The sequence below is a fragment of the Nicotiana sylvestris genome, chromosome 8 (genome assembly GCF_000393655.2).
Source record: "Nicotiana sylvestris chromosome 8, ASM39365v2, whole genome shotgun sequence".
NCBI lineage: Eukaryota > Viridiplantae > Streptophyta > Magnoliopsida > Solanales > Solanaceae > Nicotiana > Nicotiana sylvestris.
In genome coordinates, this window is record NC_091064.1 from 172,469,977 (window position 1) to 172,542,065 (window position 72,089).

The following is a 72,089-nucleotide window of genomic DNA, read 5'->3' on the forward strand; positions in this document are numbered from 1 at the left end:
CCAGTCACCATCACAATATGCAGAATGTGAAAGTTTAGGGGAGTTGCTGATGAAAACTCCAACTTCAGAAGACCCTTGAAGATACCTGAGTATATGCAAGGCTGCATACATGTGAGGGGAGGTGGGCTTCTGAAGATATTGGCTTAGGTGTTGTACAGCAAAATCCAGGTCTGGTCTGGTGTGAGTGAGGAAGTTGAGCTTGCCCACCAGACTCCTATACAATTCAGGACAGGAGAAAGAAGAGGATCCCCCATGTCTGCTTTGAGTTTGACAGTTAGGTCAAGGGGACAAGTAACAAGAGTAACATTCTCACAATGGTACTTTTTGAGAAGGTCCTTAATAAATTTTCTCTGATGTAACATCCCACCAAAATTGTATGCAACTTTAATCCTAAGGAAATAATTGAGAACTCCCAAGTCTTTGATTTTAAATTCATTATCCAGAAAGTTATTTAATGCAACAATTTAATTACCCGTGAGAATAATATCATCAACATACACAACCAACAGAACAGTGGAAGAACCAGATGTTCTAGAGAAGAGGGAATAGGCATTGAAAGAAGAAGAGTATCCTATATAACATAAAGCTTGAGATAGCTTGGAATACCAATGCCTTGAAGCCTGTCTCAAACCATATAAAGACTTTTGAAGATGACAAACCAAAGGAGAAGAAGATGAACCAGGATCAATTAAAGGAGTGGTTGACAGCCCAGGTGGCAACCTCATATAGACCTCCTCATCCAGGTCACCATGCAAAAAAGACATTGTTGACATCAAGTTAATAAAGGCCAGTTTTGCTTGACAGCCACAACAACATGGCACTTAACAGTGGAAAATTGACAACAGAGGTGAATGTTTCATTGAAGTCCACACCCTCAACCTGGGTGTCAACCCTAACAACCAATCTAGACATATACCTTTCCATAGTCCCATCAGCCCTATACTTGACTTTATAAACCCATTTGCAGCATATAGGTTTCTTGCCAGCTGGTAGCTGAAAAAAACGGACCAAGTATGATTGGCCTTTAAGGACTCAAATTCTTTCCTCATGGCCTTCTGCCATGCAGCAACAGATGTTGCCTGCTGATATGAGGCAGGCTCAATGTCATGACCCGGATTTTTTACCGTCGGGATCTTAATGGCGCCTAACTTTTTAGTTGCTAGGGAAGCCAAGATATAGAAATTAAATACACTAACCCGTTAAGCAATTCACTAGATGCCAATAATTTAAAGCATCACCAATTAATAAAGTTCGAAAGTTTATAATTACCCAAATACTTATACACGACTACCCAAAAACTGATGTCACAATTCATGAACTTCATTCACCCCCGAGCCCGGATATACAATTAATTTTGGAATCCGACATTAATTTGAGGTCTAAATTCCCAAATTTTGAAATTCCTAAGTTCTATCCAAAATCCCCAATACCACAATGAAAAGCCTATATTCTAGTATAAAATCTTGTAAAGAGAAGTAAAAGAATTAAGAATCACTTACTTATGATTTGGGGAAGAAGAAATGTTTGAAAAATCGCCTCTTATGTTTTAGTGTTTGAAAAATTGAAAAATGAATGAAAAAATCCCGCTTATATAGCACCCTCTGATTCCTCACTAGGCGGTCCGCGAAATCCTGGACGCACTGCAAAATCTCTACCGCGGCTGCGGTCCGCGAATTTCCTACCGCGGCCGCACTTCCAAGATCCGAGACCTGCAATTCTGCAACTATCCAACACCAGATTTTTCTAAGTCTAGACATCCCGTAGCCTATCCGAAACTCACTCGAGCCCTCCAGGCTCCAAACCAAACACGCACACAAGTCTTAACACACCATATGAACTTGCTCGGGCGATCAAATCGCCAAAATAACACCTATAACTATGAATTTAGCACCAAATTGCATGAAATTTTCAAGAAAGTTTCAAAACTTTTATTTTCTCAACCAAAGGTCAATCACGTCAAATCAGTTCCGTTTCTCACCAACTTTCACAGATAAGGCATAAATATCATAACGGACCTATACCGGGCTCCGGAACCAAAATATGGGTCTGATAATAACAAGATCAAATTCTTTAAATTATTACATTTTCAGCCTTTTCAATTTTCTTCAAAAATTTATTCTTAGGCTAGGGACCTCGAAATTCGATTCTGGGCTTATACCCAGGTCCCATATTTTTCTATGGAGCCACCAGGACAGTCAAAATACGGGTCCGGGTTCGTTTACCCAAAACACTGATCGAAATCAACTAAAATTAACTTTTTAAGCCAAAAAATATTATTTCGTCAGTTTCCACATAAAGGCTTTTCGAAAACGAACTCGGACTGTGCATGCAAAACGAGGAGGAATAAAATGAGGTGTTGAAGGTCTCGAAATATGGAATCGAGTTCTAAAACATAAGATGACCCTTTGGGTCATCACGTTCTCTACCTCTAAAACAACCGTTCGTCCTCGAACGGACATAGAAAAGTACATGAGTCGGAGAAAAGATGGGGATATCTGCTCCGCATATCGGACTCCCGGGTAGCTGTCTTAATAGGATGACCTCTCCACGGCACACGAACCGAAGAATTGCTCTTTGATCTCAACTAACGAACATGCCGGTCTAGAATAGCCACCGACTCTTCCTCATAACTCAAATCTTTGTCCAACTGGACAGAACTGAAATTTAACACGTGGGATGGATCACCATGATACTTCCGGAGCGTGGACACATGGAATACAGGATAGACTGCTGATAAACTTGGTGGCAATGCGAGCTCATAAGCCACCTCACCCACTCTCCGAAGAATCTCAAAAGTCCCAATGAACCTATGGCTTAACTTGCCCTTCTTCCCAAATCTCATTACGCCCTTCATGGGTGACACCTGAAGCAATACTCTCTCTCGACCATGAATGCCATATCACGAACCTAACGGTCAACATAAGTCTTTTACCTAAACTGCGCTGTACGAAGTCTATCCTAACTGATCTTAACCTTATCCAAGGCATCATGTACAAAATCTGTACCCAATAACCGAGCCTCCCTCGACTTAAACCACCAAACTGGTGATCGACACCGTCCACCATACAACACCTCATATGGAGCCATTTGGATGATCGACTGATAACTGTTGTTGTAGGAAAACTTCGCTAACAGCAAGAACTGATCCCAAGAACCTCCAAAGTCAATAACACAGGCGCAGAGCATATCCTCCAAAATCTAAATAGTACGCTCGGACTGTCTGCCCATCTGAGGATGAAATTCTATGCTCAACTCGACCCGCGTACCCAACTCACATTGTACTGCTCTCCAGAAATGTGAGGTAAACTGCATACCTCGATCAGATATGATAGACACGGGCACACCATGAAGACGAACGATCTCATGGATATAAATCTTTGTCAATCGCTCCGAAGAATAGGAAACTGCCACAGGAATGAAATGCTCTGGCTTAGTCAGCCTATCCATAATAACCCATACTGTGTCAAGCTTCCTCTGAGTCCGTGGGAACCCAACAACAAAATCCATCATGATACACTCTTACTTCCACTCAGGAATCTCAATCTTCTGAAGCAAACCACCAGGTCTCTGATACTCGTACTTTATTTGCTGATAATTTAGACACTGAGCTACGTATGCAACTATATCCTTCTTTATCCTCCACCAATAATGCTGCCGTAAGTCGTAATACATATTAGCGGCGCCCGTATGAATAGAATATCGGGAACTGTGGGCCTCCTCTAGAATCAACTCATGAAGCCTATCCACATTAGGCACACAAATACGACCCTGCATCCTCAAAACTCCATCATCTCCCACTGTAACCTGCTTGGCATCTCCGTGCCGCACTATGTCCCTAAGGACAAGTAAATGAATGTCATCATACTACCGATCTCTGATGCGCTCAAACAAGGAAGACCGAGCAACTATGCTAGCTAAAACACGACTGGGCTCAGAAACATCCAACCTCACAAACTTATTGTCTAATGAGTGAACATCCAATGCAAGCGGACTCTCACAGACTGAAAAATACGCAAGGCTGCCCATACTGGTTGACTTCCTACTCATCGGCATTTGTCAGCCCAAATGACATTATTAAGAACTCATAATGCCCATACCGAGTCCAAAAAACTGTCTTAGGACATCGGATGCCCTAATCCTCAGCTAATGGTAATAAGATCTCAAATCAATCTTTGAAAACACTTTGGCACCCTGAAGCTGATCAAATAAATCATCAATCCTCGGTAATGGATAGTTATTCTTGATGGTGACTTTGTTCAACTGCTGATAATCTATACACATCCTCATCGATCCATCCTTCTTTTTTACAAACAACACCGGCACACCCTAGGGCAAGACACTAGGTCAAATAAAGCCCTTATCAAGAAAATCTTGCAACTGCTCCTTCAATTCTTTCAACTTTGGCGGGGCACACGGTATGGCGGAATGGAAATGGGTTGAGTGCCCAGAGCCAAATCAATGCAAAAGTCAATATCCCTGTCGGGTGGCATCCCTGGCAGGTCTGCTGGAAATACCTCTGGTAACTCGTAGACAACTGGTATGGAATCCATGGAAGGAACCTCTGCGCTAGAATCACGAACATAAGCCAAGTAAGCCAAGCACCCTTTCTCGACCATACGCGGAGCCTTCATATAAGATATAACCCTACTGGAAGAATGGCTAGGAGTCCCTCTCCACTCTAATCGAGGCAACCCTGGCAAGGCTAAGGTCATTGTCTTGGCATGACAGTCTAATATAGCATGATAAAGTGACAGCCAATCCATACCCAAAATAACATCAAAATCAACCATATCGAGAAGCAGAAGACCTACGCGGGTCTCAAGACCTCCTATGACAACCATACGCAAATAATAGACACGATCTACGATGATAGAATCTCCTAAAAGCGTGGACACATACACGGGAGCACTCAAGGAATCATGAGGCACAACCAAATATGAAGCAAAGTAAGATGATACATACGAATAAGTAGATCCCGGGTCAAATAATACTGAGGCATCCCTAATGCAAACTGAAACCGTACCTATGATAACAATGTCAGATGACTTAACATTGAGGCTGGGCCCCACCACTATAAACTACCTCTCGAGGACAAGCCCTGTCTGGCTGGCCTCCACCTCTAGCTGTCTATACTCCACCTCTAATGCCTCGACCTCCACCTCTAACTGCCTGACCCATACCTCTATCTGGCTGAGCAGCCGGTGGAACTCCCGGTGCCGGGACCACGACACGAGAACCTTGATGCTGAGAACTGCTCGATACTCGAGGGCAAAATCTAGCAATGTGCCTTGGATCGCCACAAGTATAACAAGACCTTGGGTGCTGAGACTGCTGACCCTGAAACTGGCCCTGTCGGCCTAAATAACCACCTTGAAAACTTTGGAGCGGAGGTGCACTAATAGGAGCTGGTGGTGCACTGTAGGCTGGCTGATTGGAATACTGCATATGAGGGCCACAGCCACCTGGAGCACCGTGGGATGCCTAAAGTGCTGAATGAAATGGCCTGGGAGGGTGGCCTCTACCAAAAGGATCCCTGCCTCCATATTAAGCACCACTAAATTCACCAGAATGACGAGGCCTCTTATCAGACCTCTGACCACTCCCCTGAGCTAAAACCATCTCAACTCGTCTGGCCACATTGGCTACATCCTGGAAAGAAATCTCGCTCCATGTCTCCTTAGCCATATGACACTTGATAGGCTAAGCTAGTCCCTCAATGAACCTCCTCACCCTCTCTCTCTCTCTCAGTAGTAAGTATACGAAAAGCATGATGGGCCAAATCAAAAAACCTAGTCTCATACTGAGTGACATTCATAGAACCCTACTGAAGATGCTTGAACCGCCTGCGATAGTCCTCTCTCTGAGTAATAGGTAGGAACTTCTCGAGAAATAGCTGAGAGAACTGGTCCCAAGTCAAGGCAGACGACCCAGTTGGTCTAGTCAACACAAAATCATTCCACCATCTCTTGGTGGACCCTATCATCTAGAATATAGCAAAGTCGACCCCATTGGTCTCCACTATCCCCATATTTGGCAACACCTCGTGGCAGCAGTCAAAATAGTCCTGTAGGTCTTTAGAAGCTGCCCCACTATAATGAACCGGGAAAATCTTGGTGAACTTTTCCAACTTCAACAAAGCCTCAAACGACATGACTGATCCACTAGCGTCTTGTGCTGTAATATCTGGCTGAACTACTCCAACTGGCTGAGCTGTCGGAGTCTGAAACTGAGGAGCCATCTGCTCCGGAGTATGGGTAGCGGGAGTTTATGCTCCTCCCCCATCCTAAGAGACGGTTGGTGCTACAGGTAATGTGTCGGTCTGAGCTACACTCTCCATAAGGCCCACTAGACGGACCAAATCATCCTGAAGCATTGGAGTGGCTATAACCCCCCCGGGACCTGAGCTGGTCCTGCTGGAACAGTCTGGGATGGAGCCTCTTCATCAAACTCTACCTGAGGCTCCGCCGCTGGTGCTGCTACTCGAGCTCTTGGCTAAGCCCTGCCCTTGCCTCGTCCTCGACCTCTACCCCTCGTAGGAGCTGCTACAGGGGGCTCCAACTACTGATCAGCCAATAAAGCGATATGTGTTCTCGCCATCAGCGAAATAACAAGAGTAGAGTGTCCAATTAGCATTGAGAGATCAAATCGCACGACAGAGAAGAATAGAAGTGAATTTGTTTCCTAAAACTCTGTAGCCCCTAGGGGATAAGCACCGTCAGGATGATACCAACTTAGTGCTCTGATACCAACTTGTCACGACCCGGATTTCCCACCATCCGGATCGTGATGACGCCTAACCTTTTCAGTTTCTAGGCAAGCCAAGATATAGAAATTAAATACGCTAACCCGTTAAGCAATTCACTAGATGCCAATAATTTAAAACATCACTAATTAATAAAGTGCGGAAGTTTATAATTACCCAAATACTTATACACGACTACCTAGAAACTAGTCTCACAATTTACGAACTTCTAAAAGTTACTACAAATACTGGTTGACAGAAAATACAATTGTCTTTGAATTAAAGTAAAAACAGTAAGATGGGATATCTAGAAGGGGATTTCAGGGTCTGTGAATGCTGGCAAATCTACCTTGGGTCTCCTGTTGGACTGAAGGCAGCAACCCAACTCTGATCAACACGGTCCAGTACCGAAATCTGCATAGAAAGTGTAGGGTGCAGTATCAGTACAACCGACCCCATGTACTGGTAAGTGCCGAACCTAACCTCGGCTAAGTAGTGACGAGTCTAGGACACGACAATAACATGAACATATGCATTCAAATCATATATGAGAAAATAACATCAAATGGAAACTAAGCAGATTGTAACGGAAAAGGGAAAACATGCTGAAGGGAATATCAGATTCTAAAAATAGTAACAGTAAAGAAACGTAGTGAATAACATGCTTTGCACCAACGACAGTAATAAACCTCGTAAAACAAGTGCATGACATCACCCTTTATGCTTTTAATCTCATCCTCACCATAAGAAACAATAGAAACGACATGACATCACCCTTCGTGTATTAACTCTCTTGTACATGGCACGGCATCACCCTTCGTGCATTTATCACTCACAGAATATGGCACGGTATCACCTTTCGTGCATTATCACTCATAGAATATGGCACGACATCACTCTTCATGTACACTCACAAAATATGGCATGACATCACCCTTCATGCATTATCACTTACAAAATATGGCACGATATCATCCTTCGTGCATTATCACTCTCCCTCACCAAAACAAGGAACAATAACAACAGGAAGATAGAATTATCAAGAACCAGTCTTACTTCAATATTTAATTCCACATACCAGCCTCAGCTCTGAGTTAATACTCAATCAATACAAAATTTCATAAAACATGATAAGAGTTGCTCAACACATGGAATAACAAGTCTAAACATGAAATATATGATCAAAGAGTACAACAGTTACAAGAATAAGACTACTCGCATGCTATGACTTGACAACAATGCATAGGTACTCGTCACCTTACCTATACGTTGTACCCAATATCAAAACACGTAGCAAATAGGCAAGTAATACCTAATCCCTCAAGCCAGGGTTAGACCCAACACTTACCTCGCTTCCGCGGGCCACTCAAAGCTCAATCATAGCCTTTCCTTTCACACAAGCCTCCGGACCAATATAATCTAGAAAATCACCAATCAAACGATTCAATTTAAGCCTTAGGAACTATCCACGATAGCAAGGAATTCAATTTAGGCCATTTTTGAAAAAGTTAATAAAAGTCAACACCCGGGCTCGCTTGGTCCAAACCCAAAATTTGGACCAAAACCCGATAAATCATTCACCCCCGAGCTTGGATATATAATTTATTTTGGAATCTGACCTTAATTTGAGGTCTAAATTCCCAAATTTTGAAATTCCTAAGTTCTATCCAAAATTCCCAATTCCACAATGAAAACCTTATATTCTAGGATGAAATCTTGTAAAGAGAAGTAAAAGAGTGAAAGAAATGAATTAAGAATCACTTACTTATGATTTGGGGAAGAAGAAATGTTTGGAAAATTGTCTCTTATGTTTTAGTATTTGAAAAATTGAAAAATGAATGAAAAAATTCCACTTATAAAAAACCCTTTGATTCCTCACAACGCGGTCCGCAAAATTCTAGGCGCCTTGCGAAATCTCCACCGCGGTCCGCGAAGTTCCCACCACGGTTGAGGTCCGCGAATTTCCTACTGCGGCCGCACTTCCAAGATCCGAGACCTACAACTCTGCAACTATCCAACACTAGATTTTTCTAAGTCTAGACGTCCCGTAGCCTATCCGAAACTCACCCGAACCCTCAGGGCTCCAAAACAAACACACACACAAGTCTTAACACATCATATGAACTTGCTCGGGCGATCAAATCACCAAAATAACGCCTATAACTATGAATTTAGCACCAAATTGCATGAAATTTTCAAGAAAGTTTTAAAACTTTAATTTTCTCAAACAAAGGTCCGAATCATGTCAAATCAGTCCCGTTTCTCACTAAATTTCACAGATAAGGTATAAATATCATAACGGACTTGTAACAGGCTTCAAAACCAAAATTCGTGCCCGATACCAACAAGATCAAATTCTTTAAATTATTACATTTTCAGCCTTTTTAATTTTCTTCAAAAATTCATCTCTTAGGCTAGGGACCTCAGAATTTAATTTCGGTCTTACACCCAGGTCCTATATTTTTCTACGGACCCACTGGGACCATCAAAATACGGATCTAGATCCGGATCCGTTTACCCATAACATTGACCGAAGTCAACTAAAATTAACTTTTTAAGCCAAAAAATATTATTTCGTCAGTTTCCACATAAAGACTTTACAGAAATGCGTCCAGACTACGCATGCAAATCAAAAAGGAATAAAATAAGATTTTGAATGCCTCAGAACACGGAATCGAGTTCTAAAATATAAGATGACCCTTTGGGTCATCACATTCAATCTCAGCGGTGTTAACTAAACTATGAAGGCAAGCATAAGAAGAACTGGGGCCAGACAGGGATGGAGGAAAGTTACAAACATATTGTTTTAGGTGAGCAGGAGGAATTTGAGTCTTACTGGATCTCTTAGAAGCAGGTGGAGTGTGTGAGGAGGTAGATGGATGAGAAGGAATGAGGCATATGTAGGAGAAGGAAGAGATGGTGAGAGAGAAGTAAAAGGAGAAAGCACATGAGATTGAGGAGGATAAGGAGGATGAAAAAGTAGGGCCCTTAAATTTGATAAAAATCTCTTCTTTATTTCATCTTAGGCAAAAAAAATTAGGCCCTTTGAATTTGATACTAATTCATCGATGCATACTTGAATTATTTTTTATCCTAATATTTTTTTTTGCTTGTTGCAAATTCCTGGACGGTGATATTGCACAACATGTTGATACACTCTCTTTTTAGTATGTTGGACGAAAATATTCAAATCATGTGAAAGCATTGAATTTCCTCTACCAAGACTTTATGCTAGGGTTTGGAGAATGAAATGAGAGAGAAAGGAAAAGAGAAGCAGATGTTTTCTCATTAGATTGACTGAAAAAAAGGAATTGTTATGTACATCTAGAAGAGTCCAAAAATATAAAGTGGCTATCTACTTAAAAGAATCAATCGGACTAATGGACTAAAATGTACTAGTATATCTATTACAAAGAATGGGCCTCACTATAATAAGTGAGATGTTTACAAATAAATAAACCAAATGAGACTGTTATATAGGGTGTGTCTATGCATTAGCAACAGATTAGGCCAGCTTATGCTCAACTCCAACAAATCATCTTTTGTGATGACATCACTTGTTTTAAACGTGAATTATACATTCTGAGGCCTCAAAAACCTCTTTCGACATTACCTTGATTTGCGTGCACAGTCCGGGCATGTAACCGGAAAACCATTATGTGAAAATCTGTGAAAAATGATGATTTTTGACTTTAAAATGGATTTAAGTGGATTTCGGTCAACATTTTGGATAAACGGACCCAGACCCATAATTTGATGGTCCCAGAGGGTTCCTAGGAAAATATAGGACTTGGGCGTATGCCCGGAATCGAATTCCGAGGTCCCAAGCCCGAGAAAGGAATTTTTAAAGAAAACTGTTTTCTGAAATTATTTATGAGTTTTGGAGATGAAATATGTTTAAAACTTGATGGTATCAGGCTCGTATTTTGGTTCCGGCACCCGGTACAAGTTGTATATGTGATTTAAGATAAGTCTGTGAAATTTGATAAGAAACGGATTTGAAATGACGTGAATCGGATCATTTTTGAGAAAATTGGAAAATTTGAAGTTCTTAAGAAATTTCATGATTTTGATGCTAAATTCATAGTTGTTGATGTTATTTTAGTGATTTGAATGCACGAGCGAGTCCGTATGATGTTTTTAGGTTGGGGTGCATGTTTGGTTTGGAGCCCCGAGGGTTCGGGTGAGTTTTGGATAGGCTACGGAGTGAAAATTTCACTTAAATATTTGCTGGTATGTTGGCGAAGCCTGGCTCGCAAATGCGAGCATTGTATAGCAAATGCAAGAAGTGGCTTGGGCTGCCTTATTCGCAAATGCGACATCGCAAATGCGAAGGCACATTTGCAAATGCGAAGACGCCTGGTTTTCCTCAGGGTTCGCAAATACAAAGTTAGCAGAAGTCTGGGTTCGCAATTGCGAACCCTGGTCACAATTGCGACATCTGCAACCTGCAATTTTATAACTTAGCCGAAAATCTTTCATTTTTAACACTCTTTCAAAACCAAAACACTCTTGGGCGATTTTTCAAAGACAACTCTTCTTCCAAATCGATCGTAAGTCAATTTTAACTCGTTTGTTTCAATCATTAACATCTTTTTTACACGATTTCAACTCAAAAATCAATGATTTTCATGGGGAAAATTGGATGTTTTGGGTAGAACCTAGGATTTTCAAAAATTGAAGATTTGGACCTCGATTTGGGGTCCGATTTCAAAACAAATTATATATTTGTGTTCATGGGGGAATGGATGATCGGGTTTTTGTTCGAACCTTGGGTTTTGACCATGTGGGTCTGGGGCCAATTTTTGACTTTTTGGGTAAAACTATAGAAAACTCATATCCATACATTAGAATTGATTCATTTAGCATTTATTAATGTAATTAAGTAACTTGTGGCTAGATACGAGCAAATTGGTGGTGGAATCAAGAGGTAAAGCAATAGTAGAGACTTGAATTGTGTTCATGGCATCGAGGTAAGTGTTTGGTCTAACCTTAGCTTGAGGGATTAGGGGTCGAGTCCTATTTTCTATGTGGTATTGTCGAGTACAACGTATAGGCATGGTGACGAGTATCTATACATTGATGTCAAGCATGCCCATGAGTCTTATATTGTGATTATTATGACTTCGTTGTATTATTCATGCTTTGATGATGATTTCTATTGTTGGGCAAAGTTTGTGGAAGTAATTGAGACATTTGAACATTGAGGAGCATTGGCTCAAGTAGTACAATGAAATGTGAAAGTATAAGTGGTAATTGAATCTTTTAGAGCATTGGCTCAAATTGTAAAGTGAGTTGAGAAGTAAAAGTGAAAAGGAAAAGAGAATCATTATATTGTCTCCCTTGCCGGGAATTTGTTGCTTTTAATATCTCCCTTGCCGGGATATTGATGTTCCTTTTGATGTTGTTCCCTTGCCGGGACTTGATTGTTGAACTATTGTTCCCTTGCCGGGATTCTTATTTTAATTTCATTTATTCCCTTGCCCTATTGTTTGTGATTGTTGTTTGGGTAAGGAAGAGTGTTAAAGCACGAAGGTGATGCCATTTATTGTTTTGGTGAGAGAGTGTTAAAGCACGAAGGGTGATGCCGTGTATGATTTGTGATGAAAGAGTGTAAAGAACGAAGGATGATGTCGTGCCGCACGATGTACCATTCCATGACGATTATATTGATTATATGGCGAGGACGAGAGTAAAAGCACGAAGGGTGATGCCGTGCACATTTTCATTACTTGATTGCTTTGGTGAGGACGACAGTAAAAGCACGAAGGGTGATGTCGTGCACTTATTGATTTCTAATTCTTTGTTGATATCTGAGATATATTGTTTCTTTTAGTTATCGGTTGTCTTTCTATTCTAAATTGATAGTTCCCCCACAGTTTGTTACCCCTCCCATACTTGACTGTAGATTATTGTTCTTCTTTTCCGCTATATATAGTTAAATTGCACAGGTTTAATTGGTAGTCTGGTTCTAGCCTCGTCACTACTTCGCCGAGGTTAGGCTAGGCACCTACCAGCACATGGGGTCGGTTGTGCTGATACTACACTCTGCACTGTGTGCAGATCCCGGAGCAACAACTTTTAGACCGTAGATTTGGTGGCTGCCTTCAGTCTACGCGGAGATCCAAGGTAGTCCTGTAGGCGTCCGTAGGCCCTAGTGTCTCCCTCTATCCCTTTACTCCTGTTTCATTTACTTAGTTCAGAAACAATGTATTTTTTATCTTTCAGAGCTTGTATGTAGTATTCTTAGATCGTCTGTGTAACTGTGACACCAGTTCTAGGTGGTCGAGGCTCAAATAGTTGTATTAGATTCATATTTCAGATAGTTTACTGCATTTCTTCCGCTTATTGTAATTTCCGCTGTCTACACGTTATTGCTTTATAATTGTTAAAGAATATAAAATTGGTAAACAAGTAATTTGTTCAAACAGTCGGCTTTCCTAGCTCACATTAGTAAGCGCCATCATGACTCCTGAGGGTGGAAAATCCTAGTCGTGACAAGTTGGTATCAAAGCTCTAGGTTACATGGGTCTCTCAGTTCACAGACAAGCTTAGTAGAGTCTGAGGGATCGGTACGGAGATGTTTGTATTTATCCCCCAAAGGCTACAGAGTCAGGAAAAACATCACATTTATTCTTTCCCGTCGTGCGGTTTGGTTTCTCAATGCTTATTGAATTTCTACTTTATGCTTTCGCAAATGGAAAAAACATGCGCTTCCTCATCCACTGACCAGTAGCCCGAGCCCTCCAGCATCAGCTCGCACTAGGGGCAGAGGGTGAGGCCGAGGCTGTGCTAGAGGCTGAGGTAGGGTCAAAGCTCAACCTAGAGCAGCAGCACCAACGGCGAAGCCTCAGGTTGACTTGATGATGAGGTTCCGGCCCCGATAGATCTGGTGGGCCCAGCTCAGGTCCCAGAGGGGTTTATGCCAACCCCGTACTCCATGATGCTCTAGTCCGTCTAATGGGCCTTATGGAGAGTGTCACCCGGGCATGCTTGCTTCCTGTAGCACCAGCCGTCTGTTAGGCTGGAGGAGGAGCCCAGACTCCTGCTACTCGCACTTCAGAGCAGGTAGCTCCCTAGTTCTAAACTCCAGCAGTCCAGCCAGTTGGAGCAGTTCAGCCGGGTATGGTAGCCCAGACCGGTGATGGAGCAACTATGTCTGCCGATGCTTTGTGGAGGTTTGATAGGTTCACCAAGCTCTTCACTACTACTTTCAGCGATGTATCTTCTAAGGATCCCCCAGATTATCTAAACAGCTGTCATGAGGTTCTCAGGAACATGGGGATCGTGGAGACCAATAGGGTTGATTTTGCTACTTTTCGCTTGTCTGGATCCGCCAAGACTTGGTGGAGAGATTATTGCTTGGCTAGACCAACCAGATCACTAGCTTGACTTGGGAGCAGTTTATTCAACTATTTTTGGAGAAGTTTCTCCCCATCACTCAGAGAGAGATCTACCGGAGGCAGTTTGAGCATCTCCAGTAGGGTTCTATGACTGTTACTCAATATGAGACCAGATTCATCGACTTGGCTCGTCATGCTCTTATCATACTTCCCACCGAGAGAGAGAGAGAGGTGAGGAGGTTTATTGAGGGACTTATCCAGCCTATTCGGCTTCAGATGGCCAAGGAGACAGGGAGTGAGATTTCTTTCCAAGAGGCGGTCAATGTGGCCAGGAGAGTTGAGATGGTTCTATTGCAGGGAGGTGGTCAGGGGTTTGACAAGAGGTTCGTCATTCAGGCTGATTTAGTGGTACCTCGTCTGGAGGCAAAGATTCTTATGGTAGAGGCTATCCTCCTAGGCCCTTTCAGTTAGCACTTCCGGTTTCTCATGGTGCTTCGGGTTGTCGTGGTCCCCATATGCAGTATTTTGATCAGCAGTTCTACAGTGCACCGCCGCTTCAGAGTTTTCAGGGTGGTCATTCAGGTCGTTAGGGTTAGCAGTCTCAGTAGCCGAGGGCTTGTTACACTTGTGGTGATATGGGTCACATTGCTAGGTTTCGCCCTCGAGCACCAAGTAGCTCTCAGCATCAGGGTTCCCGTGCCATGGTTCAGACACCGAATGTTCCACAGCCCACCCAGCCAGCTAGAGGTGGGGGTAAAGGTGCTAGAGTTGGAGGTAGATGTGTTAGAGGTAGAGCTCAGGCCGCTAGAGGTGGAGGCCAACAAGCATCAGCCATCCCAAAGATATAGTTCAGGGTGGTGGGGCCCAGCCCCGATGTTATGCTCTTCTAGCCAGGCTCGAGGTTGAGGCTTCCGATGCAGTTATCACATGTACTGTTCTAGTTTGTAGCAGAGATACTTCAGTTTTATTTGATTCGAAATCTACATACTCCTATGTGTCATCTTATTTTGCACCGTATCTGGTCATGCCTATTATATAAGTGCTCCTGTTTATGTGTCTACACTGGTGGGTGATTCTATTGCAGTAGATCAAGTCCATCGTTCATGTGTAGTTACGATTGGGGGTCTTGAGACTCGTGTAGATTTGCTTATTCTGGACGTGGTTGATTTCGATGTCATATTAGGGATGGACTAGTTATCACCTTATCACTCTATCTTGGACTGACATGCCAAGACTGTGACCTTAGCCTTACCGGGTTTACCTCATTTAGAGTGGAGAGGGAATCTTAGTCATTCTATCCGCTGTGTTATCTCATATATGAAGGCTCGACGTATGGCCGAGAAGGGGTGTTTGGCCTATTTGGCCTATGTCCGTGATTCTAGTGCTGAGGTTCCTTCTATTGATTCTATGCCTGTTGTTCGTGAGTTTTCTGAGGTATTCTTTTCAGACCTGTCGGGTATGCCACCCGACAGGGATATTGACTTTTGCATTGATTTAGCTTTGGTCAACCGGCCCATTTCTATCCCGCCATATCATATGGCCCCGCCTGAGTTGAAATAGGAGCAGTTGCAAGACTTGATTGAAAAAGGTTTCATTTGACCTAGTGTTTCACCTTGGGGTGCGCCGGTGTTGTTTGTTAAAAAGAAGGACGGATCGATGAGAATGTGTATTGATTATCAGCAGTTGAACAAGGTTACAATCAAGAATAAGTATCCACTACCGAGGATTGATGATTTGTTTGATCAGGTTCAGGGTGCCAAGGTATTTTCAAAGATTGACTTGAGATCTGGCTACCATCAGTTGAGGATTAGGGCATCCGATGTCCCTAAGACAGTTTTCTGTACTCGGTACGGGCATTATGGGTTCTTGGTGATGTCATTCGGGTTGACAAATGCCCCAACAGCTTTTATGGATTTGATGAACAGAGTGTTCAGGCCTTACTTGGATTCGTTTGTGATAGTCTTCATTGATGATATTTTGATCTATTCCCATAGCCGGGAGGAGTACGAGCAGCATCATAGAGTGGTTCTTTAGACTTTGAGGTATAGTCAGTTGTATGCTAAGTTTTCGAAGTGTGAGTTCTAGTTGAGTTCAGTTGCATTCCTGGGTCATGTTGTGTCAGCAGAGGGTATTTAGGTTGATCCGAAGAAGATTGAGGCAGTCAAGAACTGGCCTAGACCAGCATCAGCTACACAGATCCGGAGTTTCTTGGGATTGGTAGGCTACTATCATCGGTTGGTGGAGGGGTTTTCATCTATCGCAACCCCGATGATCAGGTTGGCCCGGAAAGGTGCCCAGTTCAGATGGTCGGACGAGTGTGAGGCGAGTTTTCAAAAGCTCAAGACAGCTCTGACTACAGCACCAGTGTTGGTTTTGCCCATATATTCAAGGCCATATACGATTTATTGTGATGCATCTCGTGTTGGACTTGGTGCGGTGTTGATTCAGGATAGCAAGGTCATTGCATATGCTTCGCGGCAGTTGAAGATTTATGAGAAGAACTATCCGGTTCATGATTTGGAGTTGGCAGCCATTGTTCACGCATTGAAGATTTGGAGGCATCATCTGTATGGCGTGACATGTGAGGTATTCACGTATCACAAGAGTCTGCAGTATTTGTTCAAGTAGAAGGAGCGAAATTTGAGGCAGAGAAGGTGGTTGGAGCTATTAAAGGACTATGATATCACCATCTTATATCATCCGGGAAAGGCCAATATGGTGGCCGATGCTTTGAGTAGGAAGTCAGCCAGTATAGGCAGTCTTTCTTATATTCTAGTCGTTGAGAGACCACTTGCTTTGGATGTTCAGTCTTTGGCCAACCAGCTCGTAAGTTGGATGTTTCTGAGCCCAACCGTGTGTTAGCTTGCACAGTCGCTTGTTCTTCTTTATTGGAGTGTATCCGAGATCGGCAGTATGATGATCCTCATTTGTGTGTCCTTAGAGACACGGTGCAGCACAGAGGTGCCAAGCAGGTTACCTTCGGTAATGATGGAGTTTTGAGATTGCATGGTCGAATTTTTGTGCCTAATGTAGATGGACTTTGAGAGTTGATTTTAGAGGAGGCCCATAGTTCCTGGTACTCTATTCATCCGGGCGCCGCTAAGATGAATCAAGATTTGTGACAACATTATTGGTGGAGAAGAATGAAGAAGGACATCGTTGCATATGTGGCTCGGTGTTTGAATTATCAGCAGGTTAAGTACGAGTATCAGAGACCTGGCGGTTTGTTCCAGAAGATTGAGATTCCTGAGTGGAAGTGGGAGCGTATCACTATAGACTTCGTGGTTGGACTCCCACGGACTTAGAAGAAGTTCGATGCAGTGTGGGTTATTGTTGACAAGCTGACCAAGTCAGCACATTTCATTCCTGTGGCAGTCTCCTATTCTTTCGAGAGGTTAGTTGAGATCTATATCTGGGAGATTGTTCGTTATCTTAGTGTGCCCAAGTCTATCATTTCGGATCGAGGAACGCAGTTTACCTCACATTTCTGGAAAGCGGTCCAGTGAGGGTTGGGCATACAGGTTGAGTTGAGCACAACATTTCATCCTCAAACGGACGGTCAGTCCGAGCGGACCATTCAGATTTTGGAGGATATGCTCCGAGCTTGTGTCATTGACTTTGGATGTTTGTGGGATCAATTTTTGCCTTTATCAGAGTTTGCCTACAACAAAAGCTACCAGTCGAGTATCCAGATGGCTCCTTATGAGGCTTTGTATGGTAGGCGGTGTCGGTCGCCGGTTGGATGGTTTGAGCGGGGGCGGGGGGAGGTTCGGTTGTTGGGTACGGATCTGGTTCAGGATGCCTTGGACAAGGTCAAGATTATTCAGGATAGGCTTCGTACAGCTCAGTCCAGGCAAAAGAGTTATGCCAACCGCAAGGTTTGTGATTTGGCATTCATGGTTGGTGAGCGAGTATTGCTTCGAGTGTCGCCTATGAAGGGCATGATGATATTTGGGAAGAAGGGCAAGCTTAGCCCTAGGTTCATTGGCACGTTTGAGATTCTTGATCGAGTGGGAGATGTGGCTTACAGACTTGCGTTGCCGCTGAGCTTATCAGGCGTGCATCAAGTGTTTCATGTGTCCATGCTTTGGAGATATCATGGCGATCCATCCCACGTGTTAGATTTCAGCACTGTCTAGTTGGACAAGGACTTGTCTTATGAGGAGGAGCCGGTGGCTAATCTAGACCAGCAGGTTCGTCAGTTGAGATCGAAGAGTTTTCCTTTTGTTCGTCTTCAGTGGAGAGGTCAGCCTGCTGAGGCATCGACCTAGGAGTCCAAGTCCGATATGCGGAGCTGTTATCCCCATATTTTCCCCGACTCAGGTACTTCCTTCTTATGTCCGTTCGAGGATGAACGGTTATTTTAGAGGTGGAGGATGTGACCTTCACTTGTTTTAAAAGTGAATTCTACGTTTCGTAGCCTCAAAAACCTCTTTCGGCATCACCTCAATTTGCGTACGCAGTCCGGGCGCATAGTCGAAAAGCCATTATGTGAAAATCTGTGAAAAATAATAAATTTTGACTTTTAAAATGGATTTAAGTTGACTTCAGTCAATATTTTCGGTAAATGGACCCGGACCTGTAATTTAACGGTCCGGGAGGGTCCGTAGGAAAATATGGGACTTGGGCGTATGCCCGGAATCGAATTCTGAGGTCCCAAGCTCAAGAAATGAATTTTTAAAGAAAATTATTTTATGGAATTATTTATGAGTTTTGGAAATTAAATGTGTTTAAAACTTGATGGTATCGGGCCTATATTTTGGTTTCGGCACCGGTATAGGTCGTATATGTGATTTAAGATAAGTCTGTGAAATTTGTAAGAAACGGATTTGAAATGATGTCAATCGGATCGTTTTTGAGAAAATTGGAAAATTTGAAGTTCTTAAGAAATTTCATGATTTTGATGCTAAATTCATAGTTGTTGATGTTATTTTAGTGATTTGAATGCACGAGCGAGTCCGTATGATGTTTTTAGGTTGGGGTGCATATTTGGTTTGGAGCCCCGAGGGCTCGGGTGAGTTTTGGATAGGCCGCAGAGTAAATATTTCACTTAGGAATTTGCTGGTATGTTGCAGGCCTGCAGGCTTCGCATTTGCGAAACCTGGCTCGCAAATGCGAGCATTGTATCGCAAATGCGAGAAGTGGCCTGGGCTGCCTTATTCGCAAATGCGAAGTAATGTTCGCAAATGCGACATCGCAAATGCGAAGGCACAGTCGCAAATGCGAAGAGGCCTGGTTTTCCTCAAGGTTCGCAAATGCAAACCCATGTTCGAAAATGCGAAGTTAGCAGAAGTCTGGGTTCGCAATTGCGAACCCTGGTCGCAATTGCGACATCTGCAACCTGCAATTTTATAACTTAGCCGAAAATCTTTTATTTTTCACACTCTTTCAAAACCAAAACACTCTTGGGCGATTTTTCAAAGACAACCCTTCTTCCAAAAATGATTGTAAGTCAATTTTAACTCGTTTCCTTCAATCATTAACATTTTTCACACGATTTCAACTCAAAACTCAATGATTTTCATGAGGAAAATTGGATGTTTTGGGTAGAACCTAAGTTTTCCAAAAATTGGGGATTTGGACCTCGATTTGGGGTCCGATTTCAAAATAAATTATATATTTGAGTTCATGGGGGAATGGGTGAAAGTATAAGTGGTAATTGAATCTTTTAGAGCATTGACTCAAATTGTGAAGTGAGTTGAGAAGTAAAAGTGAAAAAGAAAAGGGAATTATTATATTATCTCCCTTGCCGGAAATTTGTTGCTTTTAATATTATCTCTCTTGCCGGGATATTGATGTTCCTTTTGATATTGTTCCCTTGCCGGGACTTGATTGTTGAACTATTGTTTCCTTGTCGGGATTCTTATTGTAATTTCATTTATTCCCTTGTCCTATTATTTGTGATTGTTGTTGGGTGAGGAAGAGTGTTAAAGCACAAAGGGTGATGCCGTGTATTGTTTTGGTGAGGGAGTGTTAAAGCACGAAGGGTTATGCCGTGTATGATTTGTGATGAAAGAGTGTAAAGCACGAAGGGTGATGTCGTGCCGCACGATGTACTATTCCGTGCCGATTATATTGATTATATGGTGAGGACGAGAGTAAAAGCACGAAGGGTGATGCCGTGCACATTTTCATTACTTGATTGCTTTGGTAAGGACGAGTGTAAAAGCACGAAGGTTGATGCCGTGCAATTATTGATTTCTGATTCTTTGTTGATATCTGAGATATGTTGTTTCTTTCAGTTACCTGTTGTCTTTCAATTCTAAATTGATAGTTCCCCCGCAGCATGTTACCCCTCTCATACTTGACTGTATATTACTGTTCTTCTTTTCCGCTGTATATAGTTAAATTGCACAGATTTATTTGGTAGTCTGGTTCTAGCCTCATCACTACTTCTCCGAGGTTAGGCTAGGCACTTACCAGCACATGGGGTCGGTTGTGCTGATACTACACTTTGCGCTTTGTGCAAATCCCGGAGCAGCAGCTTTTGGACCGTAGATTGGGTAGCTGCCTTCAGTCCACGCGGAGATCCAAGGATGTCCTGCAGGCGTTCACAGGCCCTGGTGTCTCCCTCTATCCCTTTACTCCTGTTTCATTTACTTAGTTCAGAAATAGTGTATCTTTTATCTTTCAGACCTTGTATGTAGTATTCTTAGATCGTCTGTGAAACTGTGACACCGGTTCTGGGTGGTCGAGGCTCAAACAGTTGTATTAGATACATATTTCAAATAGTTTACAGTATTTCTTCCGCTTATTGCAATTTCCGCTGTCTATACGTTATTGCTTTATAATTGTTAAAGAATATAAAATTTGTAAACGGGTAATTTGTTCAAACAGTCGGCTTGCCTAGCTCACATTAGTAAGCGCCATTACGACTTCCGAGGGTGGAAAATCCGGGTCGTGATATCTTTCAACTGAGGTATTATTCAGCTGTATATTATCTCATAATCATATACAGTACTTGTTTTGTTCTAATTATGCATGCCTTCTTTCTCCTTTTTAAAATACCATGCATATTTCACCTCAATGTTATACTCCCTCCGTTTCATATTAAATGAGGTACTTTCCTTTTTAGTCTACTCCAAAATAAATGACACATTTCTAAATTTGGAAATAATTAACTTTAAATTCTTTCATTTTACTCATTTACCCTTAATGAGAAGTTTTTATAACCACACAAATGTCATAGCCCCACAAACTTTTTACCCCTTAAGCTTTTAAGACCACAAGTTCCTAAAGTCTTCTTCTTTTTTCTTAAACTTCGTGCCAAGTCAAACTATCTCATTTAATATGAAACGGAGGGAGTATATTTTTTTTAAAAGAATTTTTTTTAGTTGCAATGACTATTTGTTTCAACTCTATTTCTTCGAGCCAAATATGTAAAAGAGACTTGACAAAAAGAGCCCGTTTGGATTAGCTAATTGTAAATAGCTGATAAGCTTGAAGTGATGAAAAGTAATTTTAAATGTTGAAATTAATTTTTTAAATAAGCATTTACTTGTATGGATAGACGTGCTGAAACTGATAATAAGCAGTTGATGTGTTTAATAGAAAAAAGCCGATAAGTAATTCTTTTATTAAAATGACTAAAATATCCCTAAAAACTTTACAAAGATTATAAATTAAAAAGTTTTTTTTTTGTAAAGAAAAAGATAAACAACGAATATGGAATGAAAAGAAAGTTAGAAAATTTATTTTGGGAAAAATATTTTACGAATTAGAAAATATTATTAAGGATAAACTAGTAAAAGCCATGGTCAGACTAAAAGTGCTTATAAGTTAAAAAGCCATAAGTTGGGGCTGACCAACTTATGACTTATGACTGATTTTAACTTATTAGCACTTAGCTTATAAGCATTTTGGGTATTTACCAAACGCATAAATAAATCAAAAAATACTTATAAACCAGTCTGACCAACTTATAAGCTTAGCTAAACACCTTCAAAATCTACTAATTTTAGTCAAGATAACAAAGTTTCAACTTTGTTGTTCCTTTTATTCCATTTTTAGATGCAATGCGATTTGTATCAACTATATTTTTCTTCTTTTTCGAGCTAATTCTATAAAAATAAAATAAAAACTTTGGTGAAACTCTATTATATTTAGCCAAATCAAAAAAGTTCAGCCTAATAATGGAGTTGTAGATATGTTTTTATAAATTTGGCCGCAAATATGAACCAACAAAATTAATAAATATAAAAAAGTAAAAGAATATGTGTTATTTTTTAAATATGCCACATGGACAATAAATATTGATGTGGCAATGTGTCCATCACACTTCCTGGGCTTGAGTTGAGGTCATTCAAGGGGTTAAAGGCACTTAATAACCAAATATAAAGGGGTCATTAGGACCAAAAAGAATTTAAGTGTGCATCTAATAAAGGGTACCAATTTAGAGTAAAAATAGCACGGTCTAGCCAGTTTTCGGACTGATCATTTAAAAATAGTCAGCGTTTACCAAGTCAATAAAAAATAATCAATATTTTGCTGCAACAGAGACCGGTCCAGCATAATATACTGGAGTTCGGTGCACCTGTGTATGAACTTCCAGCATATTATGTTGGACCGGTATATTTTACTGGCTCCAGTATAATATACTGGAGACTGGAGCATCGGTGCTCCAAACTCCAGTATATTATGTTGGACCGGTATATTATACTGGAACTCCAGTATATTAGACTGGAGTTTCAGTTCCAGTATAATATAGTGGAACTCCAGTATATTATGCTTGAGTATTTTCTGGATTTTGAATAGTGATCTTTACATAAAAAGTGGCTAAATTTCGATTACTTTTGAAACTGGGCTATTTTTGAACGACCACTTGTAAATCTGGCTATTTTGGAATTTCTCCCCAATTTAGAGGGTCCCGAATAATTAGGCGGAGTGCAGCAATAATCACTTTTAAATCAAAAAATATTTATAATTTACAGTATATTTAAAGATTAGCCAATTCACCCAAACTTCAGAACTAAGTATCCTGAAGGCAAAATACATAGTTTACCCATCAACCTTGGAGCGAAATCTCTGTTACACGCCTCTCCTTCACGGAAAATCTTCTACACACTCAACCTTTCAAAAATGTGCCTAAGACACACTACTTTTGACCAGATAACACTTGCATGTTTACACACAAAAAAACGCGTGAAACCCGTAAAAAATCCTATTTTTGTCTCCCCTCCCCACAAGAACCCCTCCCCCTCCCTCTGGTCTTCTTCCTCAGACCATCATTCCCCTCATCTTCTTCCCGAAATAGACTTTTTGAAAGAACATAAAATTTTAGATCTAAAATTGAGCGAAATTTGTTTGTTTATTGTCCAAATATTATGAAAATTATATATTTGTGATAGATTTAAAAGCCTTAACAGTAGTATTGAAGGTTTGGTGAAAAAATTGAGAATCTACCATTATTGGAGTATCGTAAAAAGCATGAAAATTCAATTGGGTCTTGTTTATTATTGGGTTTTTGAACTCAATTTGTTACTCGATTGTTTTCCGCTAGTTATTTAGATAGTGTGGTTGAATTTTAGTGTTATTGAAAATTTTCTCACAGACAACCATGGTAGCAACAAATATTGGTGCGTAAGATAGAAAATGGGAAGATGAAGAAGAGGAGTTTTAATTGTAATTTCTAATATATTTTTTCCTTCTTAAAGTCAATGACATGTGTCATGACCTTATTAGGGCGTGACTTTCTATCTGAAAAATTAGTTAAGCACAAAAATAGTGTGTCTTAGATACATTTATGAAAGATTGAGTGTGTAAAAGGTTTCCCGTGAAGGAGAGGTGTGTAATATGGATTTTGCTTCAAGGTTGATGGGTAAACTATGTATTTTGCGTACCCTGAATTTCCAAATTCAGGACAAGAGCCCGTTTGGACATAATTTTTGAACTTTAGAACACGATGTCCTGAAATTTAAATTTTCAGGTTTAAACTCTAGGACATCGTGTCCAGAAATTTGAGCGAAAATAATTAATATTTAAATATATTTTAAACAACATATTTAAAAATAACGGCATGGTGTCCTTTCAACTCATATTTTGTCTTGGATGAGAATGAATGAAGAGGGGAAGGGGAAGAAAGAAAAAAGTAAGGCCCTTTTAAAATATTAGGTCTTGCTCTGAAATAGTGTGTAATCAAATTGCAACTACTACATTGACCTCCCAGTTTTTTCCATGAACGCATACTTTTTTATATTTATATTTCTCTAACCAGTTTTGAGAGCATTTTAGTATAGTAATTTAAAGAATTTCACACTTATTAATGAAACACATCAACATTTCATTATCGGATTCAACAGTTTTATCCGATTACAAAACTGTTTAGTTATGAAAGCAGTTTAAGCTAATGATTATTAGTACTTTTAATCATTTAACTCAAATTAAGGACAGCCCTTTGAGAGAGATATCCAATAGTTTCTTGTGCCTCAGCCTCTATATTAAATTATGATTGTTTACCCTCAAGATCGAATAACAATTGAATTTGTAAGTGATTTTAAGCATACAAGGATTAATTTGACACAAAGCTATAAATTAGATTAGATTGAACAAGTAAAGATAAAATAAATTCAAACCACACGAATAAGACAATTTCAGCCTTAGTGAAATTGTTCACCCTCGATCCGGGCTCGCTATAGTCAACACTGATGAACAAGTGAAAAAAGCATAAATAACAAAGAAAATGATATATTGCCTTGGAACGCGTGTTACAATGTGTTTCATGAATTATCAAACCCCCTTTTATAGTAGGGGAATCTTACCTTAGGTACAACTCTATAAAAGGTAAAAAAATCTTCTAATTAACTGATTGACGACTCATTATCGATACGTACCGAGATCCCCGCCGTGATATCCGACCGGTCATGGGTAGTTCGGCCTTCTGTTGGCTATGTTTGATTGTCCGATAATATTCCCCGAAGTCGTTCGAGGTCGAGACCAATCCAGAATTCTTTGGGGCGGGCATCATGCCCCCTAATCCGACCCCACGAGACTTTTGCCTCGATATCGGCCCCTTGTCATCATGTCTCGAACCTGGCTTATCTTGTCGGAGGCAGGGGTACGTATACAGATAGTCCCCTCATTTCTCGGAGAATAACTTGACGAGAAATGACATGAGCTTCCCAATTCCTTCTTCGATACGTCGTATCAGAAACGACAAAAATGTGAAACATCTCGTCAGTCACGTCATAATGGCATTAAATGCATGTCAGTCGTCGATCGGCTATCCCTGAATGCGAAACGTCGTCGAGTTCCTATAAATACCGCCTCCTTTGTTCATTTTCACTTTACATCAAACCTTCTACCTTCGAACCTTCAAGATTTCTGCACTCTTCTAGCATTTTTACCTCCGTTACTCAAGGTCCTTTAAAAAAAACATCACCCATCTTCTTCCCAAACCAACAAGTCTAATTCTTCAACTTTCTTTCTTTTTTCATCTTCTCCAGATTTTTCTCCATTTTTACTTTCTAAAGGAATGGAAAAGACTTCCAAAACCTTCCCCAGAAAGAAACTCCTTCTACTTCACGGCCGGCCACTGAGGTCGAGGTGACCGCTCCTGGCGTAACAGTTGATGAATTAGTAGCCGGACTTCCCTTGAAAATGTTCATCCCTGAGGGATGTTCAGTCAATAATGATTTCAAAATTGAAAAACCTTCTTCCATACAGGGTCAGTGCGAAGAGGTATCGAGATACATCTGTTTGATTACCAAAGAGGTCCTCCCTACGATTCGGAAAAACTGTAACTGAGCAGATAAAAACATAGTGATTCCTGACCCCGAAGACCCCATTACCACCCATGTCGAGGTATATCTAAGTGTTTACACTTATCCCTTTATATTGGGACTAGTGGACCCGTTCATAATAGATTTCTGCAAGAGGTACGAGGTATGCGTCGGTCAGATTCACCCTTCCCTGTGGAGAATTGTGATCCTTCTTCGATTTTTTGTGAACAAAATTGATTCCTGCCAGTTCACTGTGGATCACCTGCTATGTTTTTATAGTCCCCGAATATTCTGAGGGGGTAGATAAAGCTTGAGCACTGGGCAAGCAAAGCCCCATTCTCTAGTATCGGTGAGCACTGGGCTCGAGGTTGGCAAGGCCTTTTTGCCCGAGTGAGGACTTCGGACTTGATTCTGACGGAATGCATGCCATTCTTCAAGAAGTGGAATACAACACATAAGTGGAACTTTCCTTCGAATGTTGATTTTATGTTTACTTCTCTTTTTTTATTGGTATTTGTGGTGGTGCAGCTGTCGCTCGGGTTCCGAATGCGGTTCCTCAACTCAAGGAATGAGTCGAGGTATTATTTAACAAATGCCCTACTCTGAATGCTCGTGGCGCGAACTCTCGAAGGGCCGTTGGGAAGCTCATTCTCATGGAAAGATCTCTTTCCCAATAAGGTTGTGTTAGGCCTCTCTTTTTATTATCAAGTCCTTATTTCTTTTATTCCCTTTTGCAGGCTTGCCCAAGGATGTCGAGCTTAGGCCTCCGTTTAGTGGTGAGGATTTGCCTATGGAGTCTCATGCTCCGAGGCAGTCCAAAGAGAAGAAAAGAAAGAGGGCTCTAAGTTCCCCGAGCTGAGAGAAAAAGAAAACGAGAAGAAGGCTGGTGCATAAGCTAAAGGAGAGCACCAACTCCTTTGGCTGGTATGTAAGCCAAAGGAGCCTCCGACTCAGGGACGGGTCCGAGAAGGACAACCTTTTTCTGGCCCATGTGTCGTCTGTGCCTGAGGAATGGGTGGCAGCCGAGGGGGAGACAAGGGAGGCCGATCCCCCTCAAGTTCAATAGGTTGATGAAGCAATGAGCGTCAAGAACCCTTAGAATGCTAGTTCTGCCCCGCCCGGTGTCATTGACATAACCGGATCACCTTCTTTCACGAAATCGATGTTCAGTGAAGCTCAAACAACGAAGGATCGATCGAATGAGGGGGTCCATAGAGCGGACGATCCCCTCCAAAGTTTTTTTTATGGTGCAGATTCCACCGCCATGGAGGATGCCACCAAATTAGGTGACTTAGAAGTACCGAGGAAGAGTTCGTCCTCGGGGACAGGTGGGCCTAATTCGAGCCCGAGACTGGTCAACCAGTTCCTTGCCCTAAGTATGGATCCTGGTCGAAAGCGATCAATTATCATCATCGATCTGGAGGATGCCTGGATTCTTTCCGTACCCGTTGGGGCAGCTAGTTACCTCCGGTGCTTGGTGACAGAAGAAGACCGGGCAAAAATGAATGAGGTGGATTCTCCGTGCATGTTCAACGAAGCACAACAGGCGCTGAACAGGGTAAGGTGTTACCGAACCTTTTCATTTTTCAGCTTTAGTTATTGGTGATCTTAATATTTCTTCTCGTATTTGCAGTACTCGGTGCTTCACCACGTGACCTTCCTCTGGTACCGAGATGAGCTGAGCCAATTCGAGGCCGACTCGAAAGAGCTCACTAAGAAGAGGGACATGTACAAACTCCTCAGTGAGCAACATGAAGGAAAGGCTAAGAGTCTTCGAGCCGAGTTGGACGCGGCTCAAAAAGAACACGCCGACCTGGTGGAACAAGTAAAAATCTTTGAAGTTAGTGATGATGAGCTAGACACGGTGACTACTTGTCATAACCCGCAGGTCCAACAGAAGATTGATCAAATCGACCAGCTCTGGATCGAGATGGACGTAATCAAGGTCGAGGCCAAAGGGTGGAAAGGCAAAATGGACCGCTTGGCATTAAAAAAGGAGACTGCGTGGGCGCAATTGTCTTTCATAGAAGCTCAACTTCGAGCGATGAGGGAGAAGACTAAGGCATGGTCTTAGAAAATTGAGGAGCTCCAGTCTCAACTGAGCTCGACTGTTGCCGATCGAAAGACCCTCGCTAAGAAACTTAAAGCTTCCAAGTCAGTGGTCGAAATAACCAAGGTTGATGCCTATGAGATGGTGGCCCAGTATAGAGCCGATGCCGAGGCAGCCCAGGACCGGTTGAAAGACACTATCGAGTATGAGAAGCGGTAGTCCCAAAGGGAGGCCCTCAAGGAAGTTCATGCTTGGAGTTTTGATTTATCGGCAGAGATCGAAAGTGCTAAGGGGCTTGAGGCCGAGGCCAAGAAGTTGGCGTACCCCGACGATGAAGAAGACTTCGAGAGCTTTGGCCAATCCGGGGGCGGAGAAGACCCCGATGGTCCCGGTGTAAAGCGGGCTCCGGTGAGGACCAGGCTGCTTAGATGCTTTTATAGATGATTTTGGTTTTTTGCTTTCTGTATTTGTTTTCGTCAAGGCCGTTTGGCCTTTGTGAAAATCTTTGTCGAGGTCGTTTGTCCTTTGTGAAAATTTCAAGCTTTGTTTTTCTTTATGATTGCAAATATATCGAATGCCTTAGCACGTAATAATTAGGTCTTGTTTGGAGGTTCGAACAGGCCTCCTATCTGATATTATTTTGCTTCAGACTCGTGGGGGGGTCAGTATGACCGGGAGCTTTCCGCAAAGTACTTAGAATATTTTAGATTACAATTTGCCGAGGGTAACCCTTTGAACCAGTTTAGAAATTTTGAAGGCCTTATGTTTTTATTACGGGTCTTAGATGTCTCCGAGCCATTCTAGGACGACCGTATCCTTTTTAGTTTGGGTGTTTCCTAATGGGGTTGTTACCCCGAGTCGTTCAGGCTTACCCAAGACAACCATTCATGAATGGGGATGGACGTAGCCTTTAAAGTTTGGGCACTGCCTAAATGGCTTGTGTCCCTAGGCTTTGCAATCCCGGGCCATCTGAATCTACCTTGGACGACAGTCCCCGAGTGAGGTGGCCCTTGGGCTCGGTGCCTTTAGGGGACCAAATGTAAGAAAGAAATTTATTTTAAAGGGGCAAAATATTTATCCGCAAGGTAGAAACCTTCTTTCATTTTTTTGCGTAATAAACAAGGTTACACATGTATATAAGCTTTGGGTCACAGCTCGGGCGGTCTATATGGTCAATGTTCATTTGACCATTTGGCCCTTACAGTAAATCCTATCGACCGAGCCTAGACTATTCGAACACAAAGTTTCTTTCCTTACTAAAACCATTATCCGAGGGTGATGCCCCTCAGTTTTCGAGGCCGATCATAGAGAAGCCTCGGATACTGTTAATGTGATCCTTGACATCGGTTCATAACCGATCTTCGATTCTAAGTTAGTACGATCCACTGTTGCCTCGTTAAAAACCTTGCCGAAAAACCCACTCGGGACAAAATTAGTTCAAGGGAAAAAGAGTGCAACGCGTGCTTTCAGGCCTAAAAGTTGCATCGTTCCTTGAATAGCACCTGCAGATGTTGGTCCAATCATGTAAATAAAAGAAAATGAATGGGGCCGTACCTTAGCAGTAGTATCATTTCAAGTGAGTTACGTTCCAGTTGTTCGGTAGTCGTTCCCCGTTCATTGTTCCGAGTTTGTACGATCCTTTTCTGGTGATCTCGATAATTTGGTATGGACCTTCCCAGTTCGGCCCCTGTTTCCCCCCTTTCAGGTTCTAGGTGCTTAGTGTGACCTTCCTTAGCATCAAGTCTCAAACATTGAAGTGTCGAAGGTTGGCTCTTCCATTCTAAAACCTTTCGATCCATTATTTTTGGGCAGCCAACCGGACGAGGGCGGCCTCACGCTTTTCGTCTAATAGTTCCAGGCTCGTACTCATAGCCTTGTCGTTTGATTCTTTAGTCACATATTTGAACCTGAGACTCGATTCTCCTACTTTGACCGGTATTAGATCCTCGACACCGTAAACCAACGAGAACGGGGTGGACCATGTACTCGACTTTGATGTCGTCCGGTATGCCGACAATACTTTGGGCAAGATTTCCTTCTATTTTCCTTTGGCGTCGGTCAACCTTTTCTTGAGATTCTAGAGTATGGTCTTGTTCGTGGACTCCGCTTTCCCATTCCCACTAGTGTGGTAGGGTGTTCATAAGATCCTTTTGATCTTATGATCTTCGAAAAGCTTTCTTACTTTGTTGCCGATGTACTACTTCCCATTGTCGCACACGATCTCGGCCGACATTCCGAACCGACATATTATGTGGTCCTAAATGAAATCAATGACTTCTGTTTCCCTCACTTTCTTAAACACCTGGTCTTCCACTCATCTAGAAAAATAGTTAGTCATAAATAATATAAATTGAGCCTTATCAGGTGCCCATGGAGGGGGACGACGATATCCATTCCCCATTTCATGAACGAACAGGGTGACAAGATCGAATGCAATAGCTTCCCAGACTAGTGAATCATCGGAGAATGCCATTGACATCTATCGCATTTTCGTACGAACTCCTTCGCATCCTTTTTCCATGTCGATCCAGTAGTAGCTGGCTCTTATTATTTTCCTAATTAGTGATTCGGTGCCCGAGTGATTTTCGCAGGTGCCTTCGTGGACTTCCCTCAGAACATACTCAGTATCTCCTACTCCTAGACATATCGCGAGTGGGCCATCGAACATTCTTCAGAACAAGGTACCGTCTTCGGACAAGCTAAACTGTGCGGCCTTTGTACACAGAGCCCTCGACTCCTTAGGATCCGAGGGATGTTTTTCGGTCTTCAAATACTCTACATACTTGTATCTCCAGTCCCAAATTAGGCTTGTTGAGTTTATCTCGGTGTGACCTTCTTCCACCACCGATCTCATGAGTTGTACTACCGCCCCCGAGTTGATTTCATCATCGTTGACTGACAATCCCAAGTTAGCGAGAGCATTGGCCTCGTTGTTTTGATCCCGAGACACATATTGTAGGGTCCACTCCTTGGACCGATGTAGCGTTACCTATATTTATCCAGGTATCTCTACATTTATTCCTCCCTAACTTCGAACGTCCCATTAACTTGGTTCACCACAAGGAGGGAGTCGCACTTAACTTCGATCACCTCCGCCCCCAAGCCTTTGGCCAATTTGAGACATGCAATCATGGCCTCATACTCGGCCTCATTGTTAGTAAATTTTATAGTCCTGATAGATTGTCTAACTACATTTCCCGATGGTGGCTTCAATACGATGCCAAGTTCGGACCCCTTTGCGTTTGAGGCACTGTCCGTAAAAAGGGTCCAGATTCCCGATGAAGTCCTCGAGTTCAACAACAATTCTCTTTCGACCTCGTGTATTAGGGCTGGCGTAAAGTCGGCTACGAAATCTGCCAAAATTTGAGATTTGATATCATACCCGCTGATTTCAACGGCCTATTTGGCCAGTTGTCCCAAGAGTTCGGGTTTATGCATTATGTTCCTCAATGGGTAATTAATTACAACATTTATAGGATGACACTGAAAGTATGGTTTTAGCTTCCTAGAGGTGCTTAGTAAAGCGAGCGCCAATTTTTCTTGGTGAGGATACCTAGTTTCGGCCTCGCCTAGAGTTCTGCTAACATAATAGATAGGAAATTGCATACCTTCTTCTTCGTGGATCAGGACTCCACTTATCGCCACCTCGGATACTGCCAAGTATAGGTACAACTATTCATCTGCCTTCGGAGTGTGAAGCAAAGGTGGTCTAGAGATGTACCGTTTGAGTTCCTCCAAGGCTTGTTGGCATTCTGGAGTCCATGAGAAGTTAGCCTTCTTCTTCAATAGTGAGAAGAACTGATGGCTCTTGTCGGAGGATCTCGAGATGAATTAACCCAAGGCAGTTATGCTGCCGGATAACCTTTGAATGGCTTTGACATTGTCCACAACATGTTTTCAATGGCCTTGATTTTATCGGGGTTAATCTCGATCCCCTAGTTGGATACCATGAATTCGAGAAATTTCCCGGACCCAACTCCGAATGCGCATTTCTCCGGATTCAGCTTCATGTTGCACTTCTTCAATATGTCGAAGGTTTCCTGCAAATCTTTTAAACGGTCCTCTGCTCGCAGGGACTTAGCTACTTGCTATTTGTTCTTCAAAAAATCGATTTACTAGGCGTTGGTTAGTGGCACCAGCATTTTCAGTCCGAAGGGCATTACGTTATAGTAGTAGGTATCGTACTTAGTGATGAAAGACGTTTTTTCCTTGTCGTCCGGGTCCATCAGAATTTGGTTGTACCTGAAATAGGTATCGAGAAAATTGAGGATCTCGTGGCCGGCCGTCGCATCGATCATACGATCAATGTTGGGCAAAGGGAAAGAGTCATTGGGGCATGCCTTATTCAAATCTTTATAGTCTACACACATTCTTAATTTATTCTCTTTTTTAGGGACTACCACTATGTTAACTAACCAATCCGGGTATTTAACCTCCCGAATCAACCCTATTTTAAGGAGTTTAGACACCTCGTCCTTGATGAATGCTTGTTTGACTTCGGACTGAGGTCTACTTTTCTGTTTGACTGGATGAAACTTCGAGTCCAGGCTCAGCTTGTGAGTGGTTATTTCTGGAGGGATCCCTGTCATATCAAGGTGGGACCAAGAAAAACAATTCACATTAGCTATAAGGAATTGAATGAGTTTATTTTCAGAACTCGGGAGTTAACCTCGTGACCAGGTATACCTTATGATCGGGCAAATGCTCGATCAGTACGACTTGCTCAAGTTCCTTGACCGTTGACTTGGTGGCCTCGGAATCATCGGGGATTATGAAGGACCTGGGGAGCCCGTAGTCATCGTCTTCATCGGTCCCCCTGCTTCTTCGGTTGGGTCGAGGCCATGTTGGTAATTGCTATTTGGTTTCTTCCTTGGCGACCTAACCTGGACCTTTTATCGTTGTAAGTGTGGATATTGGGTGTAGACATGTAATTTTTGACTCACACAATTTTTAAGTTAGTTGTAGTATTTTAAATATTTACTTGAGTTATTATAGATTTTTATTCCATTTTTTCTTTTACTACCACTTTATTAGTTTAATTTTATTGTTTTAGTATTTAAAAATTAAAAGAAAATTAAAAAAATACTTTCAATTTTTATATTTAGTTTTATATTAGTAATTTATTGTATTAATTAAGATGTGATTTTTATATTTTTATAAATATATTACATTGTTTTAGTCTTCCTACCATATTTAAGCCCAACAAGACAAAGGCCAATTCTTCCCAACCCATTAGCCCACTTAAGTGCAAGATTTAATCCTAACCATCTATTTTCTTTTAATCCAATTAGCATTATCCATTTCCACTTCCATATAAAATATCCAATTATAGAAACCCTACCCTAAGTTTCCAATTCTTAAAAAATAAGGACAGCCGCAATTCCAAACACAAAAAAAGGAAAGAAAAAAAAGAAGAAAAGTTGTAGCCCGATTTCATTCCTCGCTCCCAGTGACGTAGGAAACATTGAAGAATCAACCAGCTTCGTACAAATCGCTGCAACAGAAAGGAATGCAAAACATCTTCAATTCAAGGTGACTAATTAAAGTCCTCCTTCTGTTGTTTAAGATTTTCAAAGTCAAATTAATGAACATGCACTAGATGTATGAATTATTGTGTTTTCTTGATCTTAATAGTCAATAAAATTATTATAGCTCTGTGAGGCTAAACTCTAAATCACTCATCTATACTAGCAGTTTCAAAAGATCTGGTGTTCTTCGTAAATGAGCTAATCTGATTCAGTCAGCTAAAAGTTTGGAGAATCCTAAATTTGAAATTTATCATGGAAACATATTTAGGCCATCTCCAAGGTTGCACCAAATTCAAATTTGGTGTAAAATTTGGTATTTTTTTGCTCCAATGGAACACCAAATTTTGCACCATTATAGTACATGAATAGTTTGGTGCAACACTATTCGTCACACCAAATTTGATTTAATATTACTTTATTTATTTTTTATTTTTTGGATATTTAATTTATCATATATTGTGTATATAATTAATTTTTATATTAAGAGCTTTATAATTTTAATTTTATATCCTATTTTTGATATATTAATTTTTGTATATATTATATTTATATAAAATTATAAGTTAATTTTATTATCTAATGTTGCTAAAATTGAAAAGTGAAAACTAAAATTATAAAAAGAAAATTAACAATACATAAAATAAAAATAAGTGATTATATATTTATTTGAAGGAAATAAAAAAGAAAATTTAAATAGAAGATAATAATATAATATAGAAGAGAGAAGAAATATTATTTTTTGGTGTAAAAAATGGTATAATGGTTGGATTAAATTTGATGTTATACCATTTTGGTGTGAAATTTGGTGTTAGAGTTGGAGATGGTCTTACCTTGCTATTTGTATGTAAAGCATAATGATGCATAAATAATCTCCGGAGTCCTCCATAATAAATAGTATTGAATATTTGTTGAAGCATACTTAATGGTAGATGAAGTAAGATTTGTTGCAAATCTTAGGGATTGAGAATCGTTGGTTAATGAATGCTAGAGCTACGACACAAAATGAGGTTCACTTTAAGATTTGTGCTATCATCGATTTTTTAATATCTTTGATGCATTGCCTAGCCTAGCTAGGGGAATCTTAAATGGTTTAATTTTTTATACGTTTCTATAATTCATGTCCTCACAACAATCTCAAAGATTAGGGAAATAACTAAATGCGCTAGTTTCTTTAGGCGCGACTAATAATAATCATCACGGCTATGGGTATGGTTCCTGTGGCATGACCGTGATACCTAATTCCCATTCGGGTGTGCATTTCATGTGACTCAATCACAACTTCGAACCATTAATAAATTAAACATGTTGTAGATTGTGGGTACGGTTCCCATGACACGATTCGTAATGTGTACAAAACAAACAAGTGTACGACAATCATAACTTGTTCCAGAAATAATTTCATAAATACTTAAAAGCGGTTAGAAAGTTAAAAAATGCACAATAGGTTTTAAGCATGTAATAAATCAGATAATTAGGCCAATTGTTAATAGTTGAGCGACTGTGCTAAAACCACGAAATTCGGGAGTGCCTCACACCTTCTTCCGGGTTAACAGAATTCCTTACCCGGATTTCTATGTTCGCAGACCATAAATAAGAGTCAACTTCCTCGATTAGGGATTTTAAACCGGTGACTTGGGACGCCATAAATTATCCCAAGTGGCGACTCTGAAGTTGAATAAATAATCTCGTTTCGTTTTGTCACTTTAATTGGAAAAACTCCCCTATACCATTTCGGGTAGGAAAAAGGAGGTGTGACAGCTCTGACAACTCTGTTGAGGAAAAGAACCTAGAATCTTTGGTTCAGGGTTCAGAATTCGAGCTTAGAATAACTGTTATACTTGGCTTTCATTTATTATTTGATTTTTACGTGTTTGAGCCTAATGTGCTAATTGTCGCTTTTTACCGCTTTGATATTCTGTGAACTGTATATAAACTGTTACAAAACCCTTCTTCTCTCTGAGTCTTCTAAATCTTTTGGTAAGTACATGCTGGCGTGACTTCTTTTCTGTTAGTGTCATATCCTTAATTTAGAACGAGGTTCGAACAAGTTGCAAAGCCGGATGATCTTTTGGTTACCGGTGTGCTGCCCCTCCCCCCCCCTCGAGTTGTCCACTCGGGTAAGCCAGGTCTAAAACAATACACCCAGATTTTAAACCTAGAATAACATAGCCTCATGTCGGATCCCTAGGAAGAACGCTTGTTTGCATCACGTGCATTGCACTTTGGGGACTCAACATAGGGGTTGAGTCCGTCTAGGACATGTGTACCCAAATTAAAAGACCATCCTGATGCATCTTACGTGCTACTTGCGTATCTGTCTGTTTCGGCTTGCATGTTGACTGGCTTCTAGAATAAGGAAATAAAATGAAGAAAAAACATAAAGAAGAAAAAGAAAAGAGAGTGAGAGGTATGTATTTGAATTATACTGAAACTCTGCCGAGATTTTGAAAAAAAAAAATGAAAAGTCATTTCAAAATAAGTCATATTTTCTTGTTGAGTCAAAATTGACCGAACTACGCGGGTCTGATTCTCACCGGATATGAGATACGTAGGCAAACCTCATCGGTTCCGGCTCCCAATTTTCAAATATCCAAAAATATTTTCCTTTACTTCCTTCTTTGAAAAAGTCTTTCTTTGAGACCCCAATTTTGAAAAAAATCCAAAATTATTTTCTTTTAATTGCTTCTAAAAATCCAAAAATATTTTCATTCTTCTTTTGAAGTTTTTCTTTCGAAAATTGAAAAAAAAATCAAGATTCAAAAAAAATATTATCTCTTTTTCTTTAAGAAGTATTTCTTTCATAAATGCAAAATAAAAGTCCAAAAATCTAAAAAAAATATTTTTCTTTCTTCTTTAGAAGTTTTTCTTTCAATATTCTAGGGAAAAAAAATATAAATTCAAAAAAAAAATCTTTCTTTCGGAAATTAAGAAAACAAATAAATAAAAATAAAATACAAAATTTTAAAGAAAGAGTTAGTTTATTTCCTGTATTCCTAATATTCCCAAACTACGCAAGATCTGATTCATGTCCCCACATGATACGTAGGCAACCCACATCAGGCTCGATCAAATGATTTTGAAAAAAAAAGATGGAAAAAAGAAGAAAAGAAAGCAAAAAAGTGGAAGAATGATAATAATAATGACTGACTGAGTCCATTCTAACATGTCTCTTGTTTTGAATTGTGAAGAAAGTTTAAGGTGGTTGGTTTGTGGTAAGCTGGCAACACAAGATCCAAGGAAAAAATGCCAGTGACAACTGACATCGAAGTTGTTACTAGTGCTCAAGAGACTCATGGTCAGAGAGTTCAGCAAAAGTCTACTATGGATGAGGAAAATAGGGTACTAAAGCAGCAAATGACTGAAATGTGTCAAGCATGGGCCAATGGCCAAGGACCACCCTTTCTTCTCATGGTTTCCCAGAATTCACACTCATCTCGACTATTGCCATTCCGGTCTCATTGTCTGATCAATCCTATCCACCTGGATTCAGTCATTATCCCAATTGTACAACTATAGCTGGAACTTCTGTTGTACGCTCCCAAAGTTTGCCATTGACAACCAATCAGACAACCACTACTGTTATGCCTATTTTCACCATCCCACAACTGACGGTGGTGCAGAAGAAAACTCATGAGTCACAGTTTGCTACCCAGCAAGAACAATCCCACTCTCTTGTGTATCACTCTTACCTATTTTATTTTCCTACAAAGATTGAGAAGCCTGACCAAAATATGGCACAGGAAGAAATGACCCAAAGAGTGAAAAGCTTAGAACAACAGTTGAAAAACATGCAAGGGTTGGCAGGTCAGAAGAGTATTACCTTCAAGGATCTATGTATATTCCCCGATGTCCACTTGCCACTCGGTTTTAAAATGCCCAAATTTGAAAAGTATGATGGACATGGAGACCCCATAGCCCACCTGAAAAGGTATTGCAATCAGCTAAGAGGTGCTGGAAGAAGTGAAGAATTGCTAATAGCTTATTTTGGGGAAAGCCTTAAGGGAGTAGCCTCCGAATGGTTTATGGATCAAGACGTATCTCGCTGGTATGTCTGGGATGACATGGCACAGTCCTTTGTCAAACAGTTCCAATACAACATCGACACCGCACTAGACCGCAATTCCCTTTCAAACCTGAAGAAGAAACCAACTGAAAGTTTCAGGGAATATGCTATCAAATTAAGAGAGCAAGCTGCTAGAGTTAATCCACCCATGAATGACCACGAGCTAATCATTGTCTTTCTTTAGGCTCAAGAGCCAGATTATTTTCAAAACATGATGTCCGCAGTGGGTAAATCCTTCTCGGAAGCAATCAAAATGGGGGAAATGATTGAGAATGGTCATAAGACAGGCAGAATTATAAGTCAAGCAGTTCTCAAAGCCGCAACTCAGGCTGTCCTGATTGAATCTGATAATTTTAGTGACACGAATGTGAAGGACGAAGAAATCATGATGACATCAGGGTCGAGAAGAGGTCCTAGGAGAGCATCTCGAAGGTATGACCAGCTTCGTCTGTTTTTTGATAATTCCCTTGAGCACTACTATCCACCTCAGAACCCACAGTACTCTGTTGCTCTACCCCAGTATGTTGCCCAGCCACCAAGACACCCCAGAAGGCAAGCACCAGCACCGCAAAATCTCCACCAGTCTCCACAAAATTTTCAAGTGCCCTATAACCCACATCTAAGCCAGGGGTATACAAGGGAACAAAGGTTGAAAGATAATTTTAAACCAATAGGAGAGTCATATGTAAGTTTATTTGAGAAGTTAAAGTTTTATGACATGATTGCACCCATTCCCCCAAATCATGTGGACCCACGTTCAAGAAGCTTTGACCCATCTAAAAGGTATGAATATCATTCCAATGCCCAGGGACATAATGTTAAAAGCTGTCGGGATTTGAAAAGAGAAATAGAAAGGATGATCCAGAAAAAACTGATTGTGATCCAAGACAGTGACACCCAGAATATCACGCAGAATCATTTACCTGTACATGATGACGCACACTTTGTGGGGATGATGCCTGGTGACATGAAGTATGACAATCCTCTCGGGAACTTACCGACTGAAATTGGAGAAGGCCATGGTGATTCTGATGAGCAAATTTGTGGCTAAATATCAAGCTTAGCAATTGAAAAGTCATTCCCTCCTCACTAGGAAGGAATCTTGGTAGCTTGTTTTGATGTTTTTCTATTAAATGGGTTATTTCAGGGTTGTGATCCAGATTTTATTTGTTTTATCGAGTCAAACCCTTCTATCCCTCCAGTCTGTTCGTGTGAGTCTTGTCTGCATGTTTTGTTGCTATTTTCATTCGCCGAGTTATTTTAGGGTTGTAACTTAGATTTTAGGCTATTTGTCTTGTTGTTTACTCAATGAAATACAGTTTGTCCTTTTGTATCATCTCATGCTTATTTTTTTTCCTGCTAGTTTTAGTGATATGACATGCATGCGGAATTTTTGGCCAGATCTTAGAAAATCGATTTAAGCTTTAATTGGATAACTAAGAAAAACACATTTTGAGGATGAAAAAGGGTTGAAATACTTTGGAATTAAGGTCGAGTAAAATTCACCTTCAAATCATTGTGAAGATCAGGTTTGAGGATATTGAATCAATTGAAGCTTGGTCGAAAGTTTGGCATTAATGGATGGAAAGTGTCTTTCGACCACGACATACCAAGAAGATAAACATGTTCATCAATGCCTTGATTGCGAAAGGATACTATATTTGACATTCTCGAGGTCGGGAGGCCCGTTTTCTAATATCCAAACACTTTATATCCTTTGCTACCCTTTTTGAGCATGTATTATTTTCTTTGACCGCCCTCTTTTGGAATCAAGTTTAGTCAAGAGTCAAAAAAAAAAAAAAAAAAGAGAAAAAAAGTCCATGTCCCAAGAGTACAAACTAGGGCAATTCTTAGAAAGTTCAAGTGAAAAAAATGAAGAAGAAAAGAAGAGTGGAAGGTGCCCCCGGAAAATAGAAGCTGGGGCAACTTGTTTAAAACAAAAAGAAAAAAAAATAGTTAGGTCAAATGTTTGAACTATATTTGACTTGATTCTTTAAAGAAAAGAATACGTAGGCAGCCTCACGATTTGGTCCAACCAAATAAGAATTCAAAGAAAAAGAAAAAAAATTCAAAAAGATTCCCAGTATCTGAAACTAGGGCAGAGATTTTATCTCACTTTTGAAAGAGTCGATTCCAAGAGCTGTAAATCTACAACCCTTCATTTTGAGTCAACTTTGAGCCTTCATGCCGACCCTTCTATCCAACCCTATCCAAAACTTTCCAAATAAAGACCTTCCGATATACCTTCAAGAATGACAAGAGAAGCATGCAATGAGAAACGGTTGTCACGTGACATAGAACACTATCAAGTTGCTCACAAAAAAAAAAAGAGAAAAGAAAAAAAAATGAGAGAGACTTACTAGTGAAACCCTCACGGGCAATGTAAGGCAATAATAAGTAGAGATAAATAAATGAGAGAGGCTTGTTGGTGAAAAACCCCTCGAGGCACCACTAGTCGAAAATGAGTCATGAAGCTGATGCAAAGGATTGACACGAACAATCCCGATTACGAAGGTCATAGGAATGGAAAAGGAAAGATTAGATTAGTTTGATAGATCAGACCATTAAGTCCAAAATGCATGCCATGATCATTAAGGCTAGTTACTATAAAAATAAAAAAATAAAAATCTTCCTTTTCTCCTTCTCAACAGAGGCATTACTTTGTATATTGTTTTTTGCATCATTGTGTCCTTCACTCTGAGTCTGTCCTTGTCAAAACAAGCAAGAAAAGATTTTAAAATCTTCTACCAGCTTTTCAGTTGCACAAAGTAAATTTGTCCAGCACACTCAGTTGTTACTGTCAACATGCCTTGAGAATTCATGCTAAGGCATCCCCAAAAGTCTCTTGTTAGCCTACTTAGCTAAAGCAAGCAAAGATAATCTCAAGGTTAATAAGGGATTCTCTGTAGTACCAAACACGGACTATGGAGTGTGCACATTGTGCAAAAGGCACTTCCAATTTTGATTCTCTCTAACAGACAAATTGCTCCAAAAGCAAGAAGCCATTCAATATATCATAAAAGGTCACCTAAGCAAGGATCTCCAGTTGGGATAAGGCTGATTGAGCTACAAATACAAATGGTACTGGGTGTGAAACAATCAAGGTTGATGCAGAGTAAAAGTTTCTTGAAACTGACTCAAGCCGATTAAGCAAAAGCCAAGTTGTCCAAGACTCAAGGCCACAAACCGATCACCACTTTCAAAACTGACAAAATTTTCTTTGTTTGAAACAAGAACAAAGCAGTGTAAGGAAAGTGGTCCCAAAAAATAAAGAAAAAAAGGAAGGGAAAAGAAAAGAGAAAAAGAAAGAAAAATAGGAAAAAAAGAGAAAAAGAAGAGAAGACAAGAGCCGGCAAAAGGAAGGTTCTCAAATCTTTGCCTTTATTTGTCTTGATAGTGTACATAAAATCTTGCCATTGCTCTTCACATTTTTTCCTCCTAGGGTAATATATCCTAGTTTGATGGATTTCCTCCCAATAAAAATCTTAGTCTGATGAATCTTTCTCCTAAGATAAAAAAAACTCCTAGTCTGATGAACTTTCTCCTAGGATAGATATCTTAGTCTGATCAATCTTTCTCCTAAGATAGAAAACCTAGTGATAGGTTACAAGTACCTTGGGGATAAGTACTTTACTTTGTGTTTTGATTATCTAACAAACTTACCATCCAGAACCATATAGGGAACCTGTTACACATTTACAAGACCCTGATATCACAAAGTTCCAGGTTGGAATCCAGCCCTTGGGAAAGCAAGGTGACTGCTATTACTGAATCAAAGGACTTGCAGGAGCTGACCATAGAAGAGCTGGTTGGAAATCTGAAGACCTACGAGATGAAGAGGAAGATAGACAGTGGAAGAAGAGAACCAAAGAAAGAAAAGAACATGGTACTCAAAGCTAAATGACTCAAGTGAGGAAGAGAAAAAGGAACAGCTGTGAGAATAGGTCTCTACCAGTTCCAGAAGAGACTGTATAAAGTCAATTCTCTAGCAGGAAAGTTGCTGCCTGCACACGCTATTGTACAGGAACAGTGCAGCAGTCAACTTTCTGTGGAAGACTTTTTACCTACCTTGCTTACGTCATTGTAAGTGATGTCACACATGTATAAATACAATCAAGGAAGGTAAAACAACTTACTTCATGAGAGAACCAGATAAAGAACTCGAAGCATGCATGGTACAATCATTCAAGTTAATCGACTCAAGATAATCTAGGCAGTGTGCCTTTAGATTTACAGGAACCAGATTAGGGATCTAATACCTTGGTGTTCCCTGATAGAAGTATAAGTCAACTGTACAGCTGGAAAGCAATTGCAGAAACTGACTGCCTGCAACTGTACACACAACAGTTCTACAAACAGTGCACCAGTCACTTTCCATTGAGAAGAGGTATGTACTAACCAAGATTTGACATCACTAAGGTGATGTCTTTTGTAATATAAACCTGGTGCAAGGCACAAGACATCATTCTCCATGACTTGCAAAATCAGAAACGAAAATCCTCTCTCAAGTGCAAGAGCAACCTTTCTCAAGAACAAAGTTGCTTCAACCTCAAGGACCGGATCCAAGATTGAAGATATCTTAAGTCCTTAGGTTTGTTGAGTCTTTGTTATTTGTTCTTCATTGTAACTCCTATCTTGATTTTTAGAAGCTATTTTTAGGAAACACAAAATCCGTAAACTCTCCAGTTTATGTTGTGATTAGGTTTAGTCATAAGTTAAATTCTTTGTAACTACAGAGTTATAAAGTGGCTTGTAATAGTGTTATTTCAAGTTAGAGTGATTGAAGTCTTTGTAATAGAGTTATTACAAAGTGTCTTGTGGTGAGAGTATCACAAGTTAGTCAAAGTCTTTGTAACTAGAGAGTCACAAAGTGACTTGTGGTGAGAGTACCACAAGTTAGTTGAGTTTAATCCTTTGTAATAGAGTCATTACAAAGTGACTTATAATAGAGGTTTACAAGTTAGTGAAGTTGAAAGCCTACAAGTGTAGGTCGTGGTTTTTGTCCCCTTGAGTTGGGATTTTTCCACCTAAAATCCTCTGTGTTCTTTACTTATTGCCGAGATACTACGAGAACAATTAGAAAACCTAATTCCCTATACTGGTTGGTTTTACAGTATGTTGCTTATAGTGGGAACTTATAGAGAATCTGGTTCTCTATACAGTGGGAACTTATCTAGTGTCTCATTTACATACTGGTTCAATAGTTAGCACTGTGGGAACCGATATAGGAAAAGATCGCTATACAGTTTGGTTCATTAGTGTTTTCAATGGAAACTCATAGAGAACCCGGTTCTCTATACATTCTGGTGGACGCTTAGTTTCTAGCAATTGGTATTAGAGCGGGTTCTTTCTAAAAGGTTAACACCTAGAAAGGATCTACATGGCTGCTCTACCAAACATCGAGGAAAGTCAATCAACCAATAGACCACAAAGATTTCCGAAGATGGTTCGCAAAAATGGTGGGATCCCAAAGAAAGGAAGTTCCAGCAGGAATTTCAAAGGAAATGATTGTTGTCACAAATGCGGAAAACTAGGGCATTTCATCAAAGACTGCTCATTTCTGAAACAAGAGCATTGCAAACACAACACTGACAAAGTAGCAAAAAGGGACCCGGTCCCTGAAAAACAATTCAACCGAAAAAGTGCAGCTGACAATGTTGTGAAGCAAGCTCTTGCTGCATGGGGAGACTCTTCCAGTGAATTAGAAGAGGAACCAGATACAGGAAGCAGCTCCATGATGGCAGTGCAAAATGAAGCAAAGGTATATGATTCATTGTTTGCATTGATGGCTCAGTCTGATGAGGATGAAGAGGATGACAATGATGAGGTAAATTTCAGGGATGTTCAGAGAAATCTGAAGTCCTACTCTTCGAAAAAATTGATGTCATTAGCAAATGTTCTAATTGATACATATTATAGTTTTGTTAATGATAATGATGCCCTAATCATAGAGCTAGGAGATGTTGAACAATCTAGACATGATTTGATGGTAGTGGTTGTTGACTTGAAGGAAACCATAGAGAACCTTAACAAAGAAAAGAATACTCTAGTAGAGAAAATTGCAGCTACTGAACAAGAAAGGGATAATATGGTAGTTTCAATTGAAGAGATAAGGGAACAAGTGGAAGAAGTAACTAGAGAACATAACTTGTTGAAAAAGCAAACAAAAAAATAGATGGACAACACTGAGAGAGAGAAAGTGTCTAGAGAGGCGCAACTTGAGCTTGAGAGTGAGCTTAAGAAAGTTAAAACAAGTCTTATTGTTGAGCTTGAAAAGAATAGACAACTTCAGGAGGATTTAGAAAAGGTTAAAAATGATCTTGATAAGTCACATAAATAGACCCGGTCCCCTGATGTAATAACGTCTATGTACAAGAGTAATGATGGAAACAGGCAAGGCATCAGGTTCCAAAAGGCTAAAACCTCCTATAATCCCCATAGTAAGTATGTAACTGTGGTTGATAATAGGTTGTGCACTCACTGTGGTCAAACTGGTCATTACAAGGACTCTTGTAAAGTTAAAAATCAGTCTTTGCAGAAAAAACAAAGTTTTTGTTGAAAAAAGGTGTACTGATGGGGAACCTGGTTCCTTGAAAAGAAAATATGTGTTGCCTGCATGTGCAAAATGAAGTTTGATATGCCCGTTCTATCATTATAAGGGACTCAAGCTGGATTGGGTTAAGTCTAATCATTGACTTAAGTGTGCAGGGAACAGTGAAAGGGAGCAGTCAACAGTGGCACATGGATAGCGACTTCTCGAAGCTTATGACTGAAAGAACAAATGATTTCCTTTCACTAAAGGCCCTACAGGGAAGGAATGTATCCTCTGGAAATGAAAGAAGGGGTACATTCTTGGTATCGGAAAGGTTGGAAAGTCTCTCAAATCTGTGATGAAGGGAACAAAGTAGAGTTCTTGTCTAAAGTGTGCATAGTTACTAATCTGGTAGCTGACAAAGTGGTCTTAGTAACCAAAAGATACAAGAATATCTGCGTTGCTGATTTTGAGTCTCTATAAACTAGTGATATGAGCTGCTTGAAGAAGGACCTGGTTCGTGGTCTGCCAAATTCAAATTTCAAGGAGCACAGAGTGTATGATGCAAGTGCTAAGGGAAATATTTGATGTTTCAAATGGCAAGACTGATATGATGAGTCAGATGAAGGAGACAGGTGAAGACAATGTAACATCCTCTTCTACTTCTCAAGAGTAACCTGGTACCCCAATTACTACCACTGAAGCTGAAGAAAGAGATGGAGATACAGCATTAGGAACTTCTAATGCAAAACACAATAGTGGAAGTCATAATTCTGTTGATGTCAATGATGATTCATATATTGAAGAACCTGGTTTGTCAAATTCTGAAGTTCAAGTATCCACCAGAAGCAAAAGAGTTCACATCCCTTCAAAATGTAATCACATCCTTAGACTTTGGTATTCAACCTTGTTTTAAGCAGTTATGCAAGAAGAGCTCCGTCAACTTGAAAGGAACAGTGTGTGGAACCTGGTTCCACGACCTGCTGACAGAACTGTTTAGGAGTTAGGCTCCCCGTGCTTGGTGTGAAAGGTTGTCAAAAGTCCTTCTAAAATGGCTTTACAAGAGGAAAAATTGACAACACTCATTTTCTAAAGAAATCAGGAAGGAACCTACTCATTGGGCAGATCTATGTTGATGGAATCATCTTTGTAGCAACAGTTGACTCCCAATGTGATGAATGAGCATAACTCATGGGAAGTGAGTTAGAAATGAGTATGATGGGGGAACTGAATTTCTTCTTAGATTTACAAGTGAAGCAAGAAGCTGCTGAAGAGATTTGACATGGAGACATCAAAAATCATTGACACTCTCATCACCACAGCTACTTGTCTAGACTAGATGAACCTGGTTCCCCTATAAATCAGACCATGTATAGAGGTATCATAGGGTCACTTCTGTAGTAGACCAGATATTGTTTTTAGTGTGGGTCTGTGTGCCGGGTTTCAATTCAATCCAAAGGAATCTCATCTGAAAACTGCCAAGAGAATCCTAGGATATCTCAAAGGGATGCAGGACCTGGTTCTCTACTATCCCTCGGTTGATAACTTTGACTTGGTTGGATATGCTGATGCTGATTATGTTTAATATCTAGTGGATAGAAACAACACATCTGGAACGGCACATTTTCTAGGTCATACTTGATCTCATGGGGTACAAAGAAATAAACAGTGTGACTCTTTCTATTGCTGAAGTTGAATATATGGCTGTTTCTCCATGTTGTGCTCAACTATTACAGATCAAGCATCATCTTGAAGACTTTGGTGCATTTATAGCTTGAACCCGGTACAACACAAGAGGACAAAGTGCATTGACTTGCACATCACTTTTGAGGGATAATGTTGAAAATGTTCTGATTTGTGTGAAGTTCTGAAAGATGAAGGATCAGGTAACAGACATCTTCACCAAGGCGCTGCACAATGAACATTTTGAAAGAAATCGTCTGGAGTTGGGGTTGATCAAGCTCAACAAAGGACCTGGTCCCTCGATGACTGGTTATGATAAGAAGGAAAGGTACAATGCTAAAAAATGTTTTTCGGCAACATCTAACTCAAATCTATACTGTTATAGGTATATACATATGGCAGTTTCAGGACAATAAGTAAGAGTGACTTTGCACTTCTAGGAGTCTTTGCTCAAAAAAATTCAAAAATCGTCAAGGAACCTGGTTCCTGTGAATCGGGTTAATAGTCTCTTCAATACTTATATGCCTTTTTAAGCTACTGAAGTGTCATGTCATTAATTTGTTTCTACCTTTCTCATGCCTCTCCTCCCAACTTTTCAAGTCCAAAATGTTAAACCTTTTCTGAACTGACCCGTTGCCCCAAAAAAACACTTCTCTATCTTACACCCAAATAAAATCGATTCTTTTCTTCAAAACCAAAATCAACCTTGTCTTAAAACAATCCTTCTTTCCAAATATGCCAGAAGTGAACCCAACTTTCTCACTTTCCAAAAACCTAACTCCATCAGAATTAAAACCCCAAGAATTCTTTGATAGATTTTGATGGAAGTTTAACTGAAAAGGGAACAGGGTAGATCTAATATTCTAGAGCGTGAGGCTGAAATTGGTGCTGGGTTTGTAGAAGCCTTGAAGGATGGAGGAATTTATGAATGTGCTAAAAAAGAAAGGAACTGAATGAGGGACCTGGTCCCTAAAATCCTTTTTAGGATGATAATTCTAATGATGATCTTTTTCTTGGGTTCTATGCTTAAATAAACCTCTGATCCAGTAAAAAGGATTAAGAAAAGTAGGTTGATTGATGATGAAATGGTGTAACCTGTTGATGTGGTGATTGTGGAAGAGAGGATGAAGTGGAAGAATCTCCATCTATGAAAAAAATGGAGAAAAGAAAGTTGGCTAAGAAAGATGCAACAGATGATAAGGGTGAACAGATTGAGAAGAGAAAGAGGGAGACATGGCAGCTGAATGATAGACAGGGTAGTGTAAGTGAGGAACCTGGTTCCATACAAAAGCAACAGGTTGAGCCATTAGGTTTGGAGGTAGAATACGTTGAAGTCTCAAAAAGTGCTATAAGACAGAGTGTTGACTCTGATATTGCTGAAAAAATGGAGGAACTGACATTGTTGAGTTCCAAAAATAGAATCACCTCTTTGTCCCTCCAAGACCCAACGTTTATGAAAAAGAAGTAAAATGTTTTATGTCTTATGTGACACGCTGATGCTATATGTGCATGGGACTGAGTTTGTTCTTGATAAGAAGAAGCTTGGGAGATTCTTGGTGATCTGATTGATGGTTCAGCCTACTCAGATAGGTTGAGCACAGGGTCCTCGTAGACCCTCGGCGGAATAGAATGCTAAGTTGAAGGGTGAGAATGAAAGATTGAGGAAACGGGTGGAAGAACTGAGAGAGCAGATGATCATTGATCAAAGGAGTGTAAATGAACGAATGGACAAGCTCACCAAGTCCTTAGCCCCTTACTTCTCCTCCTGCCTAGTGATCCATGTCTTTCACTCCTTCCAAATTCCCTTGAATTCTTATCTTCTTTTGATCCCTATATTTGATGACATTGGTACGTTAGTTGTTTAAATTGTCATATTATGTATTGTTGAAACTATTATGCTTTTATTATAATTACTCCGCTATGGGCAATCACTCTATTTTGTGCACTGACATTCACTTGTTCTTCTTGTTATTGTTTATGTTGTGTTGCCCAAGTGGCCTGAGTTAATGTTGCTGAACTTCTTTTTGGTGGTGCTTCTTCTGTTATTCTTTTCAATGATGCCAAAAGAGGGAAGTTATATAGGTGTCAACATGTCAACATGGAACATAATCGAATTGATATGTTGTGTTGTGCATGAAAGATGGCTCTGCTTCACAGGGGGAACGTTATTGATGGGTCTGCTTTGCAGGGGGAACGTTGATTAGGTCTGATCTACAGGAAATATGTGAGGAATCTAGTTCTCAAGAGGAATATTAATTTTGGGTTTGTCATCATCAAAAAGGAAGAAATCAATAAGTTATGGTACTTTGAGTTTTGATGATTTGCCAAACAGGTCTTGAGAAACCAATTGTGATCAGCTCCTTAGGTTTGGTTCTCATGGGGAATATGGCTGATTTGTAAGGGGAACAATATGGAGATTTGGTTCTCAAGGGAATATCAATTCTAAGTTTGTCATCATCAAAAAGGGGGAAATTGATAGGTTACAAGTACATTGGGGATAAGTACTTTACTTTGTATTTTGATGATCTAACAAACTTACCATCCAGAACCAGATAGGGAACCTGTTACACATTTACAAGACCTTGAGATCACAAAGTTCCAGGTTGGAATCCAGCCCTTGAGAAAGCAAGGTGACTGCTATTACTGAATCAAAGGACTTGCAGGAGCTGACCATAGAAGAGCTGGTTAGAAATCTGAAGACCTACGAGATGAAGAGGAAGATAGACAATGGAAGAAGAGAACCAAAGAAAGAAAAGAACCTGGTACTCAAAGCTGATAGCAATGACTCAAGTGAGGAATAGCGGAAGGAACAGCTGTGAGAACGGGTCCTTACCAGTTCCCGAGGAGACTGTATGAAGTCAACCCTCCAGCAGGAAAGTTGCTGCCTGCACACGCTATTGTACAGGAACAGTGCAACAGTCAACTTTTTATGAAAGACTTTTTACCTACCTTGCTTAAATCATTATAAGTGATGTCACACACATATAAATACAATCAAAGAAGGTAAAAAAACTTACTTCATGAGAGAACCAGATAAAGAACCTGAAGCATGCCTGGTACGATCATTCAAGTTAATCGACTCAAGATAATCTAGGCAGTGTGCCTTTAGATTCACAGGAATCAGATTAGGGACCTGATACCTTGGTGTTCCCCTGACAAAAGTATAAGTCAATTGTACAACTAGAAAGCAACTGCAGAAAGTGACTGCCTGCAACTGTACACACAACAGTTCTGCAGATAGTGCAGCAGTCACTTCCCATTGAGAAGAGGCATGTACTAACCAAGATTTGACATCACTAAGGTGATGTCTTTTGTAATATAAACTTGGTGCAAGGCACAAGACATCACTCTCCAAGACTTGCAAAATCAGAAACGAAAATCCTCTCTCAAGTGCAAGAACAACCTCTCTCAAGAACAAAGCTGCTTCAACCTCAAGGACCGGATCCAAGATTGAAGATATCTTAAGTCTTTAGGTTTGTTGAGTCTTTGTTATTTGTTCTTCATTGTAACTCCTATCTTACTTTTTAGAAGCTGTTTTTAGGAAAACCAAAATCCGTAAACTCTCCAGTTTATGTTGTGACTAGGTTTATTCATAAGTTAAATTCTTTGTAACTAGAGAGTTATAAAGCGGCTTGTAATAGTGTTATTTTAAGTTAGAGTGATTGAAGTCTTTGTAATAGAGTTATTACAAAGTAGCTTGTGGTGAGAGTATCACAAGTTAGTCAAAGTCTTTGTAACTAGAGAGTCACAAAGTGGCTTGTGGTGAGAGTACCACAAAATAGTTGAGTTGACTCCTTTGTAATAGAGTTATTACAAAGTGGCTTGTAATAGGGGTTTACAAGTTAGTGAAGTTGAAAGCCTACAAGTGTAGGTCGTGGTTTTTATCCCATTGAATTGAGATTTTTCCACGTAAAAATCTTCTGTGTTCTTTACTTACTGCCGAGTTACTGCGAGAACAATTAGAGAACCTGATTCCCTATACTTGTTGGTTTTACAGTCTGTTGCTTACAGTGGAAACTTATAGAGAATCTGGTTCTCTATACAGTGGGAACTTATCCCATGTCTCATTTACATACTGGTTCAGTAGTTAGCACTGTGGGAACTGATATAGGACAAGATCGATATACAGTTTGGTTCATTAGTGTTTTCAGTGGAAACTCATAGAGAACCCGGTTCTCTATATAGTCTGGTGGATGCTTAGTTTCTAACACCTAGTCTGATGAACTTTCTCCTAGGATTGAAGTCTTAGTCTAATGAATTTTTCTCCTAAGATAACAAAAAACTACCTATTCTGATGAATTTTCTTCTAAGATATAAATCTTAGTCTGATTAATCTTTCTCCTAAGATAACAAAAAGGGACCTAGTCTGATAAATTTTCTTCTAGGATCGAAATCTTTGTCTGATGAATCTTTCTCCTAAGATGTAAGACCTAGTCTGATAAATCTTTCTCCTATGATAACAAAAAAAATACCTAGTCTGATGAATTTTCTCCTAGGATATAAATCTTAGTCTGATGAATCTTTCTCCTAAGATAACAAAAAAGGACCTAGCCTGATGAATTTTCTCCGAGGATCCAAATCTTAGTCTGATGAATCTTTCTCCTAAGATAGAAGATCTAGTGTGATGAACTTTCTCCTAGGATAGAAATCTTAGTCTGATGAATCTTTCTCCTAAGATACCAAAAAAAAAATAGAAGGACCTAGTCTGATGAATTTTCTCCTAGGAATAAAATCTTAGTCTGATGAATTTTTCTTCTAAGATAAAAGACCTAGTCTGATGAACTTTGTCCTAGGTTAAAAATCTTAGTCTGATGAATCTTTCTTCTAAAATACCAAAAATATGAAGAGAGGAGACATAGTCTGATGAATCTTACTCCTATGATAAATGTCTTAGTCTGATGAATCTTTCTCCTAAGATTAAAACCTAGTCTGATGAATTTTCTCCTAGGATAATAATTTTTTTTTTAAAAAGGGAAGTATGGATTTTTAAAAAAGGTCAATTTTAGTTTTCTTAAGTTATCAATCTTTAGATGTCTTGAAATCAAGACCTTCCTGGATAATGGGATTTAATTTTCAAGTTTTTCAGGACCCTCCTGGATAATGGGATTTAGTTTCAAGTTTTCAGGACTCTCTTGGATAATGAGATTTAGTTTCAAGTTTTCATGACCCTCCTGGATAATGGGATTTAGTTTCAAGTTTTCAGGACCCTCCTAGATAATGAGATTTAATTTTAAAGTTTTTCATGACCCTCCTAGATAATGGGATGTAGTTTCAAGTTTTCAGGACCCTCCTGGATAATGGAAGTTAATTTTAACGTTGGATCCTCCTGGATAATAAGATGTAGTTTTAAATTTTCAGGACCCTCATAGATAATGAGATTTAGCGTTAAGTTTTACTTTAGGAAATAGAATTTAGCTTTCAAATTTTCACTCTTAAGATGCGATTTAATTTTAATTTCCAGGACCCTCCTAGATAATGATATTTAGCCTTTAAATTCATAGAACTCTTCTGGATAACAGGATTCAATTAACACTCACTAATGTTCCCGGTATCAAACTGGGGCAAAAAAGTTTCTTTTATTTTGTTTGTTTTGCTGTAGTCTCAGGCGCCCACCTGGTGAACAAGGGTATTGTCACACCTCCTTTTTTCGCCCCCGCGAGGGTGCAAGGGAGTTTTCTCCAATTAAAGGACAGTCGAAACGGGATTTGTTTGTTTGTTTCAGAGTCGCCACCTGGGAATTTTAAGGCATCCCAAGTCACCAATTTTAATCCCTGAATCGAGGAGAATATGACTCTGTTTATTATTCTGCGAACCAGAAATCCGGATAAGGAATTCTGTTAACCCGGGAGAAGGTGTTAGGCATTCCCGAGTTCCGTGGTTCTAGCACGGTCGCTCAACTGTTATATTTGGCTTGATTATTTTGATTTATTAAATACATTTTTATTGCATGATTTTATTGTTACCGCTTCTATTTAAATTGTTTATAATTAAAGACCCTTCTTCGAATCGAATCACGCGTACGTGTATTCGTTTTATATATTAATATTTTTTAACGTGAAAATCGTGTCACGCGTACGTATACACAATATAATAATTATTATTTATTTTTTTTCGAAATTATTTTATTATATAAAAAAAAGACTTAAGTTCGAAATTGTGCTAAAAATAAAATTAAGAACGTTCGTCGCTCTTGTATAATTAAATATTGAACCGCACATCTCGAGTTATATGAAATTAATATTGATATTCTCCGAAGAGCCCCCTTTTATTAAATGTTCGTTCGAAGTTGCGCGAACGCATAATCCGAATTGCTTTTAGAAATATAATCAGGTTACGCGAACGCATCCCTAATCACGCAAAAGATTCTTAATAGTAGTATAGATTTTCCATAAATGTTTATTGCATCCATCTATTTTTAAATGTAAGAATCGTGGAGAATTACCGATTGGGATGCCACCAAATTTCTTGACAAAGAATTCAAAATTTATTAGGCGTTGCTACAAGTCTTATTTTACGCGTATGAATTATATACCTCAAAACTATTCAAATTTTAAAGAATTAATGATATGAAAAAGAAACAAACAACATGTAACTAAAAATACTACCATTTTTATCGTGGATACAACATTAACATATCCAAAAATTGAATCGCATATAAAACTGGAAAAAGAATTAATTTGATAAACAAATTAATAGTTTCTGAAGAATTTTTATTGTTACATTTAATGCGAATTCTATTTCTACATATCCTTGACATAAAATGTTGCAATTCGTGCTTGTAAATCCCATATCCTTCTCATATACTTGTTTTTAGTCCAAAGTTATAATTGTTTGGTTAATTTGTTTACAAAGATTGAGTTTGAGATAAATAAACCAATTCTTATTCTCTGCCTATGCGACTATTTGCAAACACTTAACTCTATATTTTGTAAAAAAATCATTGACATTATTTCATATATTAAAAGAAATGAGTTGATCGCGTTCCTAAAATAACTAAGCCATTAGTTATTAAGAAAGAGAACTAATCTACTAATTGATTTAATACTATATTAACCAACTAAAACAAAACTGAAATTTAAACTAATAAAATTTAAATGAGTAGAAGACATCCTTATAATTCCAAACTTCATTTACTTGCCATGTTGAAGCTCTTCACAACATGAGTTTAAAAGATATGTACCTGATATTGGAAGCAAAAGAAAATGAAGATGAAAATCAGCAACAGTAATAACAGTGCAATAGCAACAACTGCCCAACAACAGTAACAACCCAATAACAGACCGGTGGAGTAGTAATCCCAAAAACAAAAGCTTTAAGCTTTAAATGTAACAACAACCATTAATACTAATTTCAAACAAAGAAAGAAAGCAGTAGATTTTTTAGCTTTTATTTTTATTTTGAAAGCTTAAATATTTTTCAGAATTTTTCTCTCTTCTATTCTCTGTCCGTTTTTTTTCTCTCTATCTGTATTCTTGTTGTTGTTATATGTTCAAGACTTCACATATATATAATCCCATCCCATAAATCTTTTAATCAATTAAATCAATACTTTTTCTCTACCCAACCCATTATCTTTCCACTCATCCCCATTACATTAAATAAACATATCACACCACCCCATTATATTTTGTCCCCCATGCTTTAATTAAAATAATGCAAGATTCCCCTTTAATTTAAATCTTGTCCCCCCTTTATATTAAATAATCATATCACAACCCACCCCATTTCATTTTGTCCCCCATGCTTCAAATAAACAATTTCAAAATGTACAATTCCTAAACTACCCCTTCCGACCTTACTGAAATTACCAAACTACCCCTGAACGTATTACAAATTTACCAAACTACCCATCAGCTATAACACATCAATTAATCAAACTTAACCAAAATATAGACAATATGATCAATTTCTAACAATGTTCAAACAACAATATGAACATGGATGAACATCATAACAACAATATCACATGAACACGATTTTAACAACATTTCAACAACAAATCACATGAACACAAATTGAACAACAAAGAACAACTAAAATTTGATTGAACAATATTTTAGCAACAAACCTATTTTCGGATTTAAACAACAACAACAAACAAGTATATTTAGATTTCTAACTTCAATCATATTGAACTTAAAATCAACTACTAACAACATTACAACAAACAATTCTTATATTAAACTTTAAACAAGATTATGAGACCAATTCAAGAAATAATCATAAATGGTAAACAAGAAATCAAACTATACAAATTTCGGATTCAAGATCAACCAAACAAAGTATGAACATGAATGAAAATATACAATAACAATAACAAACAAACTTTGTTCAAACTTTGAATTAAACTTAAACAAAACAAATAAACATATTCAAATCACTAATCTTCAAATAATCAACTAATCTTTCTTAAATTAAATCCAACGAAACTTATAACAAAGATGCATGATCCAAAAATTAAAACCAAAACATAACTTCACATTAAATCACTAAATTAAAACCAACTTCAAAAAATGAATACGAATTAAATCTATATTAACAACAAACAACGGATTTAAACGATTTAAACTAACACCTTTCTACATTAAAACTAAATCCTCTTAAAATTAATAAAACAAACTGAAAATAATTAAATTAAATCTTCAACTTAAATCTAACAACAATATAACTAAACTAACAATTTTTATCTAAAACAAAATAAGAAAAATAAAGCAAACTTATGCTAATTCAAAATCTGAAAATATCAAACAAATTATGGACGTAATAGAACTTAGAATAACTAACCGTGAATGTCCAACGACGAACATCGAACGAACTCTAAACGAAACCAACGAACTTGGGCATAAACGGACTTGAAGACGACAAAGAAACAAGCATCATTTGAGGTGAAAGATGAAGAAAAACGCAGCAAGAAGCAGCTGGAACGGAGCAGCAGTAGCGCGATGGAGTTGGGCTTCGATGAAGAAGAAACAGCGGCGTCCATGGATGTCGAGCTCAAGCTTGAGCTCGACGAAGAGGACGAAGGCAGACCCGGCGAGAAGCAGCTGGAGCAGAAACGTGAGCAGCAGCAGCAATGGTGAAGCTGAAGACGCAGCGACGCAGCAACACGACGGAGCGACAATGGAGCTCGTTTTTGGGCTGGTTTCGAGCAGCTCTCATTGCTGCGTTTTGGAGAACGGAGCAGCTTGGTCGCTTGGACTTGAAGTTGAGAAGATGGAAGTAGAAGGCCCTCCATGGATGACGAAGGAACAGCAGTAGCAGCTGCAACGACTGGAAGAAAACGCAGCAACAATGGCGGACGTGAAGCTACTCCAATGGTCATTTGGTTTCGACAACGGGAAATGGGGGGAGAAAGCAGCCATGGCTGCTCGTGTTGGGGTCGATGGGACGATGGAGAATGTCGTGTGTGTGTGTGTGTGTGTTGAGGTGGTGGAGGCGTGAGGAAGGGCAGCCATGGGAGGTGGAGAAGCTTGAGGAAGAAGAAGAAGATAGGAGGGGTGGGGGCGGATGACTTCTTAGTTTTTTAGGGTTTTTTCTTCTTTCTTTCTTTTGTTTTGTGTTGTTTGTAAGATAATAGGGGTGTTGGGTTATGGACTGGGTCGACCCAGTTCGAAATGGACTGGGTCGTAGGGAAGATTGGGCCATTGTTTGGGCCTATAGCTTGAAATTGAAGAAGAGGCCCAATTCCGACTTTCTTTATATTTTCGCTCTCTTTTCTTCTTTTGTTTTTCTAAAACTAAATTATAAAAATACTTAAACTATTATTAAGAACTAAATTAAGTTATAAAGGCGCAAATTAACTCCCAATAACAATTAACGCACAATTAAGTATTAATTAAGCATAAAATTGTATATTTGGACATTAAATGCTAAAAATGCAAACGATGCCTATTTTTGTAATTTTTAATTTTTGTAAAACAATTTTAATTACTAACAATTGTAGAATTAAATCATACATGCAAAATGCGACATATTTTTGTATTTTTTATTAATTTAGCGAATAAACACGCACAGACAAATACAAATAATTCTTCAAAATATCACAAAATATCACAAAATTGCACACCAAAGAAAAATCATTTTATTTTTGAATTTTTTGGGAGTAATTCTCATATTGGGCAAAAATCACGTGCTTACAGCTGCCCCTCTTTGCCCGAAGACACGAAGGGTTTTCGTGCAAAGATAAAGCGAGCGATTTTTTGCCCATCCGAGTACTCCGTTGAAGCATTTTTTTGAAAAAGATTTGACCGAACCTTTGCTTCAAAGGTTTCCTACATATCCTGGGCTAAACAGGAATCAGGTCAATGTAGTTCGGGAAATTTTGGTAGCTGGGACTACCGTTGGACTGCAATGTTACTGTTGTTGCATGCTATTACTACTGCTTACCGATCTCCTTGTTACACCGTGCTTAAAAGAAAACAAGAAGCTAGGCTAGAATACAATTTGTTTTTGTTGCCTTGCTTCCTTGTCTGCTTGCATTTCTTCCGGTACTTTTCTTCTTTTGACACATGCACTTGAATTTGTGCTGTGACCTCTTGTTGCAACCTTCTGCTTCCCGGTGCCGGGGAATTTTATTGTTTCCTGCTGGGGATTCCTATTGTAACCCTCTGTTTTATTGTTCTCTGACTTGATCTTGAAATGTATGCCTCTGTTATCTGGGCGGGCTCCCAACTTCAATACTTGAAAATTAAAGACTTGAAATGTATGCCTCTGTTATCTGGGCGGGCTCCCAAGTTCAATGCTTGAAAATTAAAGACTGAAATGTATGCCTCTGTTCTATGGGCGGGCTCCCAACTTTAACAACAAAAATGAATGTCATTCCTCTCTTCAGGCGGGCTCCTGACTTCAACAACAACTTTGAAAATAATTCGCCATTCCTCTCTTCAGGCGGGCTCCTGACTTCAAACCATACATCGCCATTCCTTTCTTTAGGTTGGCAAGATTTCAACAACTTTTAAAAACGCCTTTCCTCTCTTCAGGCGGGCTCCTGACAACAACTTTGAAAATAATCGTCATTCCTCTCTTCAGGCGGGCTCCTGACTTCAAATCATACATCGCCATTCCTTTCTTTAGGTTGGCAAGATTTCAACAACTTTTTTTAAAAATGCCTTTCCTCTCTTCAGGCGGGCTCCTGACAACAACTTTGAAAATAATCGCCATTCCTTTCTTCAGGCGGGCTCCTGACTTCAAACCATACATCGCCATTCCTTTCTTTAGGTTGGCAAGATTTCAACAACTTTTAAAAACGCCTTTCCTCTCTTCAGGCGGGCTCCTGACTTCAAATCATACATCGCCATTCCTTTCTTTAGGTTGGCAAGACTTCAACAACTTTTGACAATGCCTTTCCTCTCTTCAGGCGGGCTCCTGACAACAACTTTGAAAATAATCGCCATTCCTTTCTTCAGGCGGGCTCCTGACTTCAAACCATACATCGCCATTCCTTTCTTTAGGTTGGCAAGATTTCAACAACTTTTAAAAACGCCTTTCCTCTCTTCAGGCGGGCTCCTGACTTCAAATCATACATCGCCATTCCTTTCTTTAGGTTGGCAAGACTTCAACAACTTTTGACAATGCCTTTCCTCTCTTCAGGCGGGCTCCTGACAACAACTTTTAAAATAATCGCCATTCCTCTCTTCATGCGGGCTCCTGACTTCAAACCATACATCGCCATTCCTTTCTTTAGGTTGGCAAGATTTCAACAATTTTTTTTAAAACGCCTTTCCTCTCTTCAGGCGGGCTCCTGACAACAACTTTGAAAATAATCGCCATTCCTCTCTTCAGGCGGGCTCCTGACTTCAAACAATACATCGCCATTCCTTTCTTTAGGTTGGCAAGATTTCAACAACTTTTAAAAATGCCTTTCCTCTCTTCAGGCGGGCTCCTGACAACAACTTTGAAAATAATCGCCATTCCTCTCTTCAGGCGGGCTCCTGACTTCAAACAATACATCGCCATTCCTTTCTTTAGGTTGGCAAGATTTCAACAACTTTTAAAAATGCCTTTCCTCTCTTCAGGCGGGCTCCTGACAACAACTTTGAAAATAATCGCCATTCCTCTCTTCAGGCGGGCTCCTGACTTCAACCAATATATCGTCATTCTGTTCTTCAGGTGGGCTCCTGACTTCTTCTTAAATTCTTCATCCTCGTTCTCCAGGTGGACGCCTGACTTATTCTTAAATTCTTCATCCTCATTCTCCAGGTGGACGCCTGACTCCTTCTTTAATTCTTCATCCTCATTCTCCAGGTGGACGCCTGACTTCTTCTTCAATTTTTTTTCATCCTCATTCTCCAGGTGGACGCCTGACTTCTTCTTCAATTTTTTCATCCTCGTTCTCCAGGTGGATGCCTGACTTATTCTTAAATTCTTCATCCTCATTCTCCAGGTGGACGCCTGAATCCTTCTTTAATTCTTCATCCTCATTCTCCAGGTGGACGCCTGACTTCTTCTTCAATTTTTTTTTTTTCATCCTCATTCTCCAGGTGGACGCCTGACTTCTTCTTCAATTTTTTCATCCTCGTTCTCCAGGTGGATGCCTGACTTATTCTTAAATTCTTCATCCTCATTCTCCAGGTGGACGCCTGACTCCTTCTTTAATTCTTCATCCTCATTCTCCAGGTGGACGCCTGACTTCTTCTTCAATTTTTTTTTCATCCTCATTCTCCAGGTGGACGCCTGACTTCTTCTTCAATTTTTTCATCCTCGTTCTCCAGGTGGATGCCTGACTTCTTCTTAAATTCTCCATCCTCGTTCTCCAGGTGGACGCCTGATTTCTTCTTAAATTCTCCGTCCTCATTCTCCAGGTGGACGCCTGATTTCTTCTTAAATTCTTCGTCCTCATTCTCCAGGTGGACGCCTGACTTCTTCTTCAATTTTTCCTTCGCTCTGCTTTGTTCTTGTTTGCTGGGGATAATACCACTGTGGGAGTCTCCTTTCTTCCCCTCCTTCAAATTCAAATTTTTTTTTTCAGAATTTATTTTCGCTCAACACTGCTAGGGATAAAAGTGTTATCTTCTTGGGATAACGTTATTGAGGATAATGCTGCTGGGGAATTTTATCCCTTCAAATCGATGCTTCATTCTTCTGGAAGCTGCTGAGGATGATAATGGTTTTTGCTTTTCTGAGCACAAATGTCATCCCTTTGTTCTGTTTGCTGGGGAACAACCTCTTTTATTAAAACTTGTTATGCTGGGGGTAAAACTGGTTCAAAGACCACTTCCCTTGAGACTGGTGCTATATTCATTTTACCCTGAATGGGTATCTGACTTCCAGAAAATTTTCCAAATGAAAGGAAAATTTTCTGCCCCAGTTTGACAGTCTCCCTTATGGCCTGCATTTCTGTCATCAATGCCACTTCCTTTACCTGTTTCAATTTAAACAAAATTTGTTAGTTTAAAACGCGGTGGTTGGTTGTGATACTCCCACTGGGATGGTTTTCCCTTTTCCCTTTCTTGCTCTGCGTTCCACAACTTGTTGGGGATGATATTCTTTGTTGGGGATAATCCTTTTCTGCTGGGGATATCCCTCTTCTTTCGTGGCATGGCTCGGAAACTTGCATTTTCCCGACCTTTTAGTCTCGCATGAATTTCCTAAATCATGCTTATTGTTTTTCTTGTTTTGTCCACGGGCTCTGGTCTTGAGGTTTAGTAACCTTTGATTTCGGCAAGGATATCCCTCTTGACACTCGTCAATCCTTTTGCTGGGGATATCTTTCTTGACACTGGCCTCGCGCTTGTTCCTTCCTGACTATATCACTTGGATGTACTAGTCAGATCTTATCTTGGAAAGCTGATGGTCTACTTTGAAGTCATTTCCCACTGGTCTTGACCAAACAGACTCTACTGGGGAAATTGCTATGAAAGGAAAAGATAAAAGGGAACAGAATAAAAGACAAAGGAAAAAATGACTCTTTAACAAAAGAAACTATAAATAAAAACCTATCAAATGAAAACACTGACTCTAATGGTCATGACATGCATATGTGGCCTATCCTTCGTCATCAATCGTCTTTCAAGGTCTTCCCTTGACTATTCCCCATCTGATTCCCAATCTTATTCGACTTGTAGTGCCCGAAGGGTTTTCACTATCAAGCCTCTCTCATTTTGGGTTTTTCTCTCAGCTTTCATCGCCTTATGGTGTCCGTGAAGATTTTCACCGATAAGACTCTCTCATTTATATCACTTTCTAGCTGGGGATTTGGAGTGTTGCCGGTATGACTCTCTCTGCTGGAGATTAGAGTCCTTTCTGCTGTGGAACAGAATGTTATGTTCGCTGGTAAGATTCTCATTTGTCTGACTTGGCATCTTTTGCAGACTGATCAGAAGGTCTTTCTTTGGACCGTAATGTGGGTTTTTTGGATAGGCTTAGAAAGAAAGGGTATTAAAGGCTCAAAAACAAATCAATTTGGGGTTCAAAATTACAACCTTCGGAACCAATTTTGCTTACAACGAGCATAACTCTTGCCCCAGTTTCTTGCTTGGGGATTATTTATTTATAATTAATTATTTTTTTTTTCTCTTTTTATTACACCATGCACACTATGCACACTGTGCTCCCTATGACCGAGCCGTAAGGCGCCTACGTATCCTCTTTGAGGAATCAGGTCAAACGTAGTTCCCAATTCCTCTTTTTCATTTGACTTTTTTTTCACTTTTCTTTTTCTTTTTCGTTTTTTTTTTTTTTTTACCTTCCAGGCTCGTATTTCCTAGTCATTGCTATTGATTCCGAACGAGGGGTATGAAAGAAAATAAATAAGGCTCAAAAGGGGTAACGAAGGATAAAGTGTTTAGGTAGCAGAACAAAATGCCTTCGTCATTCCAGTCTTCAAAACATGCCAAGTGCAAACAACACAATTGAACATAGATTTATAGTCTCTTCCGATGGTGCTGGACTTGACAATTATGTTAAACACTTGCTTTTTCATTTGTCATTTCTAAAGCACTGCTGGGCGACACTCTCACTCTCATGCACGACCCTCATGCCAATTTGGCGAATCTTGCATTTAACGGTTTTCTTTATGTTTTACTTGCCCCAGTTCCACATGACTCGGGCTTCAAATAATCTCAAACCGTTCTTATTTCCTTTAAATGCTTTGATCACCTTCCCAGGGTTTTATGATTAACTTTATAGACTAGGCCCAAACTGTGTGCGCATGTCATGTCCCTAGAATCGGCATTGAACGAAAATGACAAAAGGACTAAATAAAAAGATGACTGGAAATAATAAAAGACCGGCTTTTGTATTAAACTTCCGGCGAAATGGTTAGAAAAACAAACAAAACAACCAGAATAAAATCTTAACACAACATCAACGAGACTTAAACAAACTGATACGACAAAAATGGAAAGATAAGAAGGTTTGACACAAGACAATATTCGGATTACAACCCTAAGAATAATCCGGATAACAGAAATGACAACAAAATAAACCACCAACAGCTTCTCTCTTGCTAACCAAGGAACGGAGCGTCCTCCCATTTTATCAAAATTGGCATCTTAGCCACTAAGCTTTGCATTAGTATTGCCAAGACCATTATCAGCTTCCATATCATCAACCTCCGTCAACAAGTTCTCGATAGGGTTTGAGTGCTCCATGTTACTGTTATCGATCACAATCCGCCCTTCTTGGATCATTTTCTCTACTTCCCTTTTCAAATTACGACAACTCTCAATGTTGTGCCCTATGACATTGGAGTGGTACGCGCATTGCGCTGCCGGATCAAAGTTTCTTGCATGTGGATCTGGAGTATATGCGGGGAGCGGCTCAATCAAGCCAGCATGCTTTAGCCTTTCAAACAGACTTGCATAAGATACTCCGATAGGGGTGAGAGCCTTTCCTCGTTTCAGCAACCTTTCGTTCCTAAATGCTTGATTGGGCCGGAAACCTGATCCAGGGGGCTTCCGGTAGGCTTGTGAGGGTGGATAGGCCTTCTGTGGAGCTGGGTATTTGGAAAGTGAAGCCCATCTTTGGGAACCTCGTGGAGAGAAGTAGCATTGGGGAGGGGAGTAGCGTGGACGAGTGATGGAGCTACTCGGGTAGCTAGGAAAGCTATCATAAGTGGGTTGGGATGGAGAGTATGGGGGATGGGTAATGCCAGAGTTTGAAAAGCTTGGCGGTGGTGGGGGTGGTGCTTTCCCAGTTATCCATGCCTGATACATGTCTGCCACATGTTGTCTAAGCATTTTCACTTCTTCTACCAACCCGTTGTTCTGTTCGACCAATTGTTGTCGGTCATCAGTACCGACCCATCCTGTTTTGATGTTCTGTGTCATTTGCTTTGCAGGGAGGAGTTACCACAACCAACCACTTTTCTATATATGAACACAACAAAAGGAAGCCAGCACATTAGTGTCAGGGCATTTGACAGATAATCATATATTAGAGATGCAATGCACCTAAGCAGTTAAACCGTTTTATCAGAGATGCGATGCACTTGCGCTTTCCTTTATTTTTCTTTCTTCCTTTTTTTTCTTTTTCAGTGGTGGTCGAATCTTATGGAGATTGCCTACGTATCATGACCCCGCATGAATCAGACCTTGCGTAGTTCGGACCAATAAAAGATAAGCAATACTAATCATTTTTTTTTCAATTTTCATATTGGGTTTCAAAGGTTTAAAAATGACCTACAAACTTGAAAATCAAACGACCCACATATTATAATCAAAAGTTTTACAAAAAACAAACGGCCAGCTTCCTTTCTCCGTTTGACAAATGCAACCAAACGGTTATTTTTGCAAATGCGGCCCCTTCCAAATTTTGAGGCCGGAGAGGATTATTTTATGACACTTTACACACTTGTCCGTTATTTTACGAAAATAGCCTTTCGACAACTGAAAGATACTCTAAGGTTATTTTGGCAAGAACGGTTTAAGACGCGACCGAAGCTGGCTCGACTTATTTTGACTAAAAAAAACAAACGGTATTCACCTGAACGTTGACTCTTTTTTTTTTCAAATTGCAATAAAAACCAGGTGTTGCAAACACGGCCCTTCAGCGCCTCGGGGACGAAGATTTTCAAGGCTGTGTGGGTCAACTAAACATGACCCAAAAGGTGGTTGTTTATGCAAAGTCAGCCTTCCGGCGTCCTTTTCGGGAACATTCGGCTATGTCTTGATAAAAGAGCGTCACCCGACTTCTTTATGACAAAATTAAAATTTGACATATATTTTTGTTGGCTATTTTTTAGTAAATGGGGAGGTTGGACACCGCCCGACGTATTTATGACAAAAATTAAAATTTTGACACGTTTTTTTATTTATTTATTGGTTTTTGGCTATTTTAGCAATAAAGGGGGGTTGGACCCGATGAGGGTTGCCTACGTATCTCACATCCGGTGAGAATCAAACCCGCGTAGTTCGGGCCTCGTGAATAAGTAAATGAACTAATATTTTTTTTATTGGAACTGTGAAAGAACTGCTCAAAGGAAGTATATATATATATATATATATATTTTTATTGATTTCTTTTTGAAAGAAAAACTCGTAAAAATTCCTTTTCTTTTGATTTGAACTTTGAGAATTTCAAAAGTAAAAGGAAGTTTTTTTTTTCCGAATTTCCATTTGTTTTTTTTTTATTCTAAAGAAAAAAAAATATTTTTGGAATTTTACTTTTGATAAAAGAAATGCTTCTAAAAAATATTTTTTGAATTTTGAATTTTCTATTCAATTTTGAAAGAGGAATCAAAATATTTTCGGATTTTTTTTTCTTAAAAGAAAACATTTTTATTATTTTTGTTTTATCAACAATGGAAAATAAAGATATTTATATTATTTTTTGCAAGACATATTTTTTTGGAATTTTATTTTGAATTTTCTTGGCAAGACAAATACTCTTTGCAACAAATAAAGATATATATATCTTTTGGAAATAAAAAAAACTTTTCGGATTTATATATATATATATATATATATATATATATATATATATATATATATATATATATATATATATATATATATATATATATATATATATTTGCGACAAATAATGAAAGACCTTTTTTTTTTTGCATTTTCATAAGCAAATAAAATAAAAAAACCATTTTAAAAATAAGACTCTTTTTTTATTTTCATTTTCTATTTTTCCTTTGCTTTTAATAAAACAAACTAATAAAACATTTTTTTTCATTTTCTCAAAATTTCGGCAGAGTTTTGACAGTTATTTGGGCATTGGTTTTTTTTTTTCAAAAATAAACAGTCAATTCCCTAACCGCTATTTTTTTTCAATTTTAAAATATTATTCATGATATTCAAAAGTCAGTCAACACACAAATCCGGATCAAATAAATGCGCAAGTAGCAGCAAGTAAGATGCATCAGGATGGTCATTTTTTTTTTGGTACACCTGTCCTAGACAGACCCAACCCCTGTGTTGAGTCTCCAAAGTCAAATGCACGTGATGCAAACAATCGCTCCTACTAGGGATCCGGCATGAAGCTGAGTTATTCTAAGTGAAAAAACCTGAGGCATATTGATCTAGCCCTGGCTTACCCAAACGGACAGTTTGAGCCGAAGCGGGGGCAACGTACCGGGAGCACGAAAGTCTACCCGGCCTAGTTACTTGTCCCAACTTCGTCTTATTTGGTATGACTTTAACAGAAAGGTGGGTCACGCGCACGTGTGCACCATAAATTTAGAAGACTCAGAAAGAAGGGGGTTTCGTAGCAGTTGTATATATTCATAATTCAAATAATATTAAAGCGGTAAAAGTGTCATTTAGCACATTGGGCATATATCATGTAAAAAAATCAGATAATAAATAAAGCCAACTATAACAATTATTTTAAGCTCGAATTCTTGAACCCTGAACCAGTGGTTCTGGGTTTATCGTCCCCAGCAGAGTCGCCAGAGCTGTCACACCTCCTTTTTTCGCCCCCGCGAGGGTGCAAGGGAGTTTTCTCCAATTAAAGGACAGTCGAAACGGGATTTGTTTGTTTGTTTCAGAGTCGCCACCTGGGAATTTTAAGGCGTCCCAAGTCACCAATTTTAATCCCTGAATCGAGGAGAATATGACTCTGTTTATTATTCTGCGAACCAGAAATCCGGATAAGGAATTCTGTTAACCCGGGAGAAGGTGTTAGGCATTCCCGAGTTCCGTGGTTCTAGCACGGTCGCTCAACTGTTATATTTGGCTTGATTATTTTGATTTATTAAATACATTTTTATTGCATGATTTTATTGTTACCGCTTCTATTTAAATTGTTTATAATTAAAGACCCTTCTTCGAATCGAATCACGCGTACGTGTATTCGTTTTATATATTAATATTTTTTAACGTGAAAATCGTGTCACGCGTACGTATACACAATATAATAATAATAATTTATTTTTTTTCGAAATTTTTTTATTATATAAAAAAAAGACTTAAGTTCGAAATTGTGCTAAAAATAAAATTAAGAACGTTCGTCGCTCTTGTATAATTAAATATTGAACCGCACATCTCGAGTTATATGAAATTAATATTGATATTCTCCGAAGAGCCCCCTTTTTATTAAATGTTCGTTCGAAGTTGCGCGAACGCATAATCCGAATTGCTTTTAGAAATATAATCAGGTTACGCGAACGCATCCCTAATCACGCAAAAGATTCTTAATAGTAGTATAGATTTTCCATAAATGTTTATTGCATCCATCTATTTTTAAATGTAAGAATCGTGGAGAATTACCGATTGGGATGCCACCAAATTTCTTGACAAAGAATTCAAAATTTATTAGGCGTTGCTACAAGTCTTATTTTACGCGTATGAATTATATACCTCAAAACTATTCAAATTTTAAAGAATTAATGATATGAAAAAGAAACAAACAACATGTAACTAAAAATACTACCATTTTTATCGTGGATACAACATTAACATATCCAAAAATTGAATCGCATATAAAACTGGAAAAAGAATTAATTTGATAAACAAATTAATAGTTTCTGAAGAATTTTTATTGTTACATTTAATGCGAATTCTATTTCTACATATCCTTGACATAAAATGTTGCAATTCGTGCTTGTAAATCCCATATCCTTCTCATATACTTGTTTTTAGTCCAAAGTTATAATTGTTTGGTTAATTTGTTTACAAAGATTGAGTTTGAGATAAATAAACCAATTCTTATTCTCTGCCTATGCGACTATTTGCAAACACTTAACTCTATATTTTGTAAAAAAATCATTGACATTATTTCATATATTAAAAGAAATGAGTTGATCGCGTTCCTAAAATAACTAAGCCATTAGTTATTAAGAAAGAGAACTAATCTACTAATTGATTTAATACTATATTAACCAACTAAAACAAAACTGAAATTTAAACTAATAAAATTTAAATGAGTAGAAGACATCCTTATAATTCCAAACTTCATTTACTTGCCATGTTGAAGCTCTTCACAACATGAGTTTAAAAGATATGTACCTGATATTGGAAGCAAAAGAAAATGAAGATGAAAATCAGCAACAGTAATAACAGTGCAATAGCAACAACTGCCCAACAACAGTAACAACCCAATAACAGACCGGTGGAGTAGTAATCCCAAAAACAAAAGCTTTAAGCTTTAAATGTAACAACAACCATTAATACTAATTTCAAACAAAGAAAGAAAGCAGTAGATTTTTTAGCTTTTATTTTTATTTTGAAAGCTTAAATATTTTTCAGAATTTTTCTCTCTTCTATTCTCTGTCCGTTTTTTTTCTCTCTATCTGTATTCTTGTTGTTGTTATATGTTCAAGACTTCACATATATATAATCCCATCCCATAAATCTTTTAATCAATTAAATCAATACTTTTTCTCTACCCAACCCATTATCTTTCCACTCATCCCCATTACATTAAATAAACATATCACACCACCCCATTATATTTTGTCCCCCATGCTTTAATTAAAATAATGCAAGATTCCCCTTTAATTTAAATCTTGTCCCCCCTTTATATTAAATAATCATATCACAACCCACCCCATTTCATTTTGTCCCCCATGCTTCAAATAAACAATTTCAAAATGTACAATTCCTAAACTACCCCTTCCGACCTTACTGAAATTACCAAACTACCCCTGAACGTATTACAAATTTACCAAACTACCCATCAGCTATAACACATCAATTAATCAAACTTAACCAAAATATAGACAATATGATCAATTTCTAACAATGTTCAAACAACAATATGAACATGGATGAACATCATAACAACAATATCACATGAACACGATTTTAACAACATTTCAACAACAAATCACATGAACACAAATTGAACAACAAAGAACAACTAAAATTTGATTGAACAATATTTTAGCAACAAACCTATTTTCGGATTTAAACAACAACAACAAACAAGTATATTTAGATTTCTAACTTCAATCATATTGAACTTAAAATCAACTACTAACAACATTACAACAAACAATTCTTATATTAAACTTTAAACAAGATTATGAGACCAATTCAAGAAATAATCATAAATGGTAAACAAGAAATCAAACTATACAAATTTCGGATTCAAGATCAACCAAACAAAGTATGAACATGAATGAAAATATACAATAACAATAACAAACAAACTTTGTTCAAACTTTGAATTAAACTTAAACAAAACAAATAAACATATTCAAATCACTAATCTTCAAATAATCAACTAATCTTTCTTAAATTAAATCCAACGAAACTTATAACAAAGATGCATGATCCAAAAATTAAAACCAAAACATAACTTCACATTAAATCACTAAATTAAAACCAACTTCAAAAAATGAATACGAATTAAATCTATATTAACAACAAACAACGGATTTAAACGATTTAAACTAACACCTTTCTACATTAAAACTAAATCCTCTTAAAATTAATAAAACAAACTGAAAATAATTAAATTAAATCTTCAACTTAAATCTAACAACAATATAACTAAACTAACAATTTTTATCTAAAACAAAATAAGAAAAATAAAGCAAACTTATGCTAATTCAAAATCTGAAAATATCAAACAAATTATGGACGTAATAGAACTTAGAATAACTAACCGTGAATGTCCAACGACGAACATCGAACGAACTCTAAACGAAACCAACGAACTTGGGCATAAACGGACTTGAAGACGACAAAGAAACAAGCATCATTTGAGGTGAAAGATGAAGAAAAACGCAGCAAGAAGCAGCTGGAACGGAGCAGCAGTAGCGCGATGGAGTTGGGCTTCGATGAAGAAGAAACAGCGGCGTCCATGGATGTCGAGCTCAAGCTTGAGCTCGACGAAGAGGACGAAGGCAGACCCGGCGAGAAGCAGCTGGAGCAGAAACGTGAGCAGCAGCAGCAATGGTGAAGCTGAAGACGCAGCGACGCAGCAACACGACGGAGCGACAATGGAGCTCGTTTTTGGGCTGGTTTCGAGCAGCTCTCATTGCTGCGTTTTGGAGAACGGAGCAGCTTGGTCGCTTGGACTTGAAGTTGAGAAGATGGAAGTAGAAGTCCCTCCATGGATGACGAAGGAACAGCAGTAGCAGCTGCAACGACTGGAAGAAAACGCAGCAACAATGGCGGACGTGAAGCTACTCCAATGGTCATTTGGTTTCGACAACGGGAAATGGGGGGAGAAAGCAGCCATGGCTGCTCGTGTTGGGGTCGATGGGACGATGGAGAATGTCGTGTGTGTGTGTGTGTGTGTTGAGGTGGTGGAGGCGTGAGGAAGGGCAGCCATGGGAGGTGGAGAAGCTTGAGGAAGAAGAAGAAGATAGGAGGGGTGGGGGCGGATGACTTCTTAGTTTTTTAGGGTTTTTTCTTCTTTCTTTCTTTTGTTTTGTGTTGTTTGTAAGATAATAGGGGTGTTGGGTTATGGACTGGGTCGACCCAGTTCGAAATGGACTGGGTCGTAGGAAAGATTGGGCCATTTTTTGGGCCTATAGCTTGAAATTGAAGAAGAGGCCCAATTCCGACTTTCTTTATATTTTCGCTCTCTTTTCTTCTTTTGTTTTTCTAAAACTAAATTATAAAAATACTTAAACTATTATTAAGAACTAAATTAAGTTATAAAGGCGCAAATTAACTCCCAATAACAATTAACGCACAATTAAGTATTAATTAAGCATAAAATTGTATATTTGGACATTAAATGCTAAAAATGCAAACGATGCCTATTTTTGTAATTTTTAATTTTTGTAAAACAATTTTAATTACTAACAATTGTAGAATTAAATCATACATGCAAAATGCGACATATTTTTGTATTTTTTATTAATTTAGCGAATAAACACGCACAGACAAATACAAATAATTCTTCAAAATATCACAAAATTGCACACCAAAGAAAAATCATTTTATTTTTGAATTTTTTGGGAGTAATTCTCATATTGGGCAAAAATCACGTGCTTACAGGTATTTATTTCAAGAGTTTTAAGTCGGTAGCAGGCGCCCACCTGGAAAATGAGGGAATTCATTTCAAGTTCCGGTCAGAGACGGCAGGATCCCTCCTGAAGAATAAGGGCAACCTACAGTCCTGTTGTCAATTCAAGTTAGAAGTAGCAGAAGTTCGCCTCAAGAATACGAGTCAACAAGGGTATGAGATGACCAAAAGAAGTCTCAATCCAAAAGGAAAGAAAAGAAAAAAGAAGTGAATCCAAAACGAAGAAGCAGATGAAATATGTGAACTGCTCAAGACATGGCTGAAGTCGCGAGCACTGCATGTCTGATCGTGATCCGAGGAAGTCGTGGAAGAATTAACTAGCACATACAACTAGCAAGCGTCAAGGTTCAAATCTAAAGTCTGCATGAAGAACCATTCAAGATCCAAGATCAAGCTTCAGAAGACTCATAGATAGGAATCTTGTAACTCATAGTTGATAGGTTAAGTTAGTCTTTTTTATTTTGATTTTGATGTTATAACGGGACCGCGGACCGGAACCTCGACGGAACAGTACCTCACTCGACTCTCTCATACTCTCCATACACTCCATCACCTCATTCACTTCTGAACTATACGTGGCCCGATACCTTTATAGCCAAGGATATGTAGGCGGCTCAAATACTAGGACTCGGTCACATTCTCTTCTCTTTTAGTTTTTGGTTTCTCTAAATAAGGGTCGGGTCAAAAAACCTGTCTCGTCGTTCTTTGTCTGAAAACTCTTCGTGTTTCCAATAAAATAGGGGCAGTTGTAGGCATGTAATTTTTGACCCAGATAATTTTTAAGTTAGTTGTAGTATTTTAAATATTTACTTGAGTTATTATATATTTTTAATCTATTTTTTCTTTTACTACCACTTTATTAGTTTAATTTTATTGTTTTAGTATTTAAAAATTAAAAGAAAATATAAAAAAAATAGTTTCAATTTTTATATTTAGTTTTATTTTAGTAGATTATTGTATTAATTAAGATGTGATTTTTATATTTTTATAAGTATATTACATTGTTTTAGTCTTCCTACCATATTTAAGCCCAACAAGACAAAGACTCATTCTTCCCAACCCATTAGCCCACTTAAGTGCAAGATTTAATCCTAGCCATCTATTTAATCCAATGGTCATCATCCCTTCCCACTTCCATATAAAATACCCAATTATAGAAACCCTACCCTAGATTCCAATTCCTAAAAAATGAGGACAACCGCAATTCCGTAAAAATTGCACGGGGCGCCCTATTTGGTCGCCCCCATTTAACCTATACCCATTTTTTAAAAAACTTTTAACTTGTACCCACTTTTTAAATAACTTCAGCCCCCTTTCTCCTCCCCCGTCTGCTCCTTCGTTTTCTTCTTCTTCTTCTTTCTTCTGCTGTTGTTGGTGTTGTTATGGAACTTCAGTTATTAAAATTTTGTGTAGACATATCTGGTTCAATGATAAGACGAAAAATTTCTTACACTACTCTATTCCAGTCAAGAAATACGAATGGATCTGCAAGTGGTCATTGTTTGGCACCATGTCCTTTTTCACCCTTAACTTCAGGCTGAAGTGAAAGCAATTCACCGCAAATTTAGCATCTTCCCCATGACAAGAAACACCAAGTTACTTGTATAGCTATATGCAATAAGAAATAAAATCTCCATTGCTTATATAGTGCTGAAGTTTTTACAAATGAACTAAATAACTTCAGCTCTAGAGCTGAAGTTCCACAGTTACAAAACAAAAACTTCAGCTCTAGAGCTGAAGTTCGCCAATTACAAAACAAAAACTTCAGCTCTAGAGCTGAAGTTCGCCAGTTACGAAACAAAAACTTCAGCTCTAGAGCTGAAGTTTGCCAGTTACAAAAATAAGAACTTCAGCTCTAGAGCTTAAGTTCTCCAGATACAAAACAAAAACTTCAGCTCTAGAGCTGAAGTTCGCCAGTTACAAAAACAAAAACTTTAGCAATGCAAATAGAGAACAAAACTTCAGCTACTATGCTTAAGTTCAACAATTACAAACAAAAACTTCAGCACACTTGGTTCAGCACACTTTCTACTTCAGGTCCGTCTACTAGAATGCTGAAGTTTTGCGTGATTGCCTTTGCTACTTCAGCCCCGTATGCTGAAGTTATGCGAAAAAGAGGGTACGCTTGCAAAAAAATTTTTTTTGCAAAGCGGACACAAGTTAAAAGTTTAACAAAAAGCGGGTATAGATGCAAACCCCCCGCAATTCCTAACACACACAAAAAAGGCTGTAGCCCGATTTCATTCCTCTCTCCTAGTGACGTAGGAAACATTGAAGAATCAGCCAGCGTCGTACAAATCGCTGCAATAGAGAGGAATGCAGAACATCTTCAATTCAAGGTGACTAATTAATGTCCTCCTTCTGTTGTTTAAGATTTTCAAAGTCAAATTAATGAACAGGCACTAGATGTATCAATTATTGTGTTTTCTTGATCTTAGTAGTCAATAAAATTATTATAGCTCTGTGAGGCTTCAACTGTAAATCACTCATCTATACTAGCAGTTTCGAAAGATCTGGTGTTCTTCGTAAATGAGCTAATCCCATTCAGTCAGCTAAACGTTTGGAGAATCCTAAATTTGAAATTTATAATGGAAACATATTTACCTTGCTATTTGTATGTAAAGCATAATGATGCATAAATAATCTCTGAAGTCCTCCATAATAAATAATATTGAATATTTGTTGAAGCATACTTAATGGCAGATGAAGTAAGATTTGTTGCAAATCTTAGGGATTAAGAAAATTAACTCGTTGGTTAATAAATGCTAGAGCTTCGACACAAAATTAGGTTCACTTTAAGAGTTGTGCTATCATCTATTTTCTAATATCTTTGATGCATTGCCTAGCCTAGCTAAGGGAATCTTAAATGGTTTAATTTTTCCTACATTTTCTATAATTCATGTCCTCACAACAGTCTCAAAGATTAGGAAAATAATTAAATGTGCTAGTTGCTTTAGGCGCGACTAATAATAATTATCACGGCTCTAGGCACGGTTCCCATGGCATGGTCGTGATACCTAATTCCCATTCGGGTGTGCATTTCATGTGACCTGATCAC

The 72,089-nt window shown here is 38.9% G+C and overlaps 2 protein-coding genes across 2 annotated transcripts; one reads left to right on the forward strand and one right to left on the reverse strand.

The window, feature by feature from the left end:
* Nucleotides 1-4,394: 4,394 nt before the first annotated feature.
* LOC138876014 (uncharacterized) lies at nt 4,395-5,685 on the reverse strand. The gene is made up of 3 exons (XM_070154900.1): nt 5,553-5,685; nt 5,181-5,462; nt 4,395-5,023 (listed from the first exon to the last, which is right to left on the reverse strand). Exons 1-3 carry the CDS (start codon nt 5,683-5,685, stop codon nt 4,395-4,397), a joined length of 1,044 nt encoding a protein of 347 aa, XP_070011001.1.
* A 31,069-nt stretch (nt 5,686-36,754) lies between these two features.
* LOC138876015 (uncharacterized) lies at nt 36,755-37,627 on the forward strand. The gene has a single exon (XM_070154901.1). It carries the CDS (start codon nt 36,755-36,757, stop codon nt 37,625-37,627), a length of 873 nt encoding a protein of 290 aa, XP_070011002.1.
* Nucleotides 37,628-72,089: the final 34,462 nt, after the last annotated feature.

What these genes read in the sequence shown, in the direction of transcription:
- LOC138876014 (XM_070154900.1), bottom strand. Translation starts at nt 5,685, where the DNA reads ATGGCTAAGGAGACATGGAGCGAGATTTCTTTCCAGGATGTAGCCAAT. An exon ending in TCATTCTGGTGAATTTAGTG is followed by an intron (nt 5,463 to 5,552) that starts GTGCTTAATATG and finishes ACGGTGCTCCAG; the next exon opens with GTGGCTGTGGCCCTCATATG. An exon ending in GGCTGCTCAGCCAGATAGAG is followed by an intron (nt 5,024 to 5,180) that starts GTATGGGTCAGG and finishes TTGTTATCATAG; the next exon opens with GTACGGTTTCAGTTTGCATT.
- LOC138876015 (XM_070154901.1), top strand. Translation starts at nt 36,755, where the DNA reads ATGGGCCAATGGCCAAGGACCACCCTTTCTTCTCATGGTTTCCCAGAA.